Source organism: Nilaparvata lugens, chromosome 3, assembly GCF_014356525.2.
Source record: "Nilaparvata lugens isolate BPH chromosome 3, ASM1435652v1, whole genome shotgun sequence".
NCBI lineage: Eukaryota > Metazoa > Arthropoda > Insecta > Hemiptera > Delphacidae > Nilaparvata > Nilaparvata lugens.
Window position 1 is genome coordinate 24,954,631 of NC_052506.1, and position 72,089 is coordinate 25,026,719.

At 33.1% G+C, this 72,089-nt stretch overlaps 2 protein-coding genes across 4 annotated transcripts; one reads left to right on the forward strand and one right to left on the reverse strand.

Moving 5' to 3' along the window:
• Positions 1-1,626: 1,626 nt before the first annotated feature.
• Positions 1,627-30,106, forward strand: LOC111049529 (alpha-tocopherol transfer protein-like). 3 transcript variants are annotated; one of them, XM_039423373.1, is made up of 8 exons: positions 1,627-1,919; positions 10,912-11,081; positions 20,349-20,440; positions 22,224-22,415; positions 22,947-23,096; positions 25,290-25,400; positions 26,335-26,473; positions 29,524-30,106. In XM_039423373.1, exons 1-8 carry the CDS (start codon positions 1,876-1,878, stop codon positions 29,634-29,636), a joined length of 1,011 nt encoding a protein of 336 aa, XP_039279307.1. In that variant the 5' UTR covers positions 1,627-1,875; the 3' UTR covers positions 29,637-30,106. The 3 variants fall into 3 exon arrangements, with proteins under 3 accessions (XP_039279307.1, XP_039279308.1, XP_039279309.1); XM_039423374.1 differs by lacking the exon at positions 1,627-1,919 and adding an exon at positions 8,816-9,127 and having other exon boundaries at positions 29,524-30,091; XM_039423375.1 differs by lacking the exon at positions 1,627-1,919 and adding an exon at positions 9,743-9,765 and having other exon boundaries at positions 29,524-30,091.
• A 26,184-nt stretch (positions 30,107-56,290) lies between these two features.
• On the reverse strand, positions 56,291-59,040 carry LOC111049521 (skin secretory protein xP2-like). Its single transcript, XM_022335610.2, has one exon. The coding sequence runs from the start codon at positions 59,030-59,032 to the stop codon at positions 58,106-58,108; it is 927 nt and encodes a 308-aa protein (XP_022191302.1). The 5' UTR covers positions 59,033-59,040; the 3' UTR covers positions 56,291-58,105.
• Positions 59,041-72,089: the final 13,049 nt, after the last annotated feature.

Genomic DNA, 72,089 nt, shown 5'->3' on the forward strand with positions numbered 1-72,089 from the left:
GTTTTATTTAATACTGATGATTGTTGAATAGGTATGGTATTGCAAAAACCTAATATCTGTAGTGGAATTCATAATCACAGTATCTTTTCACCAGTTGTCGATATTGTGGAGCTCGTTCGGAACCCACCTTAAACTCTAAAGTCTAATATCGCTCCTATAAATTCCATCAAATCCTTGGATTACGTATAAGGTCAATCCTCAGCTAAAAACAAATGAAATTAAAAAACGCAATTTCCAACATAGGTAGCAAAAACCAATAAGTACTGGCGGAGGTGGTGGTATGATGAGAAAAACAACAACTAGGCTACAGTAGGCTATAAACACTACTTTACTTGATACTTTGAAGGTCACACGCACAAATAGGCGTGGATTCTAAAGGCGGAAATCGAGACGTCAATGGAATGCAAATAATGGAAGACTACTCTTGAGAAGGAGAAGATGATGAGGAGTGGAGGAGATGGTGGAAGAAGAAAAATAATAACGAGGAACGGGAGAAAGAGAGCGTCAATAGAGTTGATAATAGTCAGATTTTTAAAACAGATTCTTTAATCTTCAAGAATAGCTGTAGGCGTCATACATAATAATATGATTACTTGCGGTTTATAAAACTATATACAAATTGTAGGTATTTGAAGATTCAAAATACCGAATAGATTTATAGGAATAATGACCAAGAAGAACGGTGGAGAAGATTATAAAGAACAGGAGAAGATCGAAGAAAAATGTAAAAGAGTAGGATGACAAAACTGGTGGAGAAGGAGATTAATATTAAGAAAAAGAAAAGGACGAATAACGAAAAATAAGGAATAGAAGAGAAGAAACTCAAGGAAAATGAAGAAATCGAGAAGAAAAATGAGAAAAGTAAAAAAGAAGATTAGGAGAAAGAAGTAGAGGATAAAGAACCAAAGAGAAGAACAAACAAGAACAAGGTGGAGAAGAACGTAGGATTAAGAAGTAACAGTGCTGGTAGTAGGAAGAAGAATAAATTGTAATAGAAACAAATGATAGAGTGTAAGAAGAAACGAGGATAGAAAAAAGAATGAGAAGCACAGGAGAAAGAAAAATTAATTGTAGTAAGATAAAGATGAAGAATTGAGAAGAAGCAGCAAAATAAAAATGAAAAGAAGAAAAAGGAAATATAAAAGAAAGAGAAGAAGAATGGAGAGGGACAAACAAGAAGTAAGAAGAACGAAATGAAAGAACGATAAAAGGAAATTGAAGAAGGAGAGGAGAAGATGAAAAAATAAGAGGGCAAGAAAAAGAAGAAGAGAAGGAGGAGGAGGTGGTGGAGAAGGAGACATGAGGAGAAAGGAGGAAGAGGAGAAGAAGTAGAATAATAAGATGAAGAAGAAATAATAATATCAATATAAAAAGAAGGGTAAGAAGAATAAACCCATGAGGAGAAAGGAGGAAGAGGAGAAGTAGAAGAATAAGATGGAGAAGAAGAAATGAGAATAAAAATATAAAAAGAAGGGGAAGAAGAAGGAAAATTAGGAAACAGAAAAAGAAGAGAAGAAAATGATGAAGAATGGAGAAATAGAGTAGAACGAAGAAAAAACATAATAAGAGAGAGAAAGAGAGAGAGAAATGAGAATAGTAAATGCGTCATCGTGAGCAAAACACAGCGAGAGAGGTTGACCGTCAAATATTGTGCAGGTCTGTGGGTCTCCCACAGGTCAGGTCACCCAGGATGACCTTGGACTGGAGAGGTGAACCTGTGTGGCTGTCAGCTGTGAAGCCAGTGCGGTGTGCAGTGCAGTCGGTGTGCTGACTTTGACTGTGACGCGATCGCGATATAGTGCTGCTATTGGATCAGTGCTTGATAGTGTTTTGCTTTGCGACTAGTGAGTTCGCGCCTACATCCAATCACCAGCGATGGCTAATACCACCGCTCAGACGCCGGTACCTCCAATAACCAGGTAAATGATAGTATCACATATTAGAAATTATTAATACATCATGTTTTGCAAATTGAATTCATAAATTGCCTCAAAATATTTTCTAAAAAATTTAAAAACTTGAAAATTGAGTAAACATCAGAAACTGGTTGGTTTTTTATATATTTTTTTATTTCATATTAAAATGTTTTGCAAATTAAATTCATAAATTGCCTCGGAATATTTTCTTAAAAATTTAAAAACTTGAAAATGGAGTTAACATCAGAAACTGGTTGTTTTTTATATATTTTTTTTATTTCATATTAAAACGTTTTGAAAGGGTAGCCTACTATGGCATTATTTTTCAACTGCCTCAAAACAATACTTGTGTGGCTCGTTGGAGTAAGTGACAACGCGCCGGTCTAATAATCAAGAGAACCCGAGTTCGAATCTCGACCGGGGCAAGAGTATTTGACCACAGCACAATCACATAGATACGGCCACCCCGTCTTTCGGAGGAGACGATAAGCCTTCGGTTCCGACTACCTAAAAGTAGTGGTCATCTCTCATCATCATTCCTCTCACTCATTACCCACGCACAAGCCTAAGAGCTTATGTGGGCATCGCCCTCAGTTTATTATTATTATTCGTTATTTGCGAGTAATAATATCCTAATATGTATTTTTGAAACATACAATTATTATTACTCGCAAATAACGAATAATAATAATTGTATGTTTCAAAAATACATATTAGGAAAAGGAAAAGAAGGTTTTTTGCATCTAGAGATAATAAATTATTATAGAATACCAGGTTTATTAGAGGGAAAAACATACAACATACAGGAAAAAGAATACAATAAAAAACGAAGAAATTTCACTGACTGAAAAACAAAAAAATATGATCATCAATTTTATAAATTTGGGAGAGAAACGGTTTTGGGCTTCATGTTTGTTGTTCCTCTCCCAATCATTCATTATACGAGTTATGAAATTATGTTGTGTATTAAATGTATTATAGATTAATGCAATCTTAATACATTATGAAGGTATTATGATAAAACAGTAGAAGTATCTTTCATCAATAGGCTACAATGCAGTCTAATTATACAGAAATAATGTAATAACATGACTATGATAGAATATTTTCTAATAACGTATTTCATAAGGGCTACAACTTGATCTGTTAGTTATGAAACCAATCTTAAGAAAACTTTAAAATTGATTGAACATCCGAAACTAGTTGTTTTTGTATTTTATATGAAAAAGTTTTTCCAAGAAAGGGTACCTACTATTATTTTTCGATTAGAATATTATAAAATATATCATTATCATCCTTTTTTTCAATGATATAATTATAGTACTCTTCTATTCTCTCTGTGTTGTTGTGAAGGTGATGCTGTGTTAGATATCAAGTCGTTTTCACTGAGTATATAAGTTCAGTCGGCACCCTACTCTTTTAATTTTATACTTATCTCTTTGTAAGAACGGAGAGTAGCAATGGTTTGATCATTTGAAAGAATATTTATTAGACCAAGAAGACCATACATCAGATTTTTTATATTGTATTATTATTCATAGGATGTTTATTCTTCTTACAAGATTTTTGTTTATTATCATAAAAGATATTAAGGATTGGGGATTAAAGAATATAGAACTTTTTGTCACGTGGGAAAACCATGATACACTATTATGTATTTCTATAATATTAGATCAGTGACATCATTCCATGACCTGTTGCCACACAAATTGGAATCTATAAAATTTGGAAAAAGCATGCAATGACTGTGCTGCACTCTGTATTCGAATGTATAAAAATTAGAAAAAGCTTGCACTTTGAAAACAACATTCCTTCAAGTTAAAATACTTTTAGTAAATAAAAAATGTTTCTTTTGATATGAAATATAAATAAATATCAATAATACCGTAATTAAAAATGTATTTATTCTCTGCTTGAACATTTTTTGAATAAATTATCATTATAAACTTGAAAAAAAGAATGACATTTTTCGAATTTCATGATTTTTCTTCAAATAATGTTAAATTGATATATTTAATTTTTGAGGAGAGCAATCATCAATAAAATTCAAGAATTTGGAATTCGTTTACAGAGCAAATTCAACTGTAATGAAAATTATCCATTCGTAGGCTACTATAGTTTTAATTTTTTTCTAATTTGGTAAACTAGTACCCCAGTTTTTTCAGACATGATTAGTTTCGAATATCATTCAATTTTATAGGTACATCAAGTATCCCTAAAAATAAATCATAATAATTAGCATAACCCACACAATATATGGACGATTTGAGACAAAGTTAAGAAATAGAAGAAGTTTTGGGCAATAGCCTGTTTTTTCTTTTCTGACTATTGTATTGCTTGCTCTATCCAATATATAAATGATAAATGAATTATTATACGAGTAGTATTTATAAGTAGTATTTAATAGCTTTGAAGACACGATGAACTTGACCTCAAGGTTGTTAACCTATTGCGTTCGCCTACTAGAGTCGATAGAAGAACTTGTTGCGGTGAATGTTAGCGGTCATAGATGGGCTAGCAAAATACCAGTTACAACTTGAAAAAGGGAGAAAGAAGAGAAGAAAGAGAGATCAACGTAGATGAAAATAGAGAGGGTAATGAAGAGGAAGGTGAGAAATTGGCAGGAAGTTGGAGAGAGGAAAAGAACAATAATTAGGATGTAGAACAAGAAGAAAATTGGAAATGAAACAGGAAACAAAACTAGAAACATGAAAATCTGCAATTGTACAGCTTTTATAAATACCATTAAGTCGGTTTAGAAACTCCGTTACCAAAATATTTACAAGTGACCTTTTGTTATAATGAAATAATGTTTTGTAGAACTTCAACGTGTTCTTATTAATAACTAAGTCAATTATTGACTTCAACTCAGTGTTGAAGTCAAAGTTCTATCAATGTAAGTTATTATAATATTATTAGGTAACGCGTGCTTTGCACCGGAGAAAATTTTGTGTTGTGAAATGCAATGACATGAGGGACATGAGGAGGTCCAGGAAACATCTAGAAATATAATAATTTTTTTTTCTCAAAAGTGTGTGGATAATCTTTATCAGAGTTGAAAATGTTCAGAAAAAAAAAACATAAGTTTGGTCTCGAAGCAGCAACCTTTCATTAATCGCGCATTATACCAATTACGCCAACGCTCTGTTTGGTTGGGCTATTATCCTATTGTTACTGTACGTAAACTTTGAATCACAAATTGAAAAAATGATTTAATTATAAAATTAAGATCAATTGATGAATAAGAATGAAAATAGTCATAAAAACAACCTCGGTTAACTCAGAATACCAATGCTAAATTCCAAAAGTTGATCAGTTCATTATTATTTTATGATGCGTCAAATCATGTATTTCCTATCCCGTAAATGTATAAGCCAATTATATTCTCTATAATATCATTGATAGATAGATGACCGACCACTGAAGCTAGCAATAAAGTATTACAAACTGGAAACTTGAATAATTGAAAACTTGACTAACTAAGGTATAGGTACTGGAATCCTTAAGATCTAAAAATTGTATTATAACCATCCTCGGTAGATTAAAATTTTCATGCAAAATTCCAAGTTAGGTAATCAGTTCTGTAGTTCAGACATGATGATGCGTCATTCGTGTATTTCCTATTCCGTACATGTATAGTAAAAGTTCAGCTTCTTCTTCTAAGTCTCCAACTTCTTTTCTTTATAATATTATAGAAGATTAGGATTGATTCAGCGAAATCAATGATTTCAATCAAAAGTGAAATCATTGCAATTCAAGGATTGGCTATCAATTTTTTTTCTGCTGAAACTGTTCAAATAAATACAGTAGGCATACCTACCTTAGTAACAAGACCTGAGTGGAAGTGAATAACTTTTACACAGAAAATATCCTTGTCGAGGCTCAATGCTATCCATTGTATAAAATATAAATCAAGGTTCGGTTGTGAGAACCACTTCAAACTGTCAGCATTCGTTATTGAAATCAACAATGCCATCAATTCACCCAATGCTGACAGTTTAGAATGAATCTCATCATACTTTTGTCATCGATCTGTCTTTTATTGTTATCTCTTATTGAGTGAACAAAGGAATACGAGATTGCGCTTGAAAGAAAAAATAGAACAAAATTTGCATGACGTTTTGTGTTGTCGCTGCTGTCAATATGGGTGTTGTAGTTGGACTTTGAATTTTAAACGGTTTTTAGGCCTATTGGTTCAATTGCAAACGGCCATGAAATCTAGGACTAATGAAATGTTCGTTTCCAAATAATTGCATTCAATGCAGATTTCCTAAAAATAGGTGGCTTCACCGATTGAAAATCACTTGCACTGTATCAAAAATATCTACAGCTATACTAGTATCAACATCCAAATTCAAATTGTAAATATTCTTTATTCGATCAAATTAATTTTTTACAACGAATAAGATAGACACTCAAATATTTGCTGGAATACCTCTACGGAGGTATTTTTTAGTCTTATTTTTTACAGAGAATTCTTAGTCTCCGAAACTAATTTTATACATCTCTGTGTAGTTGTGAATATATTTGAATAAGAGAATAAGTAGTATAGTGACAATATCTAATAGGGCTACTTGAATGTTCAATCATAGAAAAACACTAGTATCCTTTGTTATAATTATTTTCATACAAGCACGGCTAGCTTATAAAGTGCTCGAAAGTAGTCGTGTTTTTATAAAAAAATATACCGTAACAAAAAGGTAGGTACTAGTGATTTTCTATAATTAAATATCGTGAGAATAGTATGTATGTCTCCAAAAAATACACTCTGGAAAGGGTCAACTACACAAAATAATAATACCGTATACAATAATAAAATTTCAGGAAATAATTTAGAAAAATGGGCCTGGTCGGTAAATATATTTAGCGGAAAACAATTTGAAATATAAATCAATACCTCTATTCAACATCTATCCTCTATACCTCTTTGTCTACAGTGGAATGATACAGCTACTACTATAATTCAGATTATGATTGTGAGAATAGTAAGCTATTGCTTCCAAACAAAGCGATTTGAGAGAACCAATCTGATAAAAATTGATATGACCTTGCAACATCAATTTATTCACTCAAATCCCATCAATTTTAGTTTCAAATTGCAGCTATTTTTTCTAAAAAATAAAATCAAATGTCCCATTACTGAAGTCCTCAGGTACTCTCTTTAAATTGCCGTTTATAATGACTGCAGTCAATAAGGATAAGAGTAGACCTAATAATGTGTATCTGCCTTCCTCTGATTCTTTATTATTCTTTGGAACTCTAGATGATTATATTCAAATCAAGAGAATAATGGGAATTTGGCTTGACTAGCAATGTAAATGAATTCAATTTATTTTTCAGACCTTCAAATTTAATAACATTGGAGTTTATCATAAGAAATGAATTGAGTAGTGATGAGAATTTGAGATAAGAACATACAACAAAAACACATTTATGAAATAAAATAATAAATACGGTAATTAACAAATAAGTAGATTTTCATTCATATATAATATACATTGTATCTATAATATTAATAAATACAATTTGCAATACGTAGGTAGGAGAGATAATAATAAGAAGATATGAATATTCACTTAATTGTATTCTTATATTAATATTTGTGTAGGTTCAAATTCGAATAAAGTAGAGTTCTAGAGAAATTTGAAATTCAACTTGAGTAAGACTTCAGACTACGAACTATAATACTATCATGGGCCTACTAACAATGCAAATATTACAGCAATTTAATTTCAAATTTTAGTTAATTTGAGTGTAAAGGTGCGTACAGATATACGCGCCGCGAACATGAGCAATTCACTTTTAATCAGCTGATTATATCTGTATTTTTACAGAAACGGTAAGATACAGATATAAGAAGCTTGGCATCAGCTGATTAAAAGTGAATTGCTCATGTTCGCGGCGCGGAAATCTGTACGCACCTTAACAGTAATTAACCGACTATTCACTGGTCAATTATCTACGGTTTTCAAAGTATCCAGAATGTTTTTAAATTTACGAATATAATGAGAATAATAGTAATAATTTATACTTCTTCTTTGTCCGTTTTTCCACAATACCTGGTTACGTATGCATTAGCAATTTGACAATGTAAGTTATTTGCCTGAAAGAGGTAGGAGGTTGAAATTCAAAAAGTTTATATAAATGTATGAGATTGACATAGGCCTATGGTTCGATTCATTGAAGTTCATTAGAAGTGACTTCCAATTTACAAAGAAGTTTGAACATAATCTCTTAGATTACTTGTTTGAATACATAGATATGGGTAGATTCAGTTGAATAAAATTATTAGTATTTACAGTATGTGCGCCTTAAAATAGCATTTCGCTGAATTCTAAAATATGGAATTAAAAAAATTACAAAAACGAGTTATGGTGGAGATAAAAAAGGCTCTTATTATTAAAAAATATAACTGAATTGACAACATCTATTTTTTGGCTTGAGTCTGTTGTTGAAAGAAGTCGTGGATATAAGTATCGCCTCTCACTCTAACAAAACGATCGCCAACACTAACATTACTTTTTCAATGGTAATGATCCGTAACGAATAACAGATTTATCCCAAGTATTTAGGTGCATGTCTTCATGATGAAACATACTTTTCTAATTGGTTTCTCAAGATAAAAAATACCATCTAGCTTCTGTTTCATAAGGAACTGATATGCATACATGAAAAAAGTACCGTAAGAGGATAACAGCAGAAAGATAGAACACACCATTGATTATTTTTAGTTCGATACAGAGTAATTACTATAGGCCTATATTTTTATAGAAATGTAGCGAAACTATTGATAAAGTGAAAATATTTGGAGTTCGATCTCTTATCAGATGCACTGATTCTAGTTCAAACCACAATGCCAACAAAACAAATTAAAATTTATTCAGATTAATATGTGATCATCGCTGCTATTTCTCTCTTATCAAACAGAACACATTTCTTTCATTTTTGGCTTGTACACTCATTGATGATAGAAAACTACATCAGTATACGGCAGTCATACTTCCATTGTGTTGAACTAAATGCTTTGTTTGTGCTATTGAGTCAGTGTCAAAATTATGTATAAATTTTAGTGGATATTCTGCGCATAATATAAATAATTATTCGCAAAATAATTCAAGTAAATAATTTGCATAGATTATACTCTCCTGAATTCATTTCAAGTGTTACTCCATAGATTATTAATGATCACAAAAAATGACTGAAGAAAAAAGGTAAACGACTCAATTATTGTGTAATACATGCTTCTTTCATTACAGTTTTACAATAAAATATTACGCAAAATCATTTGCATTATCTGTGTTGAGTGAATTATGATTGTGATTTTCCATTAGAATTAACATAACTATTTCATTATTTCCAGGAAATTAAATTGATCATTATTTCAATGCCATTGGATAGAGTTAAAACTATTTGTATGTTAACATTATACTCTCTGCTTGAGATAGGTCTATCTGTAAAGTGATTGAGAAAATATTTCCTCAGTGTCTAACATCCATTATCCTGAACACCTTTAGTTTCCGTTTTACTATTTCGCTTGCTTGAAACCACAGTACCTCTTTGACACATTATTGAAAAAGACTACTACTGGTTTTAAACAGTCCGATCTTTCATAAATTATACGAATAAACATAGAATATTACTTTTTTCAAAAGAAAAATAGGCTTTTTACAAAATCTAGAACCTGCGGGAAGTTTTACATTCAAACTCAAATTTTTCAATTCGTTCCATTTCTTGATCTGATATCTATATTTTTGATACTGGATTATTTCACAACCTTCCAAATATGTTCAGGTTTTTTAAAATTAGTTTTGCTAATTTTTCAGAATTTGTTTGAAGATCTCATGTACAGGTAGTTTTGAATTATTTATTTCTGCATGGCTATCTGATGGGTTTTTAATAGAATCATTAGTACCCTTTTTTATTCTATGAAGAAACGACCGAAATTGGCTGAATTGGCTAAAGGGTAGGCCTACCGGTAATAGTATTTATTCTATAAGAAAGTTTTAAATTCATTTTATTTTTATGATAATTCTGCTTTGAAATTGATAATGAGATTATATTATTGTCATAATAATGGGTCAATTTCTATTTTGTCTCTCAATAGACGATTAGATTTGTATGAGTTCTGATTTTAACATTTAATACAAAATTCTCAAGATTGATAGAAATGGCAGAATCAGTTTAAGAAGTCAACGTTACAAAAATGCACTTTACATTCATTTTAAAAGTCCCTCTGACTGACTTTGCAATGAATTGTATAAAAAGGGAAGTACCTTCCTCATATTTATTATGTTTACAGACGAATCCTTGACATTTTTGAAGCAGCCTCTTAGGATGCTTTCAAATAACATATTAACAAATTCTTTCCTGAAGACTAATTTACTATACCTACATCGTACCGTATGTTACAGAACTCACTTCTTGTGTTCATAATAATATTGCATTTTCAACAAGTGAAGGCCTATTGGCTAAAAAGTGATTTCATGCAATTCCAGTCATGAACATTGGAGATTGTACCTTTTTGCTGAGCCTATGCTATGGATAAGCAGACAAAATAAATTTATTAGGATTGACCTCTCCGTACTATTCTATCCCACTATCTTATTGAAATTAGATGTTCTGACAGTTTATTTTATCAGAAAAGTTGACATGAACATATACACAAATAAAAATCAATTTTTCTCATTTTTTCTCATATGTCTGGAAGGTCAATGAACCTATTGTCAATTCAAATTATAAGTTATAAATTTTTCCATAGTTCTCAGAATATTGTCAGAGAGATATGCATGCTAAGAAAATGGAATGGTGAAGACATCATGTGCAAAAACTTTCATGAATACAAAACAATATTTTTCTCATTGATTGTATTGAACTTTGTCTGGAAGTTCATCTACCTATTTTGTAAATTCAAATTACTTTTTGTATTATCAACATAATTATATTATTACATTAGTATCTTATATGAATTAGATGTAATTTTTTTCATAAATTTCAGATTATTGTCGGAGAGGAGTGCATGTTGTGAGAGTGAAAATGAGAAGAGCTTGGAAGAATTGAGGGAGGCTGCTATTTTGAGCAAACTCGTCTACTTAAATGACCCCAAATACACCGATGATGAGTTGGAAATATTTTACAAAGTGGAGGAGCTACGACAAAAAGTGCTTGGTAAGTATTCCTCCAGTGATCAAAATTTTTCAAGTTTCAACTTCAAATTTCACACTTTAAGTCAGAGAATAGAGCATTGTTCAAAAGGGATCCTACATACAGGCAGCTTACCTATAGGCCTATATCGATCTAATACCCTAAGTTCCTATATTAAAAAACTATATTTTCACACTATTAACAGATATATTATGGAATTTCTCTTTATTAAGGTGAAATAAAAGCAATATTGTCCGTTCCGCATAATTTCTAAAGGAACCACTAATGATGATGCCTTAGTGCATTGAGACTTAATAAGTTTGGCTAGAATAAATTATGTAGGTACCTGACAATAATTATGTTAAAATATATTATGAATACATATATTAAAAATATGTTATGGAACTGACAATATCGCCTTTATTCCACCTTAAAATTTTCTAAATATATTATGTCATTCACATTAATTTACAGTAAATTACTGTGAGTGTTGAATAAAATAGATTTTCTATTTTTGACCTATTCTAAAACGAGTTATTGCTGTTGCCGTGCTACCAATTTTTCCTAAATCGGTTGGATAGCATTTCACACCTATTAACCTAAGGATAGTTGTCGGCTCCAATGTAATAGATTCTTGATAAACTATGAATGGATCTATCGCCTATGAATGAGAAATCCAGTTTTCAGAGCAAATGAACTTATAATCTTCAGAAGAATTTTGGCAATATATTACACAAATACACAAAGAACAATATCTTACAAGCCTAAGCATCTAAAGTCACTACGAGCTAAATACTTATCCAGTTTATATAGTTGAAAAACAGTGGCTATTGGCTTGTATACACAATAAACAATATATAGACAAAATAGAACACTATAAACTGTTTAAAACTCAATTTAAAACATTAATAAATTCACTTAAACAGAAAAATATTCAGAGAGCACTAATTACAACACACATAGCCAGCCATAAGTTTCAGAGAGAAGGCACAGGAAAAGCCTAGCTACCAGGAACAGAGCAAAGCTTCTTCAGTGTCGATGTTACGGACACGTCACCAAAAAAATTATAAATTACTAGTTTAGAATTCACATTTTATATTTGTTCTCAATAAAACTTTATTTTGAAACTATTATTTTAAATTTTTATATATCATCTCTATTTAAATAATCCATTTATCTATTAATTCTGTCAACTCAGCCTCGGTGACACCATGGAACAATGCAACACAATCATTTACGATAAATTCTCAGTCAAAAAGTTGTCCGTAATCGATGACTCTGATATTTACTATAAAGTTTTATAGATCTCGAATTGAAGATTCGATTCCAATCGAGAAAAAATGTAATATTACAAATACCCCCCTCTTGACATAAAAAATTTTACTGTTTGAAAATTGTTGAAATTAAATTTGAGAACAGTAACAATTTTTTCTATAAAAACATTACATGTCAACTATAATTGAAAATTATTATAAAAATTCATCAATAGCATTTGTTATATGTTTCCAAACAATATTTCAAAGTATCAAAATTACTTTTGATTTAGCTTTATAATTTAAAGGAAAATATCTCAACAGAAAGTTTAATATGTAAAGAATAGTTTTTTTGAAATTGCACATAAATTTAATAGATAGAAAATTTAATTTTTTATTGCATAAAAAAATTAGTATGTTGAATAAAAAATTTATTATTATTATTTTTTTTAAATGAATTGATGAATTGTTACATTTAATTTTCACATAAAATTTCAATAAATCAAAAAATGTTCATTTCTTTCACTATTGACGCGGTTGATTTTATCGATGCAAATTTTGGAAAACAGTCCGTTAAGGCACTCAGTATGATTTTCAGTTAAGTGTTACTCCAGTGTGATGACGTTAGTGTTGGGCTGATCCGAATACTCGTAGTGTTGGGCTGATACTTGTAGTCGACTGATGCATATCAAACTCGATACAGGTGACATCTCAGTTAGCATTACCTCATGCTTGTAGTAGACGGCTGCATACCAAACTCGATACAGAGTCATGTAAATTTTGTATCATATTTGTAATTATACAATGTACATTTCAGGCTTGAAATGACAATGTAATTTGTTTTTCGGAAAATAGATAGATGCTGCATACAGGATTAACTTAGGTGAGGATTAATTTAGGTAAGGTTTGGTTTTTTGATATTTTCAGCTTTCAAGGTTTAGAGTTCTGCATACAGGAATAATTTAGGAGAGGATTTTTTGAATCAATTCTTTCATGATACTGTGACTGTTATTCTGAATTCAAAGTTGCAAACGTGAACATGGATGGCAATTACCTCCAGGTAATGTAGTAGTGTTGAAGTTTGAGATACAAGGTCAGCAATAAGCGTTGGCATTGTCATTGGCGTATGCTTTGGTGTCGGCATTGGCATCGGCGTTGATATTGGCATTGGCATCAGCATTGGCGCAGGCATTGGCATCGGCGTAGATATTGGCATTGGCATCAGCACAGGCATCGGCGTAGTTATTGGCGTAGATATCGACATCAGTGTAGATATTGGCGTAGTTATTGGTGTAGATATTAGTGTAGATATTGGCATAGTTATTGGCGTTGACATTGTTGTAGGCATCTGCATAGATATTGGTGTAGACATTGGTGTAGTTATTGGTGTAGATATTGACATCAGAGCAGATATTGGCATAGATATTGGCGTAGTTATTGGTGTAGACATTGGTGTAGTTATTGGTGTAGATATTGACATCAGAGCAGATATTGGCGTAGTTATTGGTGTAGATATTAGTGTAGATATCAGCGTAGATATTGGTGTAGATATTGACATCAGAGCAGATATTGGCGTAGTTATTGGTGTAGGCATCAGCGTAGATAGTGGCGTAGATATTCAATTGATGAGTCACACTAGTTCGAAAATCACCCAAATGTTCTTAACACTCTTCATGGCGTTCACTTGTTGCTGATTTCGAGATTCACGTGATAATTATTTCAATGTTAATGTCTGTGCTGTACCTGTTATCTTAAAATGCTTATAAACTAAAAAGAAAATTTTGATTAGGCTATCAATACAATCTAATACACATGAAAATTATTTCTAAGTATATAATCAATATAAAATTGAAATTTGTTAAGATCTTATTATACAGTCAGCAATACATAAATTGTGAAATATGGAGATATCAATTACAAATTTTCACTGAAAAAAAAAATAATTTCAATTCCATTTATTCATTGTTCAAATATTTTATAAAAAGCAAATTATTCAATATTATTAATCATCGTTTGTTGGATACTATAGTTTATTTCGACTTTTCAATGTTCTAAACAAAAACTACATTTCATGACAAAACTTTACTATCAATCATTAAACAAGAAATCATTCAAAACATCAATAATATTTTGCTTCAAAGGCAATCAATATTCATAAGTAATCATCTGCATCTATGGCAATCAACATTATTAATCATTACAAAAATATTATCTCATTACTGCCTCTCTAAGTCATAATCTCTGTTATTCCTTCTTTAGGCAATAATGGGTTTCCATCTCAAAAAACAATCACATACCAGCAAAATTCTAATCAGCAAACCCCATTAAAATTTCTACATACACTCCAGCATCCATTTCAAACGATAATCAATCATATCAAAATTTATAGAACAAACAGTTTTAAAATTTAGAAAAAGACATCAATTACAAAAACTTTAGAGAAATTTTAACCTTTAACTCATTTCAATTAATAATATAACAAGACGTTTTTATTCAATGAAAACATTATTCAAGTTAACTTTCATTAATACATCACATATATATGGCTACACAATTCATTAATACTTTCAAATTTTGAAATTTTATTATTATAACAAAAGAATTTATACATAAGATTAAATTTCAGCATGTTCTAAATTGTACCATTTATTTTGTAAATAATTTATAATTTGAAGACTGTATAATAAGTACAAACATTTCAAGATTACAATACAAAGATGATCAAGATGGATAATGGGTAAATAAGTTCCCTAAAAAATACAAACAAGAGAAAAAGAAAATTGGGTAAATAAATTTCCTAAATAATACAAAGAAGAGAAAGATTAATTAGAGCCTATCCTACATGTCAGTACTGAACTTTCATAAGGAAGTATATTTAATAAAATATACTACTATGGAATTTTGTAGATTCCAAGTATGACTCTAATTTGTTATAATTGTGAGCTATCACTCCCACAAAAACAACTGGTGAAGGAAAAAAAATGTTGACTATTGTGACTGGGTGGAGAGTTCCTAGATGTCTGTAAGGCAATGTGATAGCAGACTCTAGTATCGGACCACAAAAACAAAAGTATGCAAAAGTTTTTACAAACATTTGATGTTGCAGTCTTAAAGTTTTTATATCGCAAACAAGTAGGTCAGATAATCGAGTCCAGCCATATGTGGTTCACGCCCACACCTCTAAAAGAATCACACCTACTTGTCTACCAAAAATCCAAAGTATTGGACAGCAAAAAAAAAAAAAAAATGCAAAATGGGTTAAAAGCCCAGAAGAAAACTATAACCTAATTACATATGGCTTATGGCACGATATGCAATGAAAGATGAGAAAATGGGACATAATTTGCTCTGAAAACCCAGTTACCTAATATGATACCTGAAAAAAAATAGACATAATTGAAATATGTAATACATGATGAAAAAATATACCACAAGCAAACAATTATTTACACTACAATGGATAGATTTTAGAAAAGTTAAGTTTTATCAACAATTTGAAGATTAGGAAAATAAGCTACTATTTTAACTTCCAAAATTATTTCAGAAAAATACAAATTTAAATGACTATGGACAAGATTGGTTAAGATATGCATCATAGAAGAATTTTACTGAACATTACACAAAGACAGGAAAGAATCGAAATTTGAAAAGATTAAGGGCCAAGAAAAATAGGCTACAGGAAAGAAAAAAGACACAATTATGGACTCTTACCATACACTGCGTAGCGATTATGCTATTCTGAATCCCGGCATAACACAGGATTCCTAATCATAACATAGTGCTGGGGAATACCCTTTCATCATGTGATTCACTGTCATCATCTTGTAAATAAGCAACTTGAAACAACCTTTGAATACTAACACATCAATGGTGACTTTGTGCTTTGTTTTCTTCAAGAACATGATTTTATTTATGGGTTCATTTGTTTCAACAAAGCCATTTTGCTCACAAAAGTCAGTCATGTTCACTAGATAATGCTTTGCATACACCTTTTCAATTTTCAGTTGAAAGTTGAATTCATCAACTTGATTCAAAGCAAGATTCATTTTGTTTACATTGTTCCTAACCTCTACAGAAACCTGTCTCATGTAAACATTCACTTTACTTACTGTTTTCCTAACTATCAATTTGGCAATACTACTTTCTTTACTGTTGACTTTCAATAAAGACAACTCCCTACCTACTACATTACTCAATCCTACTATCTCACTAGGATTTACTTTTTCAATAACATAAACTAGGCCTACATTATCTGAAACTTGAAATAATTGATCTTGTATCTCAACACTACTATCATCCTGCTTCAATTTGCCTTCATCTTCATGACTATCAATCAATGTCTCATGTGCATCTTTCAATAGAAGGTTTATACTAACCTGCTCTAGTCTAATGCTAGCAAATTCTTGCTTCATCTCATCAAACCTAGCACTTTGATCTTGTTTCAAATTATCAATCTTAGCATTTTGCTTATCAAACAGTTGTGTTAAGGCAGCTATTAACTCATCATCATTTTTAATATTTTTTATATTGTATGCCATTTTGCTAGTCTGCACAGATAATATATTCATTAGGACTTGATCTCTCTTGAACTGATTTACCACTCAGCAGTATACCATTCATAACCTATCAAGATATCTATCCTACTAATAATTTTTGATAACCAGGGATTTCATGGTGTACCATTTGGGACATATTTATTTTGTAATTCGGTCCCACCACAGGGGTAACATTTGCCGTGCTACCAATTTTTCCTAAATCGGTTGGATAGCATTTCACACCTATTAACCTAAGGATAGTTGTCGGCTCCAATGTAATAGATTCTTGATAAACTATGAATGGATCTATCGCCTATGAATGAGAAATCCAGTTTTCAGAGCAAATGAACTTATAATCTTCAGAAGAATTTTGGCAATATATTACACAAATACACAAAGAACAATATCTTACAAGCCTAAGCATCTAAAGTCACTACGAGCTAAATACTTATCCAGTTTATATAGTTGAAAAACAGTGGCTATTGGCTTGTATACACAATAAACAATATATAGACAAAATAGAACACTATAAACTGTTTAAAACTCAATTTAAAACATTAATAAATTCACTTAAACAGAAAAATATTCAGAGAGCACTAATTACAACACACATAGCCAGCCATAAGTTTCAGAGAGAAGGCACAGGAAAAGCCTAGCTACCAGGAACAGAGCAAAGCTTCTTCAGTGTCGATGTTACGGACACGTCACCAAAAAAATTATAAATTACTACTATGGAATTTTGTAGATTCCAAGTATGACTCTAATTTGTTATAATTGTGAGCTATCACTCCCACAAAAACAACTGGTGAAGGAAAAAAAAATGTTGACTATTGTGACTGGGTGGAGAGTTCCTAGATGTCTGTAAGGCAATGTGATAGCAGACTCTAGTATCGGACCACAAAAACAAAAGTATGCAAAAGTTTTTACAAACATTTGATGTTGCAGTCTTAAAGTTTTTATATCGCAAACAAGTAGGTCAGATAATCGAGTCCAGCCATATGTGGTTCACGCCCACACCTCTAAAAGAATCACACCTACTTGTCTACCAAAAATCCAAAGTATTGGACAGCAAAAAAAAAAAAAAAATGCAAAATGGGTTAAAAGCCCAGAAGAAAACTATAACCTAATTACATATGGCTTATGGCACGATATGCAATGAAAGATGAGAAAATGGGACATAATTTGCTCTGAAAAACCTAGTTACCTAATATGATACCTGAAAAAAAAATAGACATAATTGAAATATGTAATACATGATGAAAAAATATACCACAAGCAAACAATTATTTACACTACAATGGATAGATTTTAGAAAAGTTAAGTTTTATCAACAATTTAAAGATTAGGAAAATAAGCTACTATTTTAACTTCCAAAATTATTTCAGAAAAATACAAATTTAAATGACTATGGACAAGATTGGTTAAGATATGCATCATAGAAGAATTTTACTGAACATTACACAAAGACAGGAAAGAATCGAAATTTGAAAAGATTAAGGGCCAAGAAAAATAGGCTACAGGAAAGAAAAAAGACACAATTATGGACTCTTACCATACACTGCGTAGCGATTATGCTATTCTGAATCCCGGCATAACACAGGATTCCTAATCATAACATAGTGCTGGGGAATACCCTTTCATCATGTGATTCACTGTCATCATCTTGTAAATAAGCAACTTGAAACAACCTTTGAATACTAACACATCAATGGTGACTTTGTGCTTTGTTTTCTTCAAGAACATGATTTTATTTATGGGTTCATTTGTTTCAACAAAGCCATTTTGCTCACAAAAGTCAGTCATGTTCACTAGATAATGCTTTGCATACACCTTTTCAATTTTCAGTTGAAAGTTGAATTCATCAACTTGATTCAAAGCAAGATTCATTTTGTTTACATTGTTCCTAACCTCTACAGAAACCTGTCTCATGTAAACATTCACTTTACTTACTGTTTTCCTAACTATCAATTTGGCAATACTACTTTCTTTACTGTTGACTTTCAATAAAGACAACTCCCTACCTACTACATTACTCAATCCTACTATCTCACTAGGATTTACTTTTTCAATAACATAAACTAGGCCTACATTATCTGAAACTTGAAATAATTGATCTTGTATCTCAACACTACTATCATCCTGCTTCAATTTGCCTTCATCTTCATGACTATCAATCAATGTCTCATGTGCATCTTTCAATAGAAGGTTTATACTAACCTGCTCTAGTCTAATGCTAGCAAATTCTTGCTTCATCTCATCAAACCTAGCACTTTGATCTTGTTTCAAATTATCAATCTTAGCATTTTGCTTATCAAACAGTTGTGTTAAGGCAGCTATTAACTCATCATCATTTTTAATATTTTTTATATTGTATGCCATTTTGCTAGTCTGCACAGATAATATATTCATTAGGACTTGATCTCTCTTGAACTGATTTACCACTCAGCAGTATACCATTCATAACCTATCAAGATATCTATCCTACTAATAATTTTTGATAACCAGGGATTTCATGGTGTACCATTTGGGACATATTTATTTTGTAATTCGGTCCCACCACAGGGGTAACATTTGCCGTGCTACCAATTTTTCCTAAATCGGTTGGATAGCATTTCACACCTATTAACCTAAGGATAGTTGTCGGCTCCAATGTAATAGATTCTTGATAAACTATGAATGGATCTATCGCCTATGAATGAGAAATCCAGTTTTCAGAGCAAATGAACTTATAATCTTCAGAAGAATTTTGGCAATATATTACACAAATACACAAAGAACAATATCTTACAAGCCTAAGCATCTAAAGTCACTACGAGCTAAATACTTATCCAGTTTATATAGTTGAAAAACAGTGGCTATTGGCTTGTATACACAATAAACAATATATAGACAAAATAGAACACTATAAACTGTTTAAAACTCAATTTAAAACATTAATAAATTCACTTAAACAGAAAAATATTCAGAGAGCACTAATTACAACACACATAGCCAGCCATAAGTTTCAGAGAGAAGGCACAGGAAAAGCCTAGCTACCAGGAACAGAGCAAAGCTTCTTCAGTGTCGATGTTACGGACACGTCACCAAAAAAATTATAAATTACTAGTTTAGAATTCACATTTTATATTTGTTCTCAATAAAACTTTATTTTGAAACTATTATTTTAAATTTTTATATATCATCTCTATTTAAATAATCCATTTATCTATTAATTCTGTCAACTCAGCCTCGGTGACACCATGGAACAATGCAACACAATCATTTACGATAAATTCTCAGTCAAAAAGTTGTCCGTAATCGATGACTCTGATATTTACTATAAAGTTTTATAGATCTCGAATTGAAGATTCGATTCCAATCGAGAAAAAATGTAATATTACACTGTTTCACGTAAATCAACGTTTAGGCAACAAAATCTGTACGTATTAATCCATTGAGGAGACTTTTCTTGACAAATTTTAATTAAAAACTTTTTAATTTCTCATATTGAATGATTTTTCCAGGTGAATTGGAACATGACATTAGAACTGATGATGATTTTCTCATGAGGTTTCTCAGATCCAAACACTATGACGTTGAAGGTGCCTTCAAAAAGGTACGGTATAATAGACTATAAGAATAGACGTTTTTCAACCATTGAAAAGCTAGTAGTATCGTTTACCTTATCTATATAGGTACATTACTAGCTTCAATTTTGATCACTTTAAAAATAGGTGTAGGTTTACTTCTAAATAACAAAAATATTTTATTTAGAATTCTTGTATGTTTCATTAGGAGAAATCACAGGAAAATTATATTAATCATCTATGATTCATAGGAAGAATATGAGGTTTATGACAAAACTGTCTGAACACAGTTAGGCTTAATGGATATCTACAAAAAAGTGATAGGTTCTTTGAAAATTACATGAGAAGAAATCATAAGCAATTTTAAACTGATCAATTCGCAGGTAAAATAAGCTATTATCGGTACCTCAACATATCAATGGAAATTCTTGGTTGGCATAAACAAGCATGTAACAAGATTCTACATCCGATTCTACATAAAACATGACTGTGCTTGACCTTCGATGTTTTTTCCTGCTAAGAGCAAATCCGTGCTCTTGAGACTGCTAGGCTATATACTTCTTCCATTATTGACTGACATTGCTCAACAAAAACATGTTTTCCTTGCCTGAGACAACGCTCTCCATTCAAATGCGAAATCCAGGAAATTGATACATAACAATAGCCTACAATCGACTAATAACTATACTTTGATTATTAAATCTGTTGCGTTTCTAGTTTTGATGTAATTGAAAATGAATTTCTTATCGTACCCTGGCAATTGACATACTGTACCTATCAGCATACGGTACTTTACCTAGCCTGGTACCTAGTAATCTATTCTCTAGTACCTATTAACCTACATCTCTCTAGTAAATTAATAATCTAAATGAAAAATTGCAAGTTAATCAGTCCAGTAGTTTTATTTATTGAAGCTTTTCGGTTTATCTTTTGATAGTTTGACACCTTGTGAGACCGGACTCCCCAAGTCCAGTAGTTCATACGTGATGATGCGTCATTCATGAATTTCCCATCCCTTATACCGTAGTACTTGTATAAGCCACTTATTTCCTTTATTATATTATAGATTGTACGATATACCTTTTTACTTATTTGAAAAGTATTTAAATATTTATTCAATTATTTAACATAACACAACTTCCAGAAAAGTACCACATGCTTAAGCCCAAAACGGTTCCAATGTATTTATAGATGACATTTATTTTCTCAATTTTTATGTATCAGCCTATTTATTATTCAATCAGGTTGAAAAATAAAATTTCAAATCAAATCCATTTCCATACAAGAAAAAAATACAAAAACCCGATGAGTGCAAATTTAAAATTAGAAATTCTATACTAATTTCAAAATTCCAAAATACTATAGAGTATAAATAATTATACTATAGTAAATAAAACATTTATCGTTTGAACATCTATTCAATCTTTTTACATTTGATAAAGTTTATTGGGGATTACTACTGGCATTTAAGTAAAACTTTAATTTGGCTGCCAAGCAATCAAACGACTGAGCTAAAGAAAAAAAGTAAAACTTGACCGCTAGTTAGTAGGAGTAGCAATTACAAGAGGAGAAACCAAACGTTTTTCAGTAGGGTACTTATAAGGATGTTGTTCATTTAATTGCAGTAAGTCATAGTTTAACAAAAATTCATCGAAAAAACTGTGGATCAGATAACTAATGTAGCCTAAATTATGTTAACAAAATAATTTATTCAATGAATTTGATTTTATCTACTAATAATGTTTTCATCATTAGGATATCTACATTAAAATGTATTCATTTATTAACTGATTTTATGGATTGTGTTGACAGTTGAAGAACTACGACAGCTTTTACCGACGTCACTTGGGATGGAAAGAGGTGCACGTGGACGTGACGAGTCACGTATTTGGCGACGGCGTCGTGAATGTGTTGGAGCATCGTGACGCCCTCGGCAGACGCGTGCTTTGGTTCAGATCCTGCAACTGGCTGCCACACCAAGTTTCTCCCGATCAGCTACTCCAGGTCAAAACTCATTCAAAACTTATAGTAACTATATAATTATAGTATCTATAGTAACTAAATAAACTTATAGTAACTAACTATAATAGTTCTTAGAATTTTATTAAAAAACACACACAAAAAATTAGGCTATAAATAAGTAGGCCTAAAAATATAAAATACAAGGTAAGAGACTTCGTGTGGTGGGGTGAAAATAGGTATGGATTTTTAGGATCTACAACTGTAAAATATTTTTACAGAATCTTATTCTTACACAATTATTGATAATGAAAATCAATAATAATGTTGTTTTTTCAACTTAAAACTTTCTGACAATAATTTATTATAAAAATCAATAATACTGGTTTTTATTCTCATAAAAAATTAATCCACATATTTCTCATACTATCAATATTAGAGAATATTTTTATTTTAATAATAATGTTTATTCAACTTAAAACCTAATAAAAACAATAATACTGTTTTTTGTACTCATAAAAATTAATCCTCATGTTTCTCATACTATCAATATTAGAGGATATTTTTATTTTCTAGGCAGGCGCATTGAGTTCAGAGCTGACATTCCTAGAGCCAAGCACGCAGCGCGCTGGCCTTGTCATAATCTACGACATGAAAGACTTTGGATTGTCACATCTACGCTCTGTGACCCCCTCGTTCGCTCGTCGAATGACATTTTTCATGTCGGTAAGGACAATATTGTCAATGATATTATTTGAAAATGGAATGTGAAATCAACACCTATATTCATAAATAAGGTACCGTACCTACTTAGAGATTCTCCCATATTTTCTCTGGTTGTAGAAACATCATCACCTAGGTACCAAAATTAGTTGTTTTTGATAAAATATAATTGGTTTATAAATTTTTGGATTATAAAAATTAGATTATTTTCATTTATTCTATAAAAAACAATTTTTTCAATTTCTATTTAAATTTAATGGAATAAAAATATTGAACTATATCGTTAATAAGACCCTACTTGAAGAATTTCACATTTCTACTCTCTGATTGTGTAAACACAACCAAAGCTAGTTAATTTTGAGTTTCCTAATATAAAAAAATAGATTTTTCATTCTCAGTGTATAATGTAATGTAATTATACTGTTCAGGGAATGGGGCCTTTTGCCTTTGAGATACCTGTACTTCTATAAAGTATTACTAACTTTTTACAATAGGAGTGGACACCTTGTCAATCCACGGCGGGAAACTTGTGGACTCCGTTCAGCGGGATGTCTACTTCCCCCAAAACCAAACAAAGAATGCTTTCGTAGATTTTATTCCTATGTAGCCCCTAAAATATTCAACAACATACCAATCGTGGCAAGAAAGCAAACATGCTATCTAAAACTCAAAAAAGAAATTAAAAAATGGCTGTTAACAATGGATGAGATCGAAGACCTATTTAAAAAAAATAGTTAAATGCACAAGCTAAGATTGCACCCATAAGCCACAATACACAAACAGAATTATAATTAAATAATAAAAGCTTGAAAGGTACGGAACGAGCTATTTTCTTTTCTTTCTTTCTCACGCTTGCTTTTGTTTTTGACAAAAACTGGCAGAGCCGCTTTTCATCATTCATCTCTCTCTTTTCATTTTCAACATAGATTAATGTTCATTGTCATAACCTCATTCTTCATATTCTCTTGAAAAAAAAACTTCTAGTTTTACACTACAATATTCTACTAGACATAAGGTAGTACTGTCTCCATCATCCACTTTCATTTTTTATTCAAATATTAATAACTTTTGTAAAAATTCCGACTGTAAGCTCTTTTGTTAGAATATTTACATTTCATGGTTTAAGTTGATTTATTTTTAATTGATTGCATCAAATAAATTATACAAATGGACTTTGATGCCAACTCCCAAAATAGAATTTTTCTCGGGAGTGTCTTCTCAATAGAATAATTATTTCTAGTAGTAATGTTGTGTTTGTAATGAATGCTTATTGAGAAATAAAATTATTATTATTATTATTATTATTATTATTATTATTATTATTATTATTATTATTATTATTATTATATTATTATTATTATTATATGCACATACATAACTTGAAAATAGTCTTTCATACATACCTAAATGACCAAAGAGAACAAAACGAAGAACACTTTCCAATACCCAAGTACCGTTAGTGGAGATAGAAGCAATAAAAGTAACTTTATATTGAAACTTTTAGAAAATCCAAACCAACACATTTTAGTTGGAACTATTTGCAGTTTCTGATGTGATTTTTCCATTCTCAATGGATTATTTTGTTCAGATTATTCGTACAGGTAATCTAGAATACGGTTGGGAATATGAGTTCAGAAATGAGATTTTTAAATATGTGATTATTATACATGACCACAACATGATATATTTTTTATCATACACCTTCAAAGGTCCACCAATACTCACACTAATCGATGTACTTTTTCGTGATCTAAGTCTCCAAGATATTTTTTGGAATTATTGCAGGCCTATTCGTTAGGTACCGGTGAGCACTTTAGTTCAGCTTAAATATGCCAACCATGAAACTCCTTCAATGGAGGTATTAGTGATTCAGAGCAATATATTTGTATAATTATGTTTATCTATTTATCGTTAAATAGGATATTTCCTCCATTTGTAACCATTTGTAATTGACAAAACTTATGCATTTTATAGTATCCCTATTCAGTATTATGATTTCATGAGTAATGACTGGTAAAGGCTTTAAAGTATACTAGAGTATACTACTGTATAATGGCTGTATTCATTGCTACCTACTTATTTTGAATGAGTATTCAATCAAGAACGCAAATGGAGTATACTGAATTATAATTTTCTAATAAATCTTTTTCATAAATTCTATATTATATCTCATAATATTGTAATTTTGTTTCACAGGAATGTGTACCTCAGAAAATTGAGTCTCTCCATGTGATCAATGAGCCAACAACCTTCTCAGTTCTTTACTCGTTATACAAGAGGTTTCTGGATGACCGAGTGAAACAGAGGGTGAGTTCATTCATGAAAAAGAGTTTCAATTCATTAATAGATCTATGATATAACCAACCTTCAGATGAGGTTCAAAGGTGAAAATTTTGTTGCATCAATCTCAGCAACGTCAACTCCAGTAGATCTGATAATTCTGGTAGGTAATAATTGAACACAAGTTAAATATATTTATTCAAATAAAAATGCATAGGTTTTATTTCTCACAAAATACTAAACAACCTGGAAGGATACAATAAACAATAATTCAAAACAGAACATCTAATTATCATGTTACGATTCATTGTTTTAACTAGTTCGCACTTTGTAATTAAAAACATGATAAACTTTGGCCCGTGAATGCTTCTTCCCAGAATTATTAAGGGATTTACCCCCCACGTGCACAATAATACACATATCCCGTCAGCCACCAAGAAAAACAAACAACAAATAAAAAGGAGCATCAAGATAAAATCAAGGAGTTGCTTAATTTAGAAGTGTTATTCTATAATAAATAAAAATCGAATTAATATTTTTCTACTCAGGTTATTATTTTATTTAACACGCCATAAAAATGGAAATTATAGCTTGAAATATTCACATTATCGTTCTTAGATTTAGGTGAAACATCTGCCTTGGCAGTCACTCTGCGTCTCTGGCGTTTTTATGTCGATAAATATATTCATTTATTTAGGAGTGCAATCACAATAACAATAAGCATACGATGCTACAATTAATAAATCAAAAACTATAATAATTTCACGCTAATTTGATCGTATAATTATTATTCTGATTCAATCTATTGGATTAGGATTGATTGGAGCTTTGCTACAAATATGCCCTATAAATTTGACAATAGCTTTAATAATTATACACCAATGATAGATCGTAGGCATATTATCATTTTCCAATAGAATTTATTGGATTAGAATTAATTGGAGTTTTGTTATATTTGCAGTTACACTTCCATGGCGCCGACTTGTCCAGTCTCCACGAACATGTACCAGTTGATATTCTGCCTGTAGAGCTGGGTGGTTCACATAATCATGACCCAAAAAGATGGTTGGCACTAACCGAAGTAAAATCTGTTGTCAGAGGTAAAAAACTGTTAATGATATAGCCTACTAGAATAATTTAGAAAATTTAATGATAACACTAACATTATTGAGCCATATGAAAGGGTTCAATATATATATATATAAGCCAAATCGATACAATAAGGCTGGCCACTAACGGTAGAGCATGCAAGCACATACAGTCGGCTTATATTGTTGTGTCATCACAGCTGTCATCAGCGAGAGGCTCCTATCATAACCATAAATGAACCACTGGAAAATTGCAAATTATAATGATAAAAAATAATTTTACCTCAATAGTTTTAGCTCAAATAGAGCTGCGAAGAAAAAATAAACAAAAGATCGGAGATACGATAAAACCTAACCTCAAAAACATTTTTGCTGGAAGGGTTTCGTTGTGATTACAACTGTGATGACACAAGTCGAGTGTGTGTGTGTGTGTGTGTGTGTGTGTGTGTGTGTGTGTGTGTGTGTGTGTGTGCATGCATGTTCTACCGTTAGTGGCCAGCCTAATAAAATCAAGCAAATTTATTGCCTTTCTGAGTAGTTGTGAATAATGTGATATTGTGGTAGTTATCCGTTCTGAATAAAAAGACTAGAAGTTGTCTGAACACAGATTTATTAAAAAAATGAGATACGGTACTGGTTTCAGTCGTTACACCATTATTATCAATTTCTGGTGAACTAAAACTACAAGTAAAGAGCAGCAGTATTCATATAACGGTCAAGCACTGCTATTGGTCGACGCCTTCACTTATCAAGGTGAACGTTTGCGTTCCCTCCCCAATTAGCGGTCCAGCAAACATGATATATCACCAAATGGGCTTAGTTACATGCTACTAAATAAATATACAAAATCAATAGAGAATTGTTTCAAAATAACACCCTTATATTAGGTTTAGAGGTTTTACTTACGTTATTTATTCATTCATTTATTTATTTATTGGGTTAGCACAAACAATACAATTTTTAGTTTCAAATTATAATGATATGTATAAAGTATTATAATATTATGCCCATATTCATAGTCATTTATCACGAGACTCTGCTTCGGGGCTCTCAGAGTTATGCTATTAAATTATTAGGGCTACAAAAGAAAGCTGTGCGATTTATTTGTGGCCTCCCTTACAGAGGTCATTGTAGGGAGAGCTTCAAATCAATATACGTATCATGGATGGCACTACCCTCAATAACTATGTATATCAGTGATTGGCCTATGTCAAGGAAAATTTTAGAGATTATTTGCACCAGGGATGAAATCACAAAATACCAGGAATATTGAACTAGTGGTAAAGTTCTGTAACTTTGCAAATTCACAAAAAAACAAATTTATATTATCATACCTTATTCAATGCTGTACCTGAGAGAATTAGACATTTGCCACTACATATATTTTTGAAATCAATTAAAACCTCTCTGTTGAAGAATCCTTTTTATGAGATAAAATAATTTTATAGGAATACTTGAAAATTTTACTTAATACTTGACAACATTGCTAATACTATGACAATTAATCTAGTCCATTCTGATTTTATATCTATGAACAATCTGTGATTTTTCAATTGTTCGATATTTTGAATGTTGTTGAATTTTGACTGTTGTAATACTCTAGACGATCTCAAGATCCTTCTACAATGGAATGATTTGATTTGATTGATGAAAAACTAATGTAACTGTAATAGTGTGATATTGAGAGGGTATTATTGTAGTTGTTTTTGTGTTTCTTATATTGTTTTTCAGGTTTTTGAACTGGAATGAACTTTGATTTTACTGTTTGTTGAACCCTGCGTTTTTAGTGTGAGAATCGACTCTGTCTTGTTTGAATTTGCTAACTTGTTGCTTAGTTGTCAAAATTAAAGCAATTTCCGTGCATTTTTCAAGTACAGTTTCAATTTCATATCGAAAAAGCCACTGTATTTGAAAATTGTACGAGCATTGACCTTTTTGCAGCTTTGGCTTTTCCACTGGAAATTATGCTCAACGCTCGTGGAGGGGGAATAATTTTCAGTGAAAAGGCCACAGTTGGAATTGAGACGTAACTGGAAAAACAGGTACGGTAACGGTTGCGAGCCTCGGTCCTCTGATTGGGCCCATTTCCCATTCAGAGGGACAAATTGTTAAGTTTTCAGTTATCAGTAATTTTTATCTAGTTGAATAGGGAACCAAATTTTATAGAGTTAGTAGGAGTAGAATCAGGAAATTATTTGTGCGTGTGAGTTCAAGTATAGAGAGTTTTATTAAAGCGTATGTGAGTGTTTCTGAAGAGTCTAAGTTTGAATATTGTTAAAAATGGTGAGTGCCGAACTTTTATTGTTTTTCTTATTAAGCTCAAAATTTAATTTCATAGAATGACCGAGGCCCAAATTTAAAGGCAGCAAGTTAGCAGGTTCCCAAAATGTGTAGATTGGTATTGAATATATATTTTTTTGTGAATCAATTGCTGAATCACTTTGTTCTATTTGAAAATTCTACATGTTACCTGACTCTTATTGATTCGTTCTATTTACTTGGAGTTCAATAAACCTGAAGTTAAATTTTATTAGTATTTTTCATTGAAGTTCCTGACTCGTAGTTGCTAGCGGCTAGAATAGGTGACAATTAGTTAATGATGATAATCTGTGCATTTGAATGAACGAATCCACTAAAAGCTCCCAACCAATCAAGGATTCGAATACCGGTAGATGATTTGATAGTAGTAAACTGTAGCAATATTCAAGAAGAGTAGAAACACCCCCCTCCGTTTACATTGGTGGCCAGCGGTGGTATAGTCTGCAAGAATGACTATCGAATCACATGTATTCTTATATATTTTATGTTTTGGAAGATTAACTCAATAGAGAAAAAGATATCTCCGGTTACAGAAAGGATGTCAGGTGTGGTGTAGGGTTAAAAATACCTCCACCAGGTTACATAACATACAATATATTATTATATGCTCAGATAATTATGTACAGTAATATTACATATTGTAATATAATTATTGTGATTTCTTATAGATTTATTTGTTGATTAATCGATTCCTCACTTCATAACTATCAAATTGTGTTCCTAAGCTCATTTAATTTTTACAGAATTGGAGCGCCTCAACTTCAGAATTGTGTCAGAGAGTGTTGAAGAAGGATGTGAAGCAGAAGAGGAGGAGGAGGAGGAGGAGGAGGAGGAAGCTGATCTCTTTTTTATATAAAATAATGTAAATAATCTCCTAGTATCCTTAGCTACTAATAACAACATTTTCTTACTGAATGTAAACTTGAGTATATTGATAATTGAATAAGTGATTAAAATAATTTGATAAATTTAGTATAAATTTATCATAAAATTAAATAAATAGAACTAAATATATTTTGATAAATGGGCATTTTCATATTCTTATTCCTTATGAATTTCAATTAATTTTTAGTTTAAGAAATTGATTGAATAAATTGGATGACTAATATTCTTGTGTAGTATTTATGTGAGAAATGAATTGACACATTTTCATGTTAGTAGAATTATTTTGATATTGTTTAATCAGTTCAACCATAAATTAGATAATTGAATGGAATAAAATTATTTCAAGTAAATTGAAAACGTTTGTAGGAGAGAATATATTTTTTAGTTCCGAATTTTCAAAATTAAAGAAACTTGAATGAAATGCAATTTCTTCTAATTTAAGTTCTTTTAAGACCACCACCTATTTCTCTATTCCTTGATTGGAGTTTAATTCCAAGAAAAATAATTTAAAAATCAAGATATTTCAAGGAAACAAGATCAGAGCAATCGAAAATAATATTATTCTATACATCTCAACTATAATAATTCTGGAGTCGTTTTCAAACACTGACAATTTTTACAGTTATCCACTTCTTTTGATAAGAAATTGCAAATATCCAAATAAAACTCCAAAATCGAAATTTTATGGAGAAATTTAGATTTAAAAATAAGGATTTAGATTAATGCAATGAGAAGTGACAATACAATCTTTGTTTTAATCTATGAAAAGTTTTCTCAACATTGAGAATATTTACGTGAATAAGTATAAGCGTTCTAATAGAGCGTACGGTATATAAGTTTTTAAAATAACTTGAAGTGAATAGGTTTTTGCTTTTGAATGACAATTTATAATGCTGGCATTATTTGAAATGTTTTGATAAATGAAATGCAGGAAGTTAGCATGTTGCATTTCAGAACATGTTTGTGTAATATTTATGGTCTGGATATACGTCATTCGTATGATTTTCAGCAATGCAATATCAAGTACTGAAAATAAAACTTGATCTGATGTTCCTTTATCTCAGTACAACATAACAACTGAAAATACATAGAAATGTTATTAAAAATCTGTTGATTTTTTGCCAAGGGTGATTCCCAAGTCCCACATGAGTTCTAGGTTTGTGATTGGTTAATGAGGCGGATGATAATGAGAGATGAATGGACCTACAGTTTTAGTTGGGTTTCGAACCACCGGGAAGAAATGTTTCAACTCATGAATCTTATTCAGAGGCTCACCCTTCCAAAGGCTCTAAAAGTTTCCGTCCTGGGAAATCACTCACTAGGTCTACAAAACCTAATTCTGAAGGATATTGTTGGAAAGAGGATGCAATTTCTAATGATTCATATGATTTGTTCATTTGATTGACTCTTTATGAATGTTCAAATTGTTTGAAATTTGGCTTTGAACTCGACAAATGTACCTACTTTTTTCAACTTTGAGCGCTCATTAAAAGTTCAAAACATCAAACAAAGAAACAAATTATATGAATCTTATTGAAAATGTTTTTCTCTATTCAACCATGTTCTTAGAATTAGGTTTTGACTGATAGTTTTCTAGTTATTGACGTTTTTTAAAAATCTCGAAAACTAAGATCGATATAAGAAAATTTCACCACACCTTCTTTGTCACAAATTTTATGTAGAATCTATGGTCTTCGGATGTTATAGGCCTACCTTTCGTGGGACACTCTGTATATAGAGCAATTCATTGTAATGAGTCACTTTTTCAGACGAGCACCTACACCGGATTTTAACAGGGCTTAAAATTACTCCAAATATACGACAAAAAAAACTTTTTCCAGAGATTTCCCGCGTTTTAGCCAGCTATTCTGAGGATGAATCACGAGAATATGCTCATAATATTTGGAACACAGGTTTAAAAAATATGAAAAAATATGTGATAAGCGGTTTTCAAAATTACGCTAGTAATCCACATGTTTTTTGTTTCAGTTCATTTAATTTTCAATGCTGCAAACTCGATATACAGTGAAAGTTATTTGGGAATTTAGATGAATTTTGACATTATAAATGTTTCTCCAAATTTCACAATCAGATAAAGATTAAGGAAAATAATATTGATTTTTTAATGTTCTTTGCATGATTACAATATAGAATTGGAGAAACTAAAATAAAATAATATGGTACATAGGCCTACATAGTATCTCTATGATTCATTAGAAAATAATATCTCTATTCGGCCTAGTCACAATAGACAGAAATACTATTAGAAGTTATAGAATATAGAATAGAATATTCTGTAAGTAGATAAATATTCTATATTCTAGAATTTATTTAGTTAAACAACAATACAGATTCATCCATACAGTTGAACAACGTCAAATTGGTACAATTTGAAACCACAAGTGCTAAAAATTTAAAATTTGAAAACCAACACCAAGAGGTGATTGTAGAGAGCCGGAGAGTCCCTATTGGCTTTTTGGCAGGAGCATAAGGTAAAGCGTAGTGACTATAGACAATAAAAATATTTCTCTCTCTTTCGGCGCTCAAAAAAATGTGTTCGAAGAACATTTTAAATTCTATTAGAACAGCAATTGTGTTGCCTGTGCAGTAGCCTGTCATAAAAACATATTTGTAGAAATTTATTATTGTAGAGATATGAAGTTCCTTTCACAGAATGCGACTACTTAGAATCTTTCTAACATTTTTGTTGATTCATTATAAAAAGGAAATTACATTTACTTTGCTACATTTATTGTCAAAAGGCACAAAATAATTAAGAAATGGTGGAAAAGGTTTAGGTGTTAAGATCATTATAGTGTTAGAGTGAGAAAAAGTGGCAACTGAAATTTTTAAGTGGTCTAATAAGCGAGTTATGGGTTTGTTGAAGTGCTAACTTTCCAGATTCCGTTTTCTTTCCAGATCATAAACGGTTTCGACTATATTATTAGAACTTCTTTCAAAAATTCAAAAAATGAATCTTTCCAAACTAAAACATTCCATTCCCCATTTCGTACATAAATAAAAAAGTAACATTTTTTGTAAATTCGATAATTTGTTTATTTTGGCATTAATCGCGAAAAAACTCCAATAAAGCATTAAAAAAAACTCCAATGGAAAATTCGAAACCGTTTATGATCTGGAAAGAAAACGGAGTTTAGCACTTCAGCAACCCATCAATCTCTGATAAACTAAAACTAAATACAAGAGCAGCAGAATTTATACTAGTAGGCGAGTACTGCTATTGGTCGAGGGCATGAACGCCTGCCATTGGCCTAGCTAGACAGTCTCCTCCCCCTCAACGGTGTGACAAAATGGCGGCTTAAGCAACAGAATCGCCATGATAATATAATTTACTTTTTAGTACAAAATAAGAACCAAGAAAACAAATGTGAAAGATAATAAAACAAATATGTAAATGGAAAAACTATTGACTAATTCCCATAAATATATCTTTAATTCGGAAAGAAATCTATAAGAAATCTGGACCACGCGCGAGCCCAGCTGAGACGAAAAGGACCTGCATAATTAATTATTGGAAATAATTAATTCATTCTACGAGACCGTCAAGAACATCATTAATGTGAGTGTTAGATCAAACGAGCTCGTTTTATAAAGGCCTTTTGTTAAGAGTTGGGGAATTAATCAAAGCTCTATATAAATAAATTCAAATCAAGGAAATTTTGCAACGTGTTGAGTGCTATCATATAGTTTATAAGAACGTTTTATGAATTTTATTTGATATATGTAGGAAGCTTACTTCCATGCATGGCACGGACTCATTAAAAACCCTGAGATTTTATTTTTTAAATATCAATTTTATTAATTATTATTTGCTAATTGATCAAAGCTTGTCCTATTAAATCTGCAGACCGAACAGGTTTTAAATTGTAGAATTCTGAATTGACTGGAAATCCAAGTATCAGTATTAAATATAATATATTTATAATTGTTAAAACTCACAATTTATTGTGAATGCCAGTACACCTTGTGATAATTATTCAAATATTAGAAAAGAATTTATATATATTGAAAATTTATAGATATAAGAATATTTTATATATATATTGTCACGTGGTAAATTAATACCACCAAATATTTTAAAATGAACCAATGAAATGTAATAGAACTATAAAATTGGAAAGAAGGTTAGACCTACTCAAAGGATAAATCAACTTAAATCAAGTATCATTAGCGATTAGGAGTAATAGCGTTATCAAAAACGATAGGAAAACATGTATAATTGTGATTTAATAATTATGAGAACCCATTGGTAAGATCAAAAAATTATAAAGTGGCATACTTATTATTGGCGGATTATAAAAAATAAAATGCATGAACATTGAGGTTAGAATTATTTGTTTACATTTTGAAAAGAATTAGTCGATCTTGGATAAATCGATAATTATTAGAATCAATACTGAACGAATCAGCTGATTATTCGATCAACCCATATAACAGGTTGAAGTATATAAAATTTACTCATAAAGGATATATTATGTATACTAAAGGAAGTTGATGTGTAGAAATACGAACATCCATTATTTCTGTATAAATATTTATTATAATCTAAAAAAGCATGATAAATCAAGAGTATACAAAACTCATATAAAAACTAAATGTATTAACATCGCATGTTAGGATTTATTTATGAAATCAATTTAAGATAAACACTCCATACATTTGTATAAAAATTCTTTTTTAGTTAATTTTTTCTATTGTAAAGCCGAGGAAGCCCTGATTCCCAAGGCAACCAATTGCATTGAGTTTATTAAATTGAAGGCCAATCAGAGAGTAGCTTACAGAATTATTCGTGGAAGAGACAAATTTTTCTGAAAACCTCCTTCTTCTGGCTTAAGATCTTGACCTGAGAGGATGCACATCGAGTTTAGGGTTCTTTCTTCCTCTTTTTAAAATTTTAAAACTATTAAGCCAAACCCTTTTTTAATGTAAAGTATTTGTATTAAATGTCAATTATCTGTGAACTCAGTGCTGTCAAAGAGTTCGTAATTTGTAAAGACTCCCATAAAAATATCTTTAATTCAAAAGAAACTTATAAAAATCTGGATCACGCGTTAGCCCAGCAGTGACGAAAAGGAGCCTACCTAATTAATTATTGGAAATAATTAATTCAATCCACGAGACCATCTAGAACTTCAGTTCAGTGAGTGATAAGTCAAACGAGCTCGTTTCTTCTACGTTCAGTGGGGTAATTAATAAAAAAGCGCTATTCAAATTAACTTGAATTAAATAAAAAGTCACCATGTGTTGAATAATATCACATAGTTCATAAGAACATTTTATAAATTTATTTAATATATGTAGGAAGCTTACTTCCATGCACAGCCCGAATTCATTAAATCCCTGAGATCTCATGTTTGAATATTAATTTATTAATTATAATTTTGTTAATTGAACAAAGTATATCATATCAAACTTATAGACCGCACAGGTTTTCGTTTGCAGAATTTTGTATTGATTGGAAGTCTAAGTACCAGTATTAAATATAATGTATTTATGAATTTGAAACTCACTATTGTGAATATTAGCAAAGCCTGTGATAATTATTCAGATTTTAGAAATAGATTATTCAAGTGAATTATAGATATATAGAATATTTTATGCACATCTTTTTTACGGGAATATATTTTGTGTTTTATGTCAGCATACAAACTTATAGAATTTTTTATTATACCCTAACTCATCTCGTGTTATATAGTTTGAGCTGCTTTGGTATCAACAAATATTTAGCAGCACTTAAAATTATTGAATCAAGTAATATTAATCTTATTCAGAGCACTCAATATTTATCATCCTTTGATGATATTCATCTCATCTACCAGAACAAGTATATTAAGAAATTATATTAATAAGGTTCCAGTTATATCATATAAGGATCCAGAGAACTTCAAGAACTGGCGTTGTAAGTTCTAAGGAATTTTGGAAGGGTATATTGGTGAATACTTGTATTCACGACGAGCGTTTTAAGAAACAACTAGAAAAAACTATAGTTGGTCCTGATTATTCTCTAGTGGTACATGGTTACTGATAATCAGTCATCAAATATTCTTTAATTTCCTTACTGGTATTCTTCAAGAATTTCATAGAAGCAGCGGTAAGAATTATCAATCCCTGGTCCTTGAACCTTATGGTGATTACTTATATTTGGAATATTCATGTTTCTACCACTGAGCTAGAGCTGAGGTTTGAACCCAGTAATTTTGCGAGCCGGACGGCCTTAATTTTTTGTGAATTTATTCGCAAAAGAGGGAATTTAGAGACGGCTCTTATAAGTATCAGAAACACCGTATCAACTGTGAAGGATTTACAATTCACAACTTCACATAATAGCTTCACAACGTGGGACTCTATCATAAGAGATAAGCCCTCCAGGAAGCACCATTTCATACAATGGCACCCAACCAGTGGAGCGTGATGAAAAGCTTACCTACTCAATCTCACTATCAATGATTCATAAAATTATTGATAAAACTGAAAACTGCAAGAAGTATAATCTGAAGTTGATTCAACAAGATATATCTGATAATCTATTATAAGTTCTGGCTAAAATAATTGAGTTGCTCTTCAAATTAAAATTTTTCAAGCTGCATAAATACAGACAAACTGTATCACACGAGTTTGATAACATAATTCTCATAATAGAGAAAAATTGGATGGAAATTTCCATAAAAGTCTATAGTAAAATTTTGATTTTGATTTTTTGAATCTAGATATTGTATGCTGACCAGGGGTATAGATTATTTGAAATATAATCGCATAGCTATTAGTAAGGAAGATAAAACCCTACCTAAATTTTTAAGAACTATATTAGTGTTTACAATTTATCTATGTCAGAAGTCATACCTGTCACTCGAAGGTCTTTTCGTAATATATGTACATGACACTTGAAACTTTAACACCACACAATTTTATCCAGAATAGGCACTATCACTGAATCCATTTTAATATTCCTGAAATTTGGCAGCACACTTGGCAATTTATTCGAAGTATTCCATAATATCGTCGCCATGGACCAGTCGCCGACCGATGTGGTTAGCCAGCCATCCGCCGCCATCAACCTAGAAAAACACAATGTTACATTAGATTCTTCAGTCGGTTATACTACCAATTTCATGACGAAAGATTTCATAAACGAATTCAAACTTATACTCGACCAAGCCTTAGAAGAAATGACTAAAAAAATACAAGAAGACATCAATGAAGGCGCTAAAGCCATCCAGGATAAAATGGAAGAAAATACCAAAATCATCCAAAAAGATATCAAAACTGACCACGAAGGTGTTGAAAAGAGGGAAGAGAAATTTGATGAAAAAATTTCTGAATTCAAGGAAGAGATCAAAACAGTCAGACAGGATGTCGAAGCTATGGATGAAGTGCCTAAAGAAATTGAAAAACGGGTAGACGTATTAGGTGAAGAAAGAGGTACCACTATCATAGAAGCTACAACGGAAAAGGTATTAGAAAATAAGCGCGAGATAGAATTGAAGACGGGTGAACACGCTGATAGAGTGGAAATAATAACTAAAGAGCAAAGTAACATGCAACTATGTACAGCAGACATAATAGAGGAGGGGGCGAAATCAAGTGAGAGATGCAATGTATTAGAGAATGCCGTAGTCGGACAACAACTAAAGATAACCAAATTATATGACAAAGTGAATGAGAACATAAAAACTATAGATGATAAAATGGACCGCAAGTGAAGAAGGAGTCTCTAGACTAGCGACATCCATGGAAAATATTCCAGCCAGCAGAATACATTATATACCGATTGAACCAGTAAATAGCACTCAACCTTTCAAAAATCTTGGAAAATTTGATAATTCCTACCGTCACATGCAACCCAAACCATTTGTGGACCAAATAAGAGCCGTTCAAGAACTGACACCCACCTCTTGGTTAATGTGGCGTTTCCAACTGTCCAGTCTACTACTCGGCGAGCCGCTGATGTTTTTCCAGAGCCCGGATGCGAGATATCAACAGCCTGGAGGACTTCATCTCCCAGTTCCTGCAACAGTATTGGAGTAAATGTAAACAGATGGACGCATTGTCAGAAATTATTTTATGCACTTACGATAGTAGAAATAGACAATCCTACACTGATTTTATAACAGATCTGATGAGCAGAAACGATCAGTTGGACGAATCTCTAACTGATTCATCACTGGTCCACATCTTATCAAAAAAGCTTCCTTTCAACGTTCACATGACATTGGCAGTATCCTCAATTACCAGTTGCAAGGAATTAATGGAACATTTACACTGTATCCAATCCGTTACTTCCGAATCCAGTCAGGTAAACGACCGTACAGGAGATTTCAATCATTCTCCTCATCATAATAGCAACAGCTTCAGAAAAAAATATAATGGTGAGAATCAAATGTCAAATGTCGGAGCAAACACTCGATATCAAAAATACCCTGAAAATACTAGCAGAGGTCAATCGTTTGAAAACAGTTCTAGAAATAAATCTCATTATTACAATAATAAACAACAGGATAGAGGAGCATATTATGATGGCAGAGATCGCTTGAATAGAAATAATAAACAGAAAATAACTTTCACAAATCAAGAAGTAAATTTCACAAAACAGGACGAAAATAATCAAAATAGTAACAGAGTAAATACATCATACACAGTAGCACATACAACAAGGACAACACAAAATCAGCATGCAAATGACCCACCACCAGACACACAGGAGCCCATACAAGACAGCCTATCACACAAAACCGCCGCCCGCCATGCACTTAAAACGCCCTGTAAACGTCAATCCCTCTTGAGCCTTATATTTCCCACTGAAGAACCATCACCGCAGGAAGAGCAACCCGCCACCGAGGAACACCAGGTTACAGTAGAGGAATTAAGTAATATGGAGCAAACATGCGATCAACCCGTTTTGAATGCCACACCCGCGCATCAAGGGACCACCACCAGGCATCCGCGCACAGGACTTATGCACCCCGAGGAACCCAGGATGGAGGAACAAAAGGATGACACCAGGGAGTACCGGGAGGACAACATTCGGGATACAAGAAGCATACACCGTAAGGCCCGGAGACGGAAACGCCCGAGGCAGACACCGGACGACCGACTGCATGACCGACTACAGGAGAAAAGAGGCATGCACCGTAAGGCCCGGAGGCGGAAAGTCAGGCGGAAGAAAAAGAAGTACCGCGCGCGACGATGGAGGCCGCATGCACGTTTCAAACGCCCGAGGAGGACACCGGACCGAAACCAGGATGGAGGACCGGAGATCGACGGCATGCATCCGCGGCACATTCGCTTTAAAGCAGAAAATCAGCGATGTGACCGGAAGAATAGGCCAAAGAAATGGGATAAAATTGAAACATGCATGGATGATAATAATAAAGTGGACTACGTATTGAGTTTGATGAAGGATAAACAGTGTTTAAGAAGAGTAAAAGAAATAAGAAATTATAATAAGAGAGTGAAAGTACCTGACTATTACATGTTGAGAGATTATATTGTTAAAGTAATGATAAATGTTCTGATATATTGTATACTATTTGTTATGGCTGTGATATGGATAAAGGACTGCGTTATAGGTATGATAGAAAATATTATGTTGTTGTTATTAGAAGAATCTATTATTGATGATGGGAAAGGTAATATTATAAAAATGTTTATTGTTGTGAGCCTACTAATTTATAACGAACTGAAACCGAGAATATTAGATGAAAATAAGAGGAAAGATGAATTAAGACTACAGGATGAATCGGAAAAGAACAGATTAAAAGAAACTACCAATAATGAAGCTAAGAACTGTTTGAAAAGGTATACAAGATACCGGGGTTTTATATTTATGAAGGATAAATCATCATCAGGACAGCCTCATCTATAAATAACAACCGGACAGCAGCCGTAACTGAACGTAATACAGTTCAGTTGTATGAAGAAAGCAAACCAAATTTAACTTGGTGGGAAAATATTTCTAATCTCAAGCCGTATTATCGAGACAATAAGCGATAAGGATATAAACAATAATATTTTGATTAAACGTCATTGGCCTACCTGACAAGATATACGTACCAGACGAACGCCAACAATAAACTTAATTAGCAGACGAGTATCCACTTCGAATAACAACACCTGAAAATAAAGAAATAAAAAATTTAGAAACCATCTTTAACACCTTTCTTATTAGTGAAACAAGAGAATAAATAACTTCTAATGTTAAAAGCCAACTTACCGTTGTTTAGCCAGAAGAGACATCAAAATGGCGACAAGTGATGAACCGAAACCAATGGAAACCAGCTGTCCACTACGAAAACCAGAGTAGTCAATGCCTATTAAATCATCTAAGTTGACACCCCAAGAAAAATTCAAGTGTCATATAAATGTGAATTGTATGTAGAGATGTTATAAAAATATCATATTATTATTATTTATGTATAAACTAATTAAGAAAATCACTAAAATTATCCGCCAAATGATCAAACCGCATAGTTACCACCAAAAGCATTAATCCAAAGTCTCAATGTATTAGATGAATAAGAAGTTCTTGTTGATAAAACCTACCAAAGATTATCCTTAAAAATATCCATTATATGAAAACAAAGCCCAAATTCTGCAAGAGAATGAAATGAAAATGTACAAGTCACTGTTCTATGTTGAGGGAGAAAAAATATTATATTCTGCAAGTCAGAGAATTACCAGTTTGTTAGGTTGGCAATGATTTTGCACCAACGTTCAAATGTGCTTCTGGCCTGAGGGCGGAGCGTGGATTAGAAAAAAGATTTATATTATGTATGGAGGAGGAGATAGGTTTATATTGTGTATTGAGTGTAGAAGGAGATTGGCCGATGTAAGGCGTATGTATTTGAATTGAATTCATTTATTGTTGTATATGTTGTTGAATTGTTAGGAGGTAGGATTCTCAGTAGAGTTATTAACAGACTTTGTAACATGTATGATTTCTGATCCAAAACCAACTGGATCATAAAATTTATATTATATTCTCGAATTGTCGTTTTAAATCAGAAATCAGAGGGCGTTTTGTGTCACGTGGTAATTTAAAACCACCAAATATTTTTAAATGAGCCAATGAAATGTAATAGAACTATAAAATTGGAAAGAAGGTTAGACCTACCCAAAGAGTAAATCAACTCAAATCAAGTATTATTAGCGATTAGGAGTAATAGCATTATCAACAACGATAAGAAAACATGTATTATTGTGATTTAATAATTATGAGAACCCATTGGTAAGATCAAAAAATTATAAAGCGGCATACTTATTATTGGCGGATTATAAAAAAAAATAAAATGCATGAACATTGAGGTTAGAGTTACTTGTTTACATTTTGAAAAGAATTAGTCGATCTTGGATAAATCGATAATTATTAGAATCAATACTGAGCGAATCAGCTGATTATTCGATCAACCCATATGACCGGTTGAATCATATAAAATTCACTCATAAAGGATATATTATGTGTACTAAAGGAGGTCGATGTGTAGAATTACAAACAACTATTATTTTTGTATAAATATTTATTATAATCCAAAAAAGCATGATAAATCAAGAGTATACAAAACTCATATAAAAACTAAATGTATTATCTATTAAAATCGTATGTTACGATTTATTTATGAATTCAATTTAAGATAAACACTCCATATATTTGTATAAAAACTTCTTTTATTTAATTTTTTCTATTATAAAGCCGAGGAAGCCCTGATTCCCAAGGCAACCAATTGTATTGAGTCTATTAAATTGAAGGCCAATCAGAGAGTAGCTTACAGAATTACTCTTGGAAGAGGCAAATTTTTCTAAAAACCTCCTTCTTCTGGCTTAAGATCCCGACCGGAGAGGATGCACATGGAGTTTAGGGTTTTTTCTTCTTCCTTTTAAAATTTTTAATGAACTATTAAGCCAAACCCTTTTTTAAATGTAATGTATTTGTGTTGAATGTTAATTATTTGTGAACTCAGTGCTGTCAAGGAGTTCGTAATTGTAATTGTTCCCTATAAATATATCTGTAATTCGAAAGAAAATATAAAAATCTGGATCACGCGTTAGCCCAGCAGTGACGAAAAGGAGCCTACCCAATTAATTATTGGAAATAATTAATTCAATCCACGAGAACATCTAGAACTTCAGTCAGTGAGTGATAAGTCAAACCAAACGAGCTCGTTTTTTCTACGTCCAGTGGGGGTAATTAACAAAAAAAAGCGCTATTCCAATTAATTTGAATTAAAATTAAGAGTCACCACGTGTTGAACAATATCACATAGTTCATAAGAACATTTTATAAATTTATTTGTTATATGTAGGAAGCTTACTTCCATGCACAGCCCGAACTCATATAAATCCCTGAGATCTCATGTTTGAATATTAATTTATTAAATATTAATTTTGTTAATTGACCAAAGTATATCATATCAAACTTATAGACCGAACAGGTTTTTATCTGCAGAATTTTGTATTGACTGGAAGTCTAAATATCAGCATTAAATATAATATATTTATGAATTTGAAACTCACTATTGTGAATATTGGCAAAGCCTGTGATAATTATTCAGATTTTAGGAATAGATTATTTAAGTGAATTATAGATTTATCGAATATTTTATGCACATATTTTTTATGGGAATATATTTTGTGTTTTATGTCAGCATACAAATCGTAGAAGTTTATTTTATCCTAGTTCATCTCGTGATACACAGTTTGAGCTGTTTTAATATCAACAAATATTTTGCAGCACTTAAAATTATTGAATCAAGTGATATTAATCTTATTCAGAGCACTCAATATTTATCATCCTTTGATGATATTCATTTTATCAGCCAGAACAAGTATATTAAGAAATTATATTAATAAGGTTCCAGTTATATCATATAAGGATCCAGAGAGCTTCAAGAACTGGCGTTGTAAGTTCTAAGGAATTTTGAAAGGGTATATTGGTGAATACTTGTATTCACGACGAGCGTTTTAAGAATCAACTAGAAACAACTATAGTTGGTCCTGATTATTCTCTAGTGGTACATGGTTACTGATAATCAGTCATCAAATATTCTTTTAATTTCCTTACTGGTATTCTTCAAGAATTTCATAGAAGCAGCGGTAAGAATTATCAATCCCTGGTCCTTGAACCTTATGGTGATTACTTATATTTGGAATATTCATGTTTCTACCACTGAGCTAGAGCTGAGGTTTGAACCCAGTAATTTTGCGAGCCGGAAGGCCTTAATTTTTTGTGAATTTATTCGCAAAAGAGGGAATTTAGAGACGGCTCTTATAAGTATCAGAAACACCGTATCAACTGTGAAGGATTTACAATTCACAACTTCACATAATAGCTTCACAACGTGGGACTCTATCATAAGAGATAAGCCCTCCAGGAAGCACCATTTCATAACTTTTTGTTCAGTGGAATTGTGTGATATACCCAATACTTCCCGAGATGTTCGCTCTTGAAGGTGTGTAATTGTTAAAATTATAGTTTTTCAACCAATTTTTTGCTCTTTCAGGGCTCATAACTCTCCAACAATGCATCATAGAAACTGATGCTTATTGTAGATTTGTAGAGCATTAAATTCTTTTTGAAATGATGTATTATTTCACCATTCCAAGTTTTCGTTCCATTGTTATAGCAGCTTCAATGTAGCGGGTGAAATTTTCATTGCTGCAACAATTGATCGTTTGACAATGATATTTGAAGGGGGTGTCTGTAACATAATATTTGACTTTGCAGCTTGATTTGAATTAGTTAGTAGGTGAACATAGCAGAAGTGCGCATCTTAATCTCATCTGATGAAGGTGTGGAACCGCTGAGTTGACACTTGTTGCAGCAATTAAACTCTTATTATGATCTTAACAATTATATTGAAAAAGATTATCCAATTATAATAAAAATAAAAAGGTGTACCGACCAGCCAACTCAATTTCCGGTACTGTACTATTCACAACAATAATAATAATTAATGTTATAAATAATGAGGTAGGATTGATAAAATCTAATCCTCCCCTCCAAAAAATCTCATAAAGAAAAAAGAAAAGTAGAACAAGTACCTAGTAAATTGATTGATGAAACAAGGACCTTACTAGACTTGAACTTACTCTGGCGAGAGTTTGTTATTAATGCCATTTTTACTCATTTTACTCAAACAAATTCACTTTTTAGAAAAAGTGAATATCATCCACATACATTTCATCATCGATTTCATGGCAAAAAACGCTGACAGTTTCTCAACGTAATTAAATAATTGCAAAACCCTACTATTTCAAATTCCAATGATGTCTTTAGGTTACCAGTTACCAGTTCGACTGACAGATAGCGCTGCATGTAACTATTCTATGAAAAGTACCTATAGTGAGGTCCACGTAATAATGACAGTATTTGATCAACTTTGGCTCTGCTATCCTTGTCTATCATTCGACAAAGCCGGGGGTACTTTCCTTTTCTAGGTCCACAACGATGCCAATTATGTTTTTGAGAGTGTAAAAATATAATTAATTAATGCAGAGAATCGGCATCGCCATTCTTCTATCTCTATCCACTGTCATTATAACGTGGACCTCACTATAGTTTAGCAGTAGAAAAGAGATGAATTCCTTTTTCTTGTTCCTTCACATAATCAATCGTTATGCACATATTGAATTGACAATATCATTTTAATATTTATTTCCTTTTTCAAATATGTTACAAACTTCCAAGTCATCTTCAAGTGTGAATAAATAAAAGTTTTGTTTATATTTGTTCATTCACACTTGAAAACGACTTGAAGGTTCAAAGCAAGTTGTATGAAGATGAAAATAAATATTGAGGTACATTTTTAGGTACATATTGGCCTATTAGTAGCACTTAACAAAAAATTTAGCATTAAGGATAATCAAAATCATAGAAAAAGGAATCCTGAAGAACATTTTTCCTTCAAGGAAATATATTATAATATGTTCTTTCCTTTGTGTCAACATTAAGGAATGATACTCAATAATATTCAAAGTTTCAATATCCATAATACAGAAGACTATCAATTGGGTACAAAATAGTAATATTACAATTCTTTTCAATTTGATGTATTATTCACCATTTATGCTTCCCATCAATTGTTATAGCAGCTTTAGTGTTGAGTGTGAAATTCTTAATAAAGCAACAAGTGTCAACTTGACTGCATTCCACCTTAGCACAGGGGTTAGGGATGAGGATTCTCAATATGTTCAGCTCCTAACCAGTCTCAATGAAGCTCTAAGTGAAAAGTTGTGTTCCAGATATTGTGTCCAAATTACATTGTCAAATGATGTATTGTTGCTTTATTGAGAATTTCACACTCAACACTAAAGCTGCTATAACAATTGATGGAAAGCATACAATTGTGAAATAATACATCAAATGGAAGAGAATTTAATCCTCTACAACCTAACGTTCAATAGGTACTTATTTTTTCGATGCATTATTGTTGAGTAATAGCATTGCCGTCTCTATACATATGTTATGTGGTAATAGGCCCTGAAAGTGCAAAACGTTGGAAGAAAAACTGTTTTTTCAAAGATTTTACACTTTTGAAAGTGAATATCTCGAGAACTAAAGGAGATATCACAAAACACTCTACGAAACTGAACTTCTAGGAAATTTATCCAACTTAATTTTTTCTTAGTGAGTCATGTCGCTGGAATGCATTGTTTCCAAGATACTTGCGTGTAAGCCAAAAATGAAAAACAAAACATTCAAACCACCCTCATCCCTTTAGCACAGGGGATAGGGATGAGGACTTTTGACATGTTTACTTTCTAACCAGTCCAAACAAAGTTGCGAAGTCAAATTCTGTTCCAAACTCTCCCTCCAAATTTTCCTGTCAATTGATCTATTGTTATTGAACTAAAGATTTTACACCCAACACTATAACGGCTGCAACAATCGTAGGGAGAATATTGGAATAATACATGAAATTGAAGAGAATAAGATGTTGTATGAGCTCATGATTAGCACTGATTTTTCAATCAACCTTTAAAAAGTTATAAGGCCAAAAAGATGAAGAAAATCGGAGCCGGAAGGGGTTTTCTTCGAAATGTAACATCTTCGAGATCTGATACCTAGAATACCAGAAGAGATATGGAAAAATGTAACAAATGAAACTTGTAGGCTAATTTATAAGCTTCAATTTTGTATTCGTCAAAAATTTCCAAAAGACGCGATATGTGCAAAACACCAAGATATGGTACTTTTAAACCACCCCCACGCCCTTAGCACAGGGGGTAGGAGTGAGGACTTTTGATACTTATGTTTACCCCCTTACTATTCTTAAAGGAGCTATGGTGTCGAAAATTGTGTTCCAAACTTTTCCCTCTATAATCTTTCGTTGACTGGACTATAATATAGCGTATAGCCTATATGCATACTAGCATTTTGGGGTTGTTCAACAAACAGCCGTTCGCATTTATGAGCCTGTAGCCATGAAATGCCTCCAATTTCCAAGCATTTTGAGTAACTTATTGAAAAATCTGTATTTAATGTATTAGCTGGTTTTACCCAGAATGATTGGAGAAGAGGTATTGATCAAATCGTATTATTGATTTATTTCTGTGGATTGAAGGAAAAATAGGGACTTGAAAGTAAACTCACACTTAAAGTTGGTGAAGGTCATTCCTTTGCTGCTGCCTGATATACACTTCAAATTGTCAGCATTGGGTGAATGGGAAGCGTTAGTACTATTTACAAGGAATGTTGACATTTTAAAGTGAATCTCAGTATGAAACTCATAAGTCAGCGGCTCTCGTCGCGAGGTGTAGACTTTTCACAACGTGGAAACGATAACGGAAATGATAGGGCAGCCATTTATCTCTGTCCACGCGCTAAAGAACGAATAAATTTTGTGTGTAGACTTTTCGAAAACGGCCCGTAAACTACGTTTTCCACCTTCCACCAATTCGCCGTATGCTTTTCACTCCTTTTTTCTCATTGGAAAAGCGGCAAGTTTTCGAAAAATTGGAACGCGAGCTTGTGTTGATAGCTTATTCAAGACTAGCAGGAAACACGTGCCCCGCAAGGGTCTGTTTAAAGTACAAATAAATTTTATTAAGTTCTACAGTTCCTTGCTGATATTTAAATTATCAACAACTGTAATATTTCACAATAGAAAAACGATTTGATCGGGCTTTCATCTTACGTGAACTTTGCATCAAAAGTTAGATATATTTGTTTCAATTATCAAAATTGTAATTATTCGAATAGCAAAAATTAAAATTGGCCTTCAAACATCCTTGGTATCAAATCAAATTAAATCAAAATCAAAAGTTTTTTTCACAATAAAAACAATTGAGGGTCATGCCAAACCCGAAGGTTTTTCGGCGGGTGCCCAGTCACAAATGGTAAATGGTAAATCAAGAATCTTTATGCAAAATTTCAAGATAATCAGTTCAATAGTTCAGACGTAATGCTGTGTCAAACATGTATTTCGTATCCCGTACATTTATAAGCCTATTTCTTTATTTATATATACTATAGAAGGAGAAGTTATAGATAGAAGAAGAATATGAAAATAGACCGTTTAATAGGTCTAAACTATTTCATCAATGACCACTCTCAAGCGAAGTTTAACAAGCTGGAAGCATGACGAATTGATAACTTGACACACTTAAAGTTGGTGAAGGTCATTCCTTTGCTGCTGCCTGATATACACTTCAAATTGTCAGCATTGGGTGAATGGGAAGCGTTAGTACTATTTACAAGGAATGTTGACATTTTAAAGTGAATCTCAGTATGAAACTCATAAGTCAGCGGCTCTCGTCGCGAGGTGTAGACTTTTCACAACGTGGAAACGATAACGGAAATGATAGGGCAGCCATTTATCTCTGTCCACGCGCTAAAGAACGAATAAATTTTGTGTGTAGACTTTTCGAAAACGGCCCGTAAACTACGTTTTCCACCTTCCACCAATTCGCCGTATGCTTTTCACTCCTTTTTTCTCATTGGAAAAGCGGCAAGTTTTCGAAAAATTGAAACGCGAGCTTGTGTTGATAGCTTATTCAAGACTAGCAGGAAACACGTGCCCCGCAAGGGTCTGTTTAAAGTACAAATAAATTTTATTAAGTTCTACAGTTCCTTGCTGATATTTAAATTATCAACAACTGTAATATTTCACAATAGAAAAACGATTTGATCGGGCTTTCATCTTACGTGAACTTTGCATCAAAAGTTAGATATATTTGTTTCAATTATCAAAATTGTAATTATTCGAATAGCAAAAATTAAAATTGGCCTTCAAACATCCTTGGTATCAAATCAAATTAAATCAAAATCAAAAGTTTTTTTCACAATAAAAACAATTGAGGGTCATGCCAAACCCGAAGGTTTTTCGGCGGGTGCCCAGTCACAAATGGTAAATGGTAAATCAAGAATCTTTATGCAAAATTTCAAGATAATCAGTTCAATAGTTCAGACGTAATGCTGTGTCAAACATGTATTTCGTATCCCGTACATTTATAAGCCTATTTCTTTATTTATATATACTATAGAAGGAGAAGTTATAGATAGAAGAAGAATATGAAAATAGACCGTTTAATAGGTCTAAACTATTCCATCAATGACCACTCTCAAGCGAAGTTTAACAAGCTGGAAGCATGACGAATTGATAACTTGACAAACTGAAAACTTGACGTACTGAATTATTGAAGAAGTAAATAAAAGCCTTCAACCATCATCGGGAAATTGAGAACCTATAAGAAAAATTTCAAGTTAATCAGTTGAGTAAATCAGACGTGATGATGAGTCAGTCGTGTATTTCCTATGCCGTACATGTATAAGCCATTTTTTGGGTTAAAGAAAGGAGACGGGGCCGCGCTACCTGTACACTGGGCTATTGTTCCAAAAAGGTTCATCCTCCAACTCTCGACTACCACACTCTATTCTGGTTAATTACCCTCATTAGTAGCCGGAGTGGCCCCGTCTGCTTTCTTGAAGACAGTTTTAGCTGGTAGGGACTCATCTATTACTTTCCACCTTACCTGTTACTTGTATTCTTACTTTATTATTGAATCTAGATCAGTCTTCAAGTAATTGTTATTTAATTATTCCTAATGGTTCATTTTGATAAAACTCAACTTGCTCACAAGCTGTATACAGACCAACTTGAGTTACATACAATTCGTAGTTACACATCACGTGCGCTATTCATCAGCTGATGATATGTGTTTTATAAAAATATTTAGAAAAAAATCTGGTGTGGCGCACTCACACAACTTTCCTTGCCGTTATGAAAATTTATCACCTGACGCTAGTGTACACGCGCATCTCAAGTCTACTATTCAAAGATCTGCCAGCTGGTGACAGGACAATAACGCTGGAGACACACGAAGTCTGCTATCTCTTCATAGTGAATGATTTAATAGAATCAACAGTTGCCAACAGTTTGCATTATTGAATAAACACATTTTCTCGAATTACGAGCTTATTTCCAATTTTAGGTGAAAATCTCACTGAACATTAATTGTAGAGATTTTTATGTTCAATCTTTTCCACTTAACGTTTTTTGTTTGAATTGTATCTGAAGCCTGATAATTGGGAATATAAAATCACACTTTGCATTGATGGGGCGGAGCTCCTGAAATTTTTACAGATATGGGACTTGTGGCAGTTGATAGAACTTATCAATGACTATTTTAGGTATAAATTTGATCATAATCGTTGGAGCCGTTTTTGAGAAAATCGCGGAAAAACCTGTTTTTGATAACATTTTCACCATTTTAGCCGCCATATTGAATTGGATTTGTTCGAAATTGTTCGTGTCGGATCCTTATAGGGGAAGGACCTCAAGTTCCAAATTTCAAGTCATTCCGTTGATTGGGAGATGAGATATCGTGTACACAGACGCACATACACTCATACACACACACACACACACACACACACACACACCACACACACACACCACACACACACACACACACACACACACACACACACACACACACACACACACACACACACACACACACACACACACCACACACACACACACCACACACACACACACACACACACCACACACACACACACACACACACACACACACACACCACACACACACACACACCACACACACACACAACACACACACACACACACACACACACACATACACACACACACACACACACACACACACACACACACACACATACACACACACACACACAAACACACACACACACACAGTTGCCAACAGTTTGCAATTGAAATAATAACATTTTCTCGAATTTCGTGCTTATTTTCAATTTTAGGTGGAAATGTTACTGAACATTAATTGTAGAGATTCTCATGCTTAATCTTTTCCACTCAGAATTTTCTGTTTAATTTTTATCTGAAGCCTGATAATTGGGAATCCAAAATCGAACTTTGCATAGATGGGGCGGAGCTCCTGAAATTTTCACAGATATGAAACTTGTGGCAGTTAATAGAGCTTATCAATGACTATTCCAGGTATAAATTTCATCAAAATCGTTGGAGCCGTTTTCGAGAAAATCGCGAAAACCCTGTTTTTGACAACATTTTCGCCATTTCAGCCGCCATCTTTAATCGCATTTGATCGAAATTGTTCGTGTCGGATCCTTATATTGTAAGGATCTTACGTTCCAAATTTCAAGTCATTCCGTTAATTGGAAGATGAGATATCGTGTACACAGACGCACATACACTCATACACACACACACCCACATACAGACCAATACCCAAAAACCACTTTTTTGGACTCAGGGGACCGACCTTGAAATGTATAGAAATTTAGAAATTGGGGTACCTTAATTTTTTTCGGAAAGCAATACTTTCCTTACCTATGGTAATAGGGCAAGGAAAGTAAAAATAATATTGAAACCCTACCTTATAGAAATAGACACGGTCAGACATCTGTGTAATGCATGCAATGAATAACTTATCACTTGTCAGCTGATTGATTATGAATAATAAATTCTTTAGTCTGATTGATCCTATCTTTTAAGTAGATGATGTATAAATTGTAGTGATGATATCAGAGTATGGAGGAATTCCATTACTTTTCATATTATCCTTAAAATACAAAATCTCAAAAAACCTTGTGTATACATCGATGCACAGTTGAAAAAGGAATATTCCTGCCAAATCTCACCGAATTCTATCAACGCGTTTGGCCGCGAATTCTATCAATCGCGTTACATACAGACAGACAAAAGCAAATCGAGTTGAAACATAGACCTCACTACGTTCGGTCAACTATTTTCTGTCCTTTTCTTCAATCACATCCTCATCTTCTTCCACCTTTTTCCACTGTTCCCCTCCACCTCATACCCTCCGTTTAGTAAGGTGAGAAGGCAATCCTGGATAGCCGGGATGAAGAAGTACAATTGAAATGAGGGGGTGATCATTACGAGGGGGGGGGGTAAGAAGTAAGAGGTTTCAGGGGGTTAGAGGGGTAATTGAAAAAGTTTTCTGACAACTCTCTTTCTCCACCTTGATAAAGGCCATTGCTCACAGGCAAAGAATGTAAACTGCACCGTTTCCATCTTCACCAAGTTATTCGTACATATTTCTTTCCATTTAGTGTGTTCGATTCTATTCCAGGATGTGCCTTGTTCCTTGCATAGTAGGCTACTGAAACCTATTTGAAATGGGTTTGCAATTGAAACCATTTGAAAGTTAACTTGGGAGCTATATACAGAGAGTTGTCAGATTTGTTCTAATGACAGACTTTTGTTTTCAGAACCCTGTAGCATAGGAAAAATACAAAGAGAGATTCACATAAAATACAAAGAGATTACCATATATTCCATGCTTGTAGGTAGTCAAATCCCGCAAGGTAATTAGACTTGGGGTAGTTATACTGACACTCATATTATATATTCGTAATATTCCAAAGTAGGCTATTTATACTTGGGGTGGATCTATTGTTATAGAGGACGTTTTTTCAATATGTTTTATAGGGCTACAACTGATGATCTTCTTATGAGATAAAAATGAAAACCCAGGTACCCCTTTTTTAGAGGAAGTATACAATAGTGGAATTATTGAGGGTTATCTTGGATACCTTGGGAGATCTTCTAAGGAAAAATTGGCATAATTTCTTAATTTAATAACCTTCAAGGAACTAATTGAAAAAAATGATTTCTACAAGACTTTTATTTGAAGTTTTGTATTTTGATTATTTGATCACTTTAAGTCTATCTCGGGGTGGTACGACACTCTCCTGAACTGCATCAAAGCATCTTAACGCTGCTTCAAATAACCTTAAACGCTGCGTCAAAGCAGCTTACAAGCAGCATCAAAGCCTGGCTATTCATCTTTTCTTTTATTATTATTCTTCCCATCACTCAAGCAAACGCCTGAAGCTTAATATGTGGGCATCACCAACAAAAATATTCGAAGCGAAATTAGGTCAGATCTTCTACAGACAACGCAAACGTTTATCAATGCACAACGTGCGTAAATCACGGTGTTCCAAATCGCGGGACTATTGATAGATTCACTATAAACTGTCAGCATTCCTTATAAATAGCTTGGATGATTCCCATTCAACCAATGCTGAAAGTTTCAAGTGAGAAGAGCCCTAGCTGACGCTTTAGCAGGACTTTCCATATACTTCTGGTAGGCTACTATATACTTCCTATATAGGAATCCCTGGCTCTAGAGTATAGAAAACTGCATTCGCCGACGAATTTCAAATAGAAATAATACAGATGGCACTGACATCAATCATTTGCAGACGCTTCAGCCAGAAATCGCTTGCTTTGAGTCCTTTTTGATGGAGAAAAATTGCTGTCGAATTAATATTCTCGTCTAGCTGTGAGCGACAAGAATTTTTTCTGCGCCAAAAATTTAATTCATGAGTTGAAACCAATTTACAGAACTGTGAATAATATTCATGAAAAGAAGAAAAGAGAAGGAATGTAAGAGTAGTGGCAGTCTTCAGACGTTTAGACAGCTCAGACATAAAATATTATTCATTGCAATAAAAATTCCTCACGTTTGAAAGAAATGTAAAAAACTTATTTTTACATGTACCTTGTGAGGACAGTATTTTCCAGCATCAAATGATTCCTAAATCTTCACAAAATTGTCCCTGGGGGGCCTCTTCAGTATGATAATGACAAATTCCATTCTAGATATTATTTACACATATAAGTAGGCTACTACTGTAAGTGATACAAATTTTCTGCTGATTGCACTCGCACCTGGCTTCTAAGTGGGTGATAGTGTGTGTGATGAGTGATACAAATACCGCCTAACGAAACAGAAATCGAACCCATGACACAGAGGAACGATGACAGGCTGAAATTGCGACGTTCCAGATCTCTAGGCAAAACCTAGGCAAACTAGGCAAATTTTCATCAATGAATAACACTATCATTTTTTTAGAGCATGTAACGTGAATGACTTTCCAATTCTCTAACTCTCTTGAGAATAGATCTATTTTGAAAGCTTTCGTGAATATTTTTGATCAATTTTGTAAATCTTTGTTTCTCTTATGAAATAGATTCTTTCTGTGAACAAGCGTTATTATTTCTGTGTCAGCACGTGAATTGTGCACCAAAAATAGGCTTGAGTTAAATGGTGCTCACCGCATCAGTTAAATGGCGCATATCGGATTAAAGATGGCAACTTAATGAGGGGGGGGGGGTGTAAGGGGAGAGGTTGCGCTTGTCGCCTCCATCTGATGTCTAATGTCTACGCACTGAACTAATTGTTCACCCATAAAAATATCCAACCATTATTTCCAACCCATATAATAATGATCGCATTCAATTTTACAGCTGTACAATTTTTATGCAAAAATCGAAAAACACAGAAACCGCCTGGTAAATTGGCAATGGAAAGCTGTACCAATGCCAAGGGTGTATAATTTATTATTAGCCATATTCAATGTCTTGAGGACTTGCCATTGAAAACTCTCATCACAATAGTTGAAACTATTGACATCTTATTCCTGAACATTCTACTTCTTTACTAATAGAGAGATTATTGATTGATTTCTTCGGTTTCAAAGGAAAAAGCTTGAAAACGATAATGACAATATGTATTACAATATGTATGCTTGGATCATGAAAAATTCTTTCCATAAATAAAAAAATATTGGTCCATGCTGATAATATAGAGTTTTGAGCATTGAAAGATTGTTAATAATACGCCTACTCTAAGATAATGTTGTAATATTTCATCCAATCAATATTATTATCACTGTATATTCGTAGTATCAGTGTTTTCCCTTAATAATACTTTTCTTCTCACGCTTTGTAAGCTGAAAAATACAAAGCTTATATTCTTCCAAGGAGTTTATAGAGCTACGGTACCTTGAAAGCTAAGGAAGGAATTGAAAAATTGACTAAAAAGCTTATTTTCAATAGTTGTCTTATATGCCTGTACTATATTTCTCCTTTATGATTTTTCATATTCCCAACGATACCAATGTATACTGGGACTGGGAGCAGTAACTGACACAGCTAATATTAATTTAGCAGTCAAATAGTTCGATAAAAAATAATAATCTGTCTCATATATTTGTTTATCATATTTATCAGTTAATTGCTAAATATAGATACTAATAAAATTCTCAGTAATAATAGAGAGAAATATCTCTCATTCATATCTCATCATTAGCAAGTTGAAGAAAATTCTATTGTTGATCGAAAATTAGCAGTTTAATTGAAGAAAATACAGATTAAAAATCTGGAAAAATGCTGAAGGTGTGTCACCAAAGCAAATACAGAAGAAAATTAGTGCCGATATAAAAAAAACATGAAACAAGGTGTACTCGATTAGAATCTAGTTGAAAAAAGGGCCGTCTTCCAAAGTTGAAGGACAAAACAAAAGCTCTTTCCACGTCTGATTCCCCATTTGCAATTCACTTCAATTGTTTCAAATCAGCCGCTAGAGGGCAGGGTGGTCGCTGGCATTGTTCACCTATTCACTTTCAATTGTCAGTATTTTTTATAGATAGCAACAATTCTACCCATTGAACCAATTCTGAAGTGTATTTCGCTATAGCAGGCTACAATATGCTCAGCACGACAACTACTGTACACCACTGACAACAATTGATGGAAAACGGCAATTGTCGCTGAAAACCCAGGCGGAAAATTAAGAAAATTTCACTCTGTCACTACCTCAGTCATCGATTAATCATTCATATTTTTGTATTCTTCTCTGCTTCGAAACAAACGCCTTTGTTCAATAGGTCTCTATTGAAAGCTGTAAAAATCGCTTTTGATAAATATGTATTCCGAAAGGTGGGTGTTGGACTAGCTCATACTTTATAAAACTTTCGTGGGTAAAAAACAGTTCAGTAGAATGAATAGTATTAGAGTTATTTAAAAAAAATAATAACCGAAGTTGTGGTATTATCTACAATATATAGAGAAAATAATTGGCTTATACATGTACGGGATAGGAATTAAGTTATACGAATGACGCATCATCAAATAACGCATAAAGATTCTCAATTTTCCGAGGATGATTATGGACATATTTTAAAATTTCATTAGGCCTATGTCAAGTTTTCAGTTTGTCTAGTTTTTAATTAGACCCCTTGCGGAGCAAGGTTACCTGCTAGTCATTAATATAGGTACGGTAATATATAATAGCCTATCATTAATATTAGCTTATCATTGATAAATCGTCAATCTATCAGGTTCATAATGAATATTCTCAATGGGCTTTGTTGAATGCTGAACTAGGTAAGTTCTTGTTGATTACAGGGACGAAAATTAGAATTTTATGCATTCCAATTAACCTTCCATAATCTTCTTTTCATAAGAAACTAGACAAATAATTCAAGATCCACCCTAAATAGCCTACAAGTATTTGCACCTATGTGATCCTTCTATGTATGATGAATGATGCTCTCCACAAGCGTCTGACACCACAAGCGCAGTCTTTTGAAGAATATTTTCTATGAAATTCACAATATTTTAATGTTCCATTGAACTGTGTAAAAATTACTATGATATGTAGAACTATTCAAATATTCAATTTTGAATAAGTATTATCTGTAGGTATAGTAGGTATTATTTTTATCAATTATTGTTGTTGGAAAGAGCACGGTCAATATCAATATCAAAATTTTATACAGTACAGTTTCTCATTCGTCAGTGTTTTTAAACTTAGTAAGAGTCACCATAGCTATTTGCAGACATAATTATTGGCATTTACATTAGAATTTGAGAATCAAACTATTTCAAATATATCATTTCAAATTATTCAGACTCTTTCATTCAATTATTCAATTATCAAACTATCCATCAACTTACAGTTTGATTGAGAAGTACCGTTGTAATCCTAATAGAAAAGTTGAAAAATACGGTATGAAATAAATGAAGCGATTCTTAGAGCACAGTACAATAGAGCTCTGTAATACATTTAGTAAGTTAATTCTCAACTTAATATGTTAGATATTGCACATATTTCTTAGAATACTAATAATTTTGTGGTAAAGAATAGGAAAATATGAAAAATGTTTTTTAAATCTGGAAGCTTTATCTATTAAATGAGTTAGCAATGTTTGAAACATCTTTTAAAAATGGATGATTTTTCTAAGGAACATGTATAGCACTCTGAAAATTGAATTAATCTCATTGTAATGGTTATCAAGTTTGGAATACAGGTTTAATAAAAATTGATGTAACTTTTTAAAAATGCGGATATTTATTTATGATAGCGTTTACAGTATAAATACAAGTAGTCTTATAATACAGAAACATACATTCCATCAATTACAACTTGTTATAGTATCAAACAATTAATGAAATAGAGGTATGACATGTGAATTAATTGCAATGAGATCTTGAGTAGGATTCTTATAATTCATATCTCTGTCACTGTTAAAGTAACTCATTTATTAAACACAGTTTCGAAAAGGTAACTCAATATTCTAAATTTTAATGCATTCAACTCATATTATAATCCTTTTTTCGTCTACTATTCGTGATTTTTTGGTGTGCAAGCCTACACATTTTGAAAAATGGATTACGTAGCCTATATGGAAAGTCGAAATGATCAGTTGAATAGCTAAATTTAATATAGATTTTCAATACTGACATCATCAATACTATTAAATTACCGTAGAAATTTGAACAATAGAAGACTAATAATTAAGCATGGAATAAGATGTTCCACATTCTGTTGCATGAAAATGGTATTGATAATATGTTACTGGCCACGCAAAATGAATAAAAAAAATGTTTTTGTCAATGTTGACGACACCTTGTAGCAGTTCTAATTTGAAAGATTATTATCAATGAACTGAATTTTCGATGGATTTGAAAAATGCTCAGTTTTTGGGAAAAACAGAATGGAAACATAATTACGTAGGAAAGCCATAAGAGATTCAAATTACTGACGTAAAACTTATGCTCTAAAACTTATCCCCTCTAAAACTTATGCTCAAGTTTACAACGAGGTAGTAGGCTTGTTAATTTTTCTACTTATAATTTTTATTAGAGGCTCAACTTATTCTTCGATAGAAAATGATCTTTCATGACTTAATCAGGGTATTTAAAATACTACGGATAATGAAAGAATTATGATGTTCTTGTTGAAATGAATTCAAATGTTTGTGATGTTGAGCATTATTGAGCAATCTATTATTGATGTCATTATAAAAAAATATAGGCAATTTTTGTTAAAATCAATTCCAATGTCGATGCTTCTGGTAAGTATTAGGTTTTGCATAATAATTGTCAAGTAATTAACTATTAAAACTAAGTAATAATTGTCAAGTAAGCTTGTTTTCTGCAAAATTTATTTTTGAATCAACTTTTACATTCAAATCTTATAAATTCTCACACCAATCATTATTATTGAGAGGTTGATGACATTATCATAAAGTATTTTGTTTGAATGGTGATAAGATTTACAAATTGAAGAATTTTGAATACGAATGAGATGTTATTTTGCTAATTGAATTGTTAATTCTCAAGTACAAGTGTGATTTGATATTAGTGATGTTTTCAATTAGTATTATATTGTATGAGAAGGTGGTTGAAAATAGAAAAAAAAAATTGATTATATTCCTAACATTCTGCAAAAATACATTTCTCATCGACTCACCTGAAATGCGAACACTTTGAAGTGAAATTCATGTGATGATAAATTGATGAATGACCTGAGAGAATGAATGGATTAATGAATGAATCTCAGTATGATTATTATAAAATTGAGCTCAGTTGTAATACACTTCAGTCCTATAAATTTCACAATATAATGCACTCGTCCTTAAAAGATTATTATCTGTTTATCTGAGCACAGTTGGAAACTAAATTACTTAGGAACATTGTAAGAGATAACAGTCACTATAATAACAGTGATAACTTTATAAAAAGTTCTGTTTTAGGCTTTCGATATCAGTCACTGGGTATCCGATAACGTGTAGTCCAATTCCTTGTTGTTTGGCTGAGTTGTAGGTGATTAACAATTGATGATACTGTTGCTTGTTGATCTACAACTGATGATACTGTTGTTGGTGATCGTAGTGATGTTCCTTTTCGTGGACTGGTACGTGAACGGGGTAGGGCTTGTAGACCTTGTAGGGCACTGGTACTTCATAGGGCACCTTGACTGGTACCTTGACAGGATAGGGGACGACTTTCTCTACTGGAACTGGCACCTTCTTCTCAACATGCACTGGGTAAGGCTTGGGTACATGTACTGGCACAGGTCTGTCCACATGGACCTTGTATGGTACAGGGATGTGTTTCTCGACGGGGTAGGGCACATGTTTGGTGACTGGCACACGAACAGGTACTGGTCTATCAACGTGAACCTTGTATGGTACAGGGATGTGCTTTTCGACGGGGACTGGTACTTTCTTGGTGACGTAGACTGGATAGGGCTTAATGACGTGAACAGGGTATGGACGGTCCACATGGACATGCACCGGAACGGGAACCTTCTTCTCGACGTGGTACGGTTGTGGGTAGGGTACCTTCACCGGGTAGGGCACAGGCTTCTCAACAGTCACTGGGTAGGGTTTGGGTACGAACACAGTGTAAGGTCGATCGACCGGCACTTTTACAGGTACGGGCACCTTCTTCTCCACCTCAACTTTGTACGGGACTGGAACCTTCTTCTCGACAGTGATCGTCTTCACATGCTCGTGATGATGAGGGTATGATCGAGGGTAATGTTCTGGAGTGTAATGCTCATCCTCACCGATCCCTTCTTGATGCTCACCAAGTGACAGATGCTCTCCTCCGAAATCCGTCCCGAAATCCGCATATTCCGACAAGCCTCGTTTTTCCTGTTTTTTGGCCGGATCGTCTGTTGATGACTGCTCCGTTGTGGTAGTTGTCACATCTTCAGCACCAAACACCACTGATGCCATCGCGGTGGCAAACAACACAAACAACAAACTTTTGGAACGCATCTTCACGTTGGCTAGCACTGGTTGAGACTGATTCGTCGACATGTGCATCGACTACTTTATACTTGTTTCGCTTCCTTTGGCGCGAGGCCGGAACCGCGCGCGGTTCGCAGAGCACATCAGTGAAAGTAGCCGCACAGTAGATGCATCCTCACACACGCATACTGTACAACACACCATAATATTACACCGGCTCTGTTGACTTGTGATGTACAGGTCGCGCCAGACCGGCCATGAAACATTGCAAGGAAGCGCGATAGTCATCTTCAATTGGCCTCTTCATAAATAATTCACGTGTGTTATCCTCAATTTCGACAATTGGAGATGACTTACATAATGCCTGTAACAATGCGCTTATCAAGATGGAATGCAGCCTAAAAGTAGCACTTGGAAGATTCATGTTGTATCACTGCTTCCAGGTAAATAGGTCATGTGTAGGTTACTGGTTACAGTTCACGACAGGACATTGATTGTAGTTGGAGAATAAAGGGTGAAAGTATAAATCCATCTCACATTATACGATTCTTTGCTTTTGTGAATATAATATTATTGTTTTTGTTATTTTTCACTGTTGTTAGAATAATTCTAATTTATAATGAAATGAATGAATTGGTTTCAATATCAATTTCCAAGCTCATACTAATTTCAACTAGCTCGGTTGTAATAGATAGGAATGTGAAATCATAGCCTATACATTTGATGCAGTTATCTGACTTGAATGATGAAACACACAGCTGAAGTTTGAATGATGCTAAAACTATTACGCAATAAAATGATGAAAATGCATTTGAAAATTATTATAACTACAGTATAATGAATGAAGGTATACAATCATGAAAAATAAAAACAAGGAGAGCATTACAAGTATTACGAGAGATTTTCTCTATAAAAAGCCTCTAGTCTCACTCAGTCTCTCTCAGTTCACCCTCTTAACTTGAACACAGTTTAACTCTTTTAGTCCAGTCAAGGAAAATTTATAGAGGGAAGAGTTGGGAAGACAATTTTTGAACCCGCAGTTCTGTTTAGGGTAGTAAGTAGGTAAACATATCGAAAGTCCCCACCACTACCCCCTGTGGTGAAGGGGGTGGGGGTGGTTCAAAGGTATCATTTAAATCAAGTCCTTAAGATACATAGTTTTTGAGTTTTATGCGAGAAACTAGAAAATGGTACCTTTAAACCACCCCCACCCCCTTCAGCACAGGGGGTAGGTGTGGTTTAAAGGTACCATTTTTTAGTTTCTCGCATAATACTCAAAAACTATGTATCTTAAGGACTTGACTGTCATATAACAAATTAAAGCTTACATAATCACCTACAATATCATTCTACAACTTTTTCCATATCTCCTCTAGTTTTCGAGATATCCGCTCTTGAAGGTGTGACATTCTTGAAAAAAACATGTTTGCCACCAATTTTTTTCTATTTTTGCTCTTATAACTTTTTAAAAATCGATGGGAAAAATCAATGCTGATTATGAACTTATAGAGCATAAAATTATCTTCAATTTAATGTATCATTTCACACTTTTACGGATTTCCCTATACCTTTTGCAGCAGCTTTAGTGTTGAGTGTGAAATCTCCATTTTTGCAACAATAAACCAATTGACATACGATTTTGGAGGGAATGTTTTAAACAAAATTTTTGACTTTGCTGCTTTGTTGAGACTGGTTAGATGGAGAACATATCAAAAGTCCTCATTCCTAACTCATGTGCTAAGGGGATGAAGGTGGTTTAAAAGCATTTTTCAGCGTTTTGCCTCCACGCTCATATCTTGAGAATAATGCGTTCAACCGACATAACTAACTATTCAAAGATTAAATTTGATAAATTCTCTACACTTTTTGTTTTGTGAAATTTTGTGATATTCCCAACAGTTTCCGAGATATTCGCTCTTGAAGGTATGTAAATGTTGAAATAACAGGTTTTTATCCAATGTTTTGCTCTTTCAGGGCTTATAACTATCCAACAATGCATCGTAAAAATTAATGCTTATCGTTGGTTTGTGAAGCATTAAATTCTCTTTGGAATGATGTATTATTTCACTATTACACGTTTTTCTTTCATTGTTATAGCAGCTTTAATGTAGGGGGTGAAATTTTCATTGCTGCAACAATTGATCGTTTGACAATGACATTTGAATGGGGTGTCTGTGACACAATTTTTGACTTTGCAGTTTGATTTGGACTAGTTAGTAGGTGGACATAGCAAAAGTGCGCAGGGGTTAGAGGTGGGGACCTTTTTTCTACCCTAAACAGAACTGCGGGGTCAAAAATTGTCTTCCAAACATTTCCCTCTATACCCTTTTTTGAGCATTCATTGCCTGGACTATTGGCTGACTTAAAAAAATAAAAATCAGAATTTAAATGAATAGACAGTATGAGTTATCATCAATCAATTCAATTATTGAAATCATATTTCTAGATTGGGCCTCAACCTCTCTTTGGAATTTTTAAAAGATTAATATTCATAATTTATAGTACGGTACCAGTAGTAATCTAGTTAACACCTAACAGTAACAGTAAAACTCTTATTCACCATTAATGAATCAATCGAATCCTGAAAAATATCCATTTCAATTCGTACTCCAAAAATGATTTTAAACATATGATTACAACAACTAATACTGTTAAGTTTCTTTGTTGTTTTTCTACAATAAAGCAAACCTTTAATGTCGCAATACTTCAAATGCTTACATTATTGTAGTGTCTCAACTCTCACTAGATTACTGGAAACTCAACAAAGAACGAAATAATACTGATAATATAATAAATAATAATAAGAACCTTATAATACTGAAATGCAATTTCAACAAAATACCGAAAACATAGTACGCAAAACAGAGTAATGCACCTAATAACTCGAGGACAGAAAATAGAGGGTTGCATTTGCATCCGTTGGGATGCGACCGGACTTGGCGGTTGTGGCTTCGCCGAGAGGATGTGGTGAAGCAGGAAGACCAAGACGGGATGAATAAATGAATATTCATGACGGGGATGACTTGGTTCATCCGCCGTTGCCGCTCCAGCTTGAACGGAAGCTGTGCTCTATAAACGAATTCCTCGGGTTCGCAGTTGTCTTAGCAACTAAAGTTGCCAGTTGCCATCTCACTTGTCTTGGCAACTTGTTTATGGTTGCCGCCGTTTGTCGAAAGCAACAACTGTTGTGTCCTTCTAAGACGATAATAATTCCTCGGTTTGCTCATTAGCATAAAATTTCGCTGTCACTAGTAATGCATGTCAGTACTGGAATTCTCATGTTTCTATGAATATTAGCTCTGTTTCAAGTTGGAAGTCGGTGTTGACATCCCTGGAATAGTGTAATTCCTGAGTTTCTACAGATTTTAGAGCTACCCACATTTTAAAAATGAATTATTGTATACAAAAAATAATGAGATCAGTGGATTTAAAATGCATTCTCTTCATCTTACATTGACATATAAAATGACATTGTCATTTTAGCCGTAATGCAAGATGGTGTTTCATCCCTGGAATTCCGGGGATCAACAAATTTTTGGACTGTCTCAATTGAAATTGAATTCCATTTTCAACTCGAATAGTTCACAAGTGGAAACAAAAATTCATATTCATCGATCAAGAAGTGAATGAGGAATCCAACATTCTAATGATAAATTAATATAATATTATTTACAATAGAAATAGGGGAGGTAATTTTATTGGATGGCGAATTCATCGTTTGGTTTATTCATTAGAATTAAATTTTGGTGTGAGACGTAACTCAAGCATGTGACATTCTTGGATTTCTGAAGGTTTCAGGAATAAAAAGGTTTCTGTGTTGTTGAGAAGGTTATGTTGAAGTGGAAATCTAAACCGGTGGTGTGATTTCGGTAGTAACAAGGAAGGAAGAAGGTTTTTGGTCGGAGATGGGAGAAGAGGTGAGATGAAAATACGAGATGAATAGATTGATAGACAACGGTCTCAACACCTTTGTATAGGAGAGGATAAATATTATTAATTTATAATTTTTCAGTGGAGATTTCAAAAACGGAAATAAATTGGAAATTGAATTTGTTCAGATGCTAATGAATATGAAATAATCAGGGTGATTGACAGCATTTAATATGGAGTTTTGTTTAATAATGATTATAGGTCTATGAAGAAGAAAATCTAATTGGATCAAATAATGAAGTTATCCAGTTGATTCACCTCTCATTTCATGATTATTAGTGGAGATTGCCTTCTGATTGTTGATTATGATAATCATAATATTAATAAGAACACTCAATAATAATATTATTCCAACTATTTTGAAATAATTTCCTTCTGATACAAAGTACGAATAGACACGGCATATTTTTATACAAAGCACATATTAGCATAGCTATAATGTAGGCTAACACTCACAATCAGTATCCCAATAGAGTTTTGATTAGGTATAACATCTCATTGAATGACATCGTTCAAGAATAGCCAAATTAATGACTTGATAGTATTATAAGCCAATCGTTCGTTGTGGGCGTAGACTTGAACCTGTGAACCTGTGTTAGTACAAGATTGGTCATTGATAACTTGTACATGATTGGACGTTGCTGTGTGACGTAGTAGGTCTCTCAGCCAATAGAATTTGAGTGTTCAATGAGCAGACGAGCAGACATTTATCATGTTTATTGAATGGAAGTGACTAGAATAATATTGTCAAAGCCACTGACACGAATATCTATCAACATTACTCCCCAACAATATAAATAGGCTATAGTTTGTCAAGTTTGTTCAATTTGAATTCGATTTTATTATCATGGTATCTTTTCATCAAGAAAGTGAATGATGATTAATATTGTGTAAAAACATAAAACATCAAACTGAAAACTTGATTATTATGATTGAATAATCTATATTATAATAAGAACTGGCTTATACATGTACAGGATAGGGAATACAATAATGACGCATCATCACGTCTGAGCTACAGGACTGATTAACTTGAAATTTTGAATATTGACTCTTGATACAGGATAGGGAATACAATAATGAAGCATCATCACGTCTGAGCTACAGGACTGATTAACTTGAAATTTTGAATATTGACTCTTGATTTACCGAGGGTGGCCTATTTTAAATTCTTCTAGATTCCAGAAGGTCAAAGATAATTATTAGACCCTTGCGAAGGACGGGTTACCATCTAGTAATTAATTATCACTAGGATTCTGATTGAGGGTGTAATAATTCCGTTCATATGTCATATATTTAAGTTTTTGGCCAATGAGTGACCCAATACCAATACCACTTCTTTCTCACATGCTCGCTCCATTCGCTTTTCAGATAGTCATCGAATGCACCAATTTTGTAACGTCTGTTCAAAAATTTAGTTAAAAACGTGATATTTTCTAACTATGCGTGAAATTCTATGATAGCACACTATTTGATAGACTAAGGATTTGATCGTCATTGTGATTGGCTACCAATGTGTTAAACATCCGCAATTTCAAAATGGCGAAAAATTAACCAATAATTGCGTTAAAATGACTAATTAATAGCATTGTTTCTTTCATTCAAACAAAATTACAGCACCGCAGGAAAAAGCCGTCAAGATAGATGGAAGAGAAGACGAGTGCAATACTCAACTGCAATAGTGTATTGTAACGGACGTATATAACGCTGCTCCTGTTATTACGAAACCGCCCACTTATTTCACGTCAACTGAACACACTCGCACAGGAAGTGAAGGATGCTCGGTTATCATTGTAAATCACGTGAGTTGGCTAATTGTTTAATGTGAAGTGCATGCGTGTGGAATAGTTATAGTAGAGTATAGTAAATCATAGCAAATCATAATATTGTATGTTATGTGGTATTAGTGAGTGAAATTTAGTGAGGACCACTTTAGTCCAAAGGCGACACTGGATTTTCATTTGTCGATTTTCTCAACTTCCTTTTCACTCTCTTTTTCTTTGAATCTTACGCCAGTGTTCATCCTCTCCATCGCACATAAGTAAAGGATGGGTTTTACCCGGGTGTTCAGTACAATAAGTTGAGAAATAGGTCTAGATAGGCCTAGATCAGAAGTGCACCCTCAACAAAGCTGCTAACGGTTATAAATGATGGCCATCAACTGAAACTTTTATTTGCTGAGGGTGATGCTCGCTTGAGCTCTAGGTTCCTGCGTGAGTAATGGAAACTAGCGATTTACATTGACGTATCAATAATTGTTTGTGCATCTCCTATCAAATATTTCTTCACTTTCATTCCTTCTTCCTATCTAACCTGAAGTCTATTGGGAATAGAAGTTGGGTTATGAAAACACTCATACTTGGGAAAAATAGACTGTTGAAAACAACAAAGATGAAAAACTCAGAGACAGGAACTTTATAAAACCAATTTTCGAGGACATCACTTGTTGTGAAGGGAACAACAACCGAAATCTAATTCACCAGCTACCCAGAACACCTGTTCCTTTTAATCAAGATGATATTAATTATCCGATGAATCTTTAAAAGCGCTGCAGCGAACAGATGAGACTAGGGAGATGGCGCTGTTTTAAATCTTGCCAGAGTTTGACATTTCGGAAAATTGAGTTGTTCTCTTTACTTTGTCTGATGGATGGAAAGTTTTAATTCGAGCTAACTGAGTCGGGAAGCTGAAACCACTTACTTAATTTGTTGCGCAGTTCTTCTGATACCGAACTTTTCGAAAATTATCTTGTCAATGTGTCACGATCAACTGCTGTTCTAATGAATTTGAGCTGCCAACTACTTGAACAGAATAATCAAGTAATGGAATCTATCTAGTCATACAGTATTATTTTAACTGGTTTTGTATTATTTTCGACTTCTACTCTTGGTAATCAAGGACCCAAACAGTGATATATACATCAAACAAGGAAGATGAATGTAATCAGAGAGTATAGAATGTAATTTTACATTCTATTCTCCCTGAATACGTTGGAAATTCAGACTACATTTATTTCTTCAGCAGGTATCATAGTCAAGCACATCCCGCTCCATTATGTGAATACTGGTAGAAAGGAAGAAGCTGCACAGTTTTTCAGTCGAAGGATGCTATTGAAGTTTTTTCAGTTTATCAGGAAATAGTTTGACATGTTCACATATTGATGGAAGCATCTTTTTAAGCTCATGCTTGTCTTTGATGTAAACAGAAAAGTAACGCCAATATTTTCCTCTAACAACTTCAACATAACATATTCTATTTCTCTTACACATCCATTTACGGTTTCAATATAACATCTTTTTTTCCACTCACACAGGCCGATCCCTTATTTTCCATCTCCATCTTCTTCTTCACTCACTTCACGGTCGCCCGACCTATTCGGTCTGCCGTGAACGTTTAATTGAAGGATGCTCGGTTATCATTGTAAATCACGTGAGTTGGCTAATTGTTTAATGTGAAGTGCATGCGTGTGGAATAGTTATAGTAGAGTATAGTAAATCATAGCAAATCATAATATTGTATGTTATGTGGTATTAGTGAGTGAAATTTAGTGAGGACCACTTTAGTCCAAAGGCGACACTGGATTTTCATTTGTCGATTTTCTCAACTTCCTTTTCACTCTCTTTTTCTTTGAATCTTACGCCAGTGTTCATCCTCTCCATCGCACATAAGTAAAGGATGGGTTTTACCCGGGTGTTCAGTACAATAAGTTGAGAAATAGGTCTAGATAGGCCTAGATCAGAAGTGCACCCTCAACAAAGCTGCTAACGGTTATAAATGATGGCCATCAACTGAAACTTTTATTTGCTGAGGGTGATGCTCGCTTGAGCTCTAGGTTCCTGCGTGAGTAATGGAAACTAGCGATTTACATTGACGTATCAATAATTGTTTGTGCATCTCCTATCAAATATTTCTTCACTTTCATTCCTTCTTCCTATCTAACCTGAAGTCTATTGGGAATAGAAGTTGGGTTATGAAAACACTCATACTTGGGAAAAATAGACTGTTGAAAACAACAAAGATGAAAAACTCAGAGACAGGAACTTTATAAAACCAATTTTCGAGGACATCACTTGTTGTGAAGGGAACAACAACCGAAATCTAATTCACCAGCTACCCAGAACACCTGTTCCTTTTAATCAAGATGATATTAATTATCCGATGAATCTTTAAAAGCGCTGCAGCGAACAGATGAGACTAGGGAGATGGCGCTGTTTTAAATCTTGCCAGAGTTTGACATTTCGGAAAATTGAGTTGTTCTCTTTACTTTGTCTGATGGATGGAAAGTTTTAATTCGAGCTAACTGAGTCGGGAAGCTGAAACCACTTACTTAATTTGTTGCGCAGTTCTTCTGATACCGAACTTTTCGAAAATTATCTTGTCAATGTGTCACGATCAACTGCTGTTCTAATGAATTTGAGCTGCCAACTACTTGAACAGAATAATCAAGTAATGGAATCTATCTAGTCATACAGTATTATTTTAACTGGTTTTGTATTATTTTCGACTTCTACTCTTGGTAATCAAGGACCCAAACAGTGATATATACATCAAACAAGGAAGATGAATGTAATCAGAGAGTATAGAATGTAATTTTACATTCTATTCTCCCTGAATACGTTGGAAATTCAGACTACATTATTTCTTCAGCAGGTATCATAGTCAAGCACATCCCGCTCCATTATGTGAATACTGGTAGAAAGGAAGAAGCTGCACAGTTTTTCAGTCGAAGGATGCTATTGAAGTTTTTTCAGTTTATCAGGAAATAGTTTGACATGTTCACATATTGATGGAAGCATCTTTTTAAGCTCATGCTTGTCTTTGATGTAAACAGAAAAGTAACGCCAATATTTTCCTCTAACAACTTCAACATAACATATTCTATTTCTCTTACACATCCATTTACGGTTTCAATATAACATCTTTTTTCCACTCACACAGGCCGATCCCTTATTTTCCATCTCCATCTTCTTCTTCACTCACTTCACGGTCGCCCGACCTATTCGGTCTGCCGTGAACGTTTAATTGAAGGCTGTCCGTCTGCTTTTATTAATACATGAAATGCCTTTTCCTTGGAAGAAAGTCTTTTCTTGGCCACGCATCGCTAATTGTAAATGAACAGAAATCGAAAGTCATTCACTTCCGCCTGCAAAACTTTCATTCAGATTTTTCAAAACGGCCATTTCCCGTATATGATTGCCTATTTGCATTCATTCCAGAAAGGAAATATAATAACGTATGAGGGTATATCAGAGTGACGTAAGATTCATAAAAGCAGTTGCAATGGAAAATGAAATGGTATGAGGAACTTGAAGGAAATGAAAGAATGGATAAAAACTTCATAAAGAAAATAAGCTATGTTTTGTCCTATCTGCCTTCTGGTATTTCGTCTCTGATAACATCAATATCATTGAAGTATACTTACATTTGTGTATATACTTATATTTCGTCTCTGATAACATCAATATCATTGAAGTATACTTACATTAATTCAGTGTAAGAAAATAACTGCAAGATAAAGAGGAGGAACACCCATGAGGAACAATATTAGTGCTTGTTGGATGCAAATTTCCATATCTGTGACGTCTACTACGTGACACATTTTCGACCAATCACGTGCAAGTACGCTTCAGAGGCTCAGTACAAGGCCACGCCTAAGAGCTCTCTCATTGGCTGTTGTTGTTGCCAAGTCTCTGTCAAACTCACAGACTCCATTTTGTTGAACGGAAACTGATGATTTCTCTACTTCAAGTTTACTTATTCGTTAGTAGTAAAAAAATAGTTAATTGAGATGAAACTCACAAATTCACATATCACTAGTGGAAATATAAGATTCTCCTGAGAAACTCACTGTTTAATGGAAGGATTACAATAGTACGTTGGAATAGAACAATAATTTCCATTTCCTTGATTTGTTTTGAGTTCATCGTACGTTAGAATCATCACTAACTAAAAATTATAATGTAAAACTGATATTTCACATGAAGTAAAATTCTTAACTCATTGAGAACAGCATAATTTTTCACAATAAAATTGGGAAGGGAAGAAATTTCTTACTCAAATTGACATTCAATAGATTTTCCAACAATCAGGATTAAAACCAATCAGGGTGCAAAACATATCTATTTATGTATTGAACTGACTTCTTATACATTTTCCAAAAACTATGATAGCAGACTATTTTATTTAACTAAGTTTCTTGTTTGTAATATTGCGCTGATTAGGAAAAAAGCTTCTGTAGAATAATTATATTGTCTACATGTTAAATCTTCATTGTTGAAAAGCAGGATAAATTCCTCGTTCCCCGTTGCATGTCAAACCTGAATTTTCGATCACTTATATGATGAGAAAAAAATTTCCAACGTTTTATGTTGAGATAGGTAAATCAAATAGCACATTCACCAAATTCTCATACAATTGAAGAGAAAAGTGAGAGGAAATCCAAGTGTATACTGGAAAATAATTATAAATGTAGCCCATTCCAGAGAAAACTTCTATAATATTTATAGAATTTAATTTTATATATTTTGCTATATTTGTATTCTATGCCCATACTTATTCGCCAAGCGCCCGCCAAGGTATTACAAGGCATACTATCTATAAGTTAGCATAATCTTATATAGAAAATGTATAAGTATATATTGTGATTCTTGCATTTATCGTAATTTTGTTTTATTATTTTTGAACATTTATTCGTGGCTGTTTTTTGTTGTTGTTTCAATTTCTTTCTATTTTTGTACCTCGGAGGAGAAATTTCAAGTGTTTGAGTAGAATATAAGTGTACTAGAGTTTTTATACAAGACTTGCATTTTTCGTGAGGGTTTTAAGTGATCAAAGGGAGTCATGTTGTGTCAACATTTGTGACAAGACATCATGACAGTGCAACGTGACAAGTGTTGAGTAGTAAGTGATACCCCCCAACTTGTCTGTTTACTCAGCAGGAGTGAGTTATTATGGAGACTGGAAAATATTTGCTCGACCCCAACTAGGTTATTTGCTATTTGAGCAATGGTATCACACGCACTGCCTTAACGTCGTGCTGTACAGTTAATTGGAAAACTTTCTTCGCTTCACCTCAACTCAACTTACCTCACCTTAACTTGCCTTACCTCACCATACCTCATCACATTTCGGTTCACATTATTTCACCTCAGTATAGTTCGCTTGTCAACGCACCAACAGTTGACGTTTGACTTTGCATTTGCATTTGGCACAACAGAATGTAACTGCCGTGTCTTCTTTCTCTCATTCATTCTTTTCCATGTCTGATTTTTCTTTTTAATTTTTTATTCCTTCTTCTTCTTTTATCTCCTCTTCTTCTCTTTTGTTCTCCTTGTACTTGCTCTTGTTGTTTTTTTTCTTCTTCTCCTTCTACATCCTCTTCTAATTATTTATGATTAATTAATATTACACTTATTCCATATCATAAGTATACTTGCTGTTAAATTTTCTATAATTACTGTTATATGCAGTTTTGACCATAAGTACTGTACATTTATAATAGTAACTGCAAAACGAAATATACAAGATAATAAATTAATAATAGCTACCAATAAATTACACACAAAATCATTTCAGTCTAGGAAGATAATAAACATTTGAGTATGATGGGTAGTATTCAAACATCTGTGGAACAAAGAAGGTAAAATTCTCAGTGAAGAAATTCAGTTTTTCTCTATAAAATGTATGTTCTTATGGTTTTTATTGGTGAGGAGTCCGTTGCGGGAAGGTCCCACCTCGCCTGAATATATAAGTTGAGCTTTATGACTGCTATATTTCAGTTGGCACCGACAATTCAACGTGCCCATATGATAAGACGGGAGTGACCCTGTTAAAAACATTTAGGGCCGGTTTCCGAGCTCGAGATTTAGCTAAGTTCTAGACTTTAAACGGCTGGAGTCAGAAAATTGGCTTTCCGTATAGTCGTGGTCCACGTTTAAATTGAATTTCAAAAAACTAGAAAATTGAACACGAATTGAAATAATTGAATTATTTAGGAATTTTTATTTCGTCAAGGAAAAACGTTTCCAATTATAGAAATGAGAAAATAAAGATTGTAATCTACGCCTACGCCTCGTTTCGGAAAGCCAATTTTCTGATGTTGTTTTAAAGTCTAGAACTTACTAAATCCCGAATTCGGAAACTGTGGGTTTGAACTTGTGATCTCTGAGCTGCTACGCAACCACTCTATCCACTACGGATCACTACTGTTTATCACTATGAGTTAAACATTGCTTCAATGAGAATTATATCATGGCAGCTGTAGGAATTACCTTAGGAGTTACATTTTCCCTTATGCATTTCCTACCTCCGATTCTCCCAGGATACCGTCACTTAGGTTGCCAACAATCCAGGATACACCACGATAAGATAATAATCGTCCAGTAATCGAGCGAATCGTGAACGGGAACGGGAAAGTTGGAGAGCGCATCTGCGACAATCAAAGTTGAACAATAACGTTGCGCCGACAATTTTATTGTCGCTCTCTTTGAAAGCCGGTCGTGAAACTTTGTGCTCCGGCGATCAAAAGTTGCTGCACTGTCGCTTGCTCCTCCAGCTTTTCAAAAGTGCTGAGAGTTATCAGTTCATCGTTGTTGCGTCGATAAGTGCGTCTCCCGCCACCCCTCCCGCCATCCGACCAACGTCAATTCCAAAGTTCTTAATCCGTTTTATTGCCAGTGATGGCGCGAGGTGGGGTTTGCCAACGGAGAATAAACCTATAGTGAGGTCCACGTTGTAATGGCAGTATTTGATTAACTTTGGTGTTGCTATCCTTGTCTATCATTCGACAAAAGCAATAACGCTATCCTTTTCTACCTTCACAATGTTGCCAGATCGTATTTCAGAGATATAGAAATATGATTAATAAGCGAAATCTTTTTAATTCCAATTATGAGAATAAACCTATCTCAATAATGAAAATTCATTATTAAAACATTGGAAGATGTATTTTCTTGACGAATAAAATATAATCGATTATTTATAATAAGGATGAACAGTTAATATTACATCAAATATATCCATATCAACAACCTGCTATAGAAGGCATGGCAAGGCAGAGAATCGGCAAAGCTTTTTTCCTATCATTCTCCACTGCCATTGTAATGTGGATGTAAATGTAGTCCACCTTCTCCTCACCAGTTGCTACAACAGAACT

Coding starts and splice junctions, on each gene's coding strand:
- LOC111049529 (XM_039423373.1), top strand. CDS start 1,876: ATGGCTAATACCACCGCTCAGACGCCGGTACCTCCAATAACCAG. Junction 23,097..25,289: donor GAATGACATTTTTCATGTCG/GTAAGGACAATA, acceptor TTTGTTTCACAG/GAATGTGTACCTCAGAAAAT. Junction 26,474..29,523: donor AGTAAAATCTGTTGTCAGAG/GTAAAAAACTGT, acceptor TAATTTTTACAG/AATTGGAGCGCCTCAACTTC.
- LOC111049521 (XM_022335610.2), bottom strand. CDS start 59,032: ATGCGTTCCAAAAGTTTGTTGTTTGTGTTGTTTGCCACCGCGATGGCA.